Consider the following 72,089-nt stretch of genomic DNA (forward strand, 5'->3'; position numbering starts at 1 on the left):
CATTCATCTTTGCTTTATTTTTTGGTTTTTCTTTAGTCAGAATTTTCTTCGCAGGACTTGTTATCGCCATTTTTACGTTTTGCCATTTTTTATCTATGTTGTTCGTTGGCTGAGGTGTTTCTTTTTCATGAATTATATTTAAATTATTATTAATAGATCTTTGCAGTTCCTCCTTTACCTCCAGGTTACATAAATGACTGACGTTTATCTGGTTTGTTCTTCTTTTCTGCTCTAATCTTTTTAGTTTAATACTCATTTGCGCTGTTAGAGGGTTATGGTGTGAAAAGACATCTGCGTCTGGGCAAGCCTTAACGAATTTTAAGGAGATTCTGTATCGTTCGTTTATCAGTAAAAAAAATCAATCTGGATTAGAATTATTCTTTGGCCATTGTCCTGGGCTGATTTCCACGTATAAAGTCTTCTCTTTGGTAAGTTGAAGAATGTATTAGATACAATCATGTTATTCCCCTGACAGAATTGAAGCAGTCTGTCACCTCGTTCATTTCTTTTACCGAGTCCGTATTCTAATACATGTTTGCCACTTTTTCCTTTACCAATTTTCGAGTTATAGACAATTTTAAATCTGAAAAATGCGAAAATGCATATTTTCGAGGCTTAAAAACTCATATTTACGTTATTATTATTTTTGACGTTGCCAAATGCCTTAATTAAAACTTAATCACTAATTTTCAAGGTTCTGCAAAGTTATCGGGTCTAACGTCAATTGCGACAGGTATTTTTTAATTGTTAATTATGCGCGTTCATCCGATTTTTATGCCTTTATTTCAACAATATCCTACTTTGCTCCGTCATTCATTTTTTAGATCTTTCGAGTCATTATAAACAAAAAAGGAATCTTGTCATTTTTAGAGAAATCAACAATTTTTGAGTTATAAGCGATGTAAAGTCCGAAAAATTCGAAAATTCTCATTTTCGGAGCTTGAAAACTCATATGTAAATTATTATTTCTTTGTTTCCAAGTAGCTAAATTGCCGTTTATACATTCAATTTTAAGATTTATTTCATTATAAACGGTGGTTTGTAAATTATACACGTCCACTCGACTTTTAGGATGAAACGCCACTGCGGCGCCCTGCCGCCCTTCGTACGAAATGGTGTTTCGTTGTGGCGCTTATTTATTAAATTTTTGGGCAGATATTGTTTAAACAATTGTTAAAATTATTTAAACAGCTTCTGCCCAAAAATGTTGCCAGCCCCCCTTCTGATATGTTTAAAGGAGACATTTTTGAGCGAGAATCCGCAAAGAAACCGAATCGGAAATATTTTTTATTCAGGACCCAAGTAGCACCGAACGGGTTTATTAAGTATTTTAAGAATGCTTTAAAACTGTAGAATAAAACTAAAATTAAAACCATTTGGTTTTTAAGTAAACCTTAAGGTTGCAATACAACCGCTTTGAGCATAAAAGGGCCCACTCTGAAAGAGGTCAATAAAACCAAAAATAAAAACCTTCTTAAAACTTTGTTTTCTTAAGCAACTGGTTTTAAAGCTGCTGTGAAGGTGCTTTTAAAACCATGTTAAAAGACACTTAAAGTTTCAGGCAGTTTTATAGCAAACTTAAAAAGATTTCTTAAATGGATACTTTTAAAGACAATTTAACCACAATAAATGATTCTTCAAACCCATATACTCCATATAGGCCAACAAATTTTTACATGTGTTATGATAGGTAGATACGTATTTGTAACCATAAAATAATAAAAAGTACTTGGTTAGTTCGGACTGTCAAGGTAGAAAAACTCTTGCGCACCCAACTTTATTGATAATGTTAACAAAAATAGGTCTAAATACCTCACGCGTAATAAAATTACAGATTTTGGCGATTAAAAAATAATAATAATAAAACAAATTAAATCCGAAAAATATTAATTTAAAACAAAAATCATTTTATCTACAAATTTAATGTTTTAATGTTAAAATAAATCGAATTTATGTCTTTAAGACGCTTATTTATAATTTTTATATAAGCCTATATTGTAATCTATCATGGCTTGCAGCATCTCCAGAAAGCAATATGGCCGAAATCCAAATAAAACTATTTGGTCTATCGACAGAAAATTGTTAAGATCAAATGGTTTTATTTTATACCTTTCCAAGAGCATATATCTTACATAAAAGCAAGGTTGCCTTGGAATTAAAACGGTTTAGTTTTAATGCTGCTGTCAATAATGCCACTTGGTTTTAATGTGAATATAACCTAAAATCGAGGCGTCGTTGTACTGTGTGTGTTGTGTTTTTCTTTTAAAATATCCAGTTCGTTTATATTTTAAGTACTACTTGAGACTTATTTCTTCCATACTAACTGTACTTCCACTTATTACAACACACTACACCACTGTTTTTCTCTAAAACAAATGGCCGACCATTTTGGACATAAAAGGAAGAGGGGATAAGTTAAGTTTTATTGTTTCTAACAAGAAGCATGGTTTAGTCTTTACGATAACCAAATTGATTCAGTTAAGAGCGTTTGATTTTAATATAGCCTACTAACTGCTTTTAAGAAAGCAACTTTAAAGAAAACTAAAAAAATAGTTTTAAGACATATGTTTTACTGACATAATAGTCTTGAGATCAAGTAGTTTTAATAATAGGTTTTATTAGTAATATTAGGAGAATCTTTAATATTGCAATAAAACTAAAAGGTAACAATCTAGAATCTAATAAAACCAAATAGTCGGGAAGTTCTTCATAAAACTGATTAGTTTTAAAGTGAACTGAGAATAAACCATTTTAAAACTACAATAAGACAAATTTTCTATTAAGATTAATTATTAGTCTTATTTGATACTCTTATTAGATACTTTAAAACTAGTGAAAAATGCTTAACAGTTTTAAAGTTCTGGCAGTGTACATACAAGGTAACTTTAAAACCATTATCTTTTTATTACCCACAATAAAACCTTTATAAACCTTAAATAAAACTAAAATGTTTTTATTGTGCTACTTGGGGAGCTACCTCAAAACCTGGACTACTCCACATTAAAAAAATGTGTATATTATTAGTAATAGTTTTCTTTTAATAATTTATTGATTTATTAAATTAATTATTGCCAATGTACCAATTAAATACCCCAATCATATAGGACGAAAAGATAATGCTTAGATGGATGAGTGGAGTGACAAAGAAGGATAAAATTAAAAAAAGAGTATATTAGGGGAAGTCTAGGTGTGGCACCAATTGAAGCCAAAATGAGAGAGCATAGGTTAAGATGGTTTAGTCATGTTCAACGTCGAGACGTTAGACACCCAATACGAAGAATAGCTGAAGTGCAGATTCCTGGAAGGAGCAGGAGAGGAAGACCAAAGAAGACCTGGGCGAGACGATAAGGCAAAACATGTTGGTAAAGGGGATTAACATTGATATAACCCAAGATAGAATTGTGTGGAGAAATGCAATTAGGGAAGCCGACTCCGCATAGGAATAAGGCAAAGAGAATGATGATGAATCATATAGGACGAAAAAGAAACTCCATGTAGTGCGACGATATGTACAGTTTAAAAAAAAGGTTATATTAAAATAAGCTCCGATTATTCACCAATATCTAAAAATTAATGTCCAATCTTCGATTTAGTCATTATACAACCTTAAAAATAATAACGTACATATGAGTTTTCAAGCTTCAAATATGCGTATTTTCGCATTTTCCGGATTTTTAACTGCTTATAACTCAAAAAATCTAACTTCTAAAAAAATAATCAAAGAACTTTTTTATTTAGAATGACTCGATAAACCGAAAAAAAAAAAAAAATGTTTTCCAGAGCAAAATATGAGATTTTTGAAATAGGGGCCGACAAAAGTCGGATGGACGCGCATAATTAACAATTTACGAAAAAACGGTCTAAATTGAAGTTATATCCGATACCTCTTCAGAACCTTGAAAACGAATGTTTAAGGTTGATTTATCTTACGACAGGACGTGGACAACACGGCTGTTTTACGGGGGCACGTTGAAGAATCGTCTGTTATGAAAAGCATTGGCTAGTTTATCGTAAAACATAAAATTTGTGTAAAAAAAAAACGATAGACTTTTAAAATAAAATTAAAATAAATAAGTATGCGGTAAATTAGATAAATAAATAAAAAATAATTTAAATTAAAACAAAATAAAAAATAAAATAAAATAAAAGGGCAGTCTGCGTGGTTTGGGTGTAAAAGGTCCTCCCCTCGCTGACTGCCTACCACAGCCGAAACATATAAATAAATAAAATAAATAAATAAAGACGGTCATCCCGCTTGCAGCCGCCTCTCCTTTTCCTCCTTATGCTTTATTGTCTTTGTGACAAAAGCAATGATCAGATCGAAGTCTCGCTTGCTGTCGTGTCGATAGCTCTATCGATTAGCTCGTGAGGCTCGCCCAGTGGAGCTCACAGGCTCAACTGCAGCTCGGTACGCCCCGCGTGGTATGCGGGGCATACGAACACGACATGCTGCGCGTCATCCACAACCCCACACGGGACATAGATTTTTTTATGTATTAAATGTGGTGCACGCTTACTACGTAATCAGTAGGAGACTACACCATGTGCCTTATGTATTGTCTCCATTATTATATTTGTGTTTCTTTTGTAAATACTTGGTTCGCTACGCCCTGGGGTAGTTGGCGGGGGAGGACCTTTTACATCCAATCTCGTCAACTGCCCCCTTTTTCTTTTTCTTTCAACTTAAACTAAATGGGTACGAGAGTGTGTATGAATTGATGAGAGTAGGAATGATTGGCGTTACTCATAATTACCAACTGGTTCTCTTTTACTAGTTCTATCGGGGGGGGGGGGCATCCCGGTCGTCTCGCCCGCATATGGGTTGCGCCGGACGGTCGCTTCCCGACCGGTCTGGTGCAATGCTCGTGCGGGGCTGGGGGGGTCTGAGTGGGCGCCCAACTCATGGAATGCACGCAGAGAGTGCCGGAGGGGAGTTAAGAGTAAGGTCGGCGGGTCAGACATGCACGCTAAGTGGTTCCAGATCCGTCGGCTGCAGAAAGAGGGGGTAAGTTTAGTCGGTAGGCGGCCTCGGCACGCGGTGAAGCGTGTCGGACTGCATCCGACACACCTGGAACACCTTCCCAGACGGTCTTTGAAGATTTTCGCCTCCAAAAAAAAAGTTTATCGTACAACAGGACGAAGTTCTACGTTCTGTTGTTGTTCGGCGTCTCGTGCCGTCCATGTTCCATTGTAGGATAAATCAGCCTTTAAGCTTCTATTTAATCTCTTGGTAGTGCTTTAAGTAGAGATAACCAGACAAATGAACTAATAGGGTTGACGGGGCAGCTGATAGAAAGTTATGAGACGTGTTCAAATCAGCTCTTTCCATCTACTGAAATAGAAAGGTCTTTGATCAATATGTGCTTCGGGTTCTAATCTATGGTGCGGAGACGTTAACGCTCACTCAGACGTCTGGAAACAAAATTCGAACAACACAGAGGGTAATGGAACGGTCTATGTTGGGGTTAACCCTATCTATCTATCTATCTATCTATCTAATTAGCCTTCTTCGGTCCATCCTTGGACATAGGCCTCCCCAATTCTTTTCCATTCTTCTTTCTGTCGCTACAGTTATCCACCTAGAGCTCACGTGCTTCTTGACATCATCTGCCCATCTCATTTGTGGCCTTTCTCTGCTTCGTTTATATCCCCAGTCTCCAATTTATGAGAAATTTGTTCTGTCGTTTTTCTTTTTGTCTTATAGTCCTTTTTGTCTTATAGTGTGTCTGGTAAATCTCCATTTCAACTTTGCAACTTCTTGTCTAACATCCCTAACTTTGGTTTTCTCTCTTATCAACTCGTTTGTCTTTTTATCCAATAGTCTCATGTGCAACATTTGCCTTTCCATTGCTCTTTGAGTTTTTTTGATCTTTTATGTTTGCTTGTTTGATCCATGTTTCTTTTGTAAACGTCCACGTTTGGGAACCGTAAGCGAGAACAGGGAGTACGCATTGATTGTATACCTTGCTCTTAAGATGTTGCGGATATATTTTGTTTTTAAGGATGTAGCTTAGTTTTCCAAATGCCGCCCATGCCAGTCTAACTCGTCTTTGATCTCTGCTGTTTGGTTTTCCTTGTTAAGTTTTATAATTTGACCCAGATATATATAATCGTGAACTTGTTCTATTTCATCTTGTCCGATCCTTATTGTGATGTCCTCATCTATAATTGTTATGATTTTGATCTTAACCCCAAGAGACCGAATAACCAACACAGATTAAGGCCTTAGATCTGGAGTAACCGATCCAATATGATCTCACGTCGCGAGAACGAAGGATGGCAGATGGACAAAGCGTCTTTTCGAGTGGAGACGATTTTGTGGGGTGAGTAACGGGAGGCCTATGTTTAGCAGTGAACAAGTACAGGTTGAATGACGATGAGCGTCAAAAATAATAAAACGAAAATCTCAGATACAGAATCCACCATTAAACCACCACATTAAATCTGAAATCTTTTCGTGTTGGAGATTCTTTCTGGTGCATCCTCAATCTGTGACTTTTACAATAATTTATAAGACAACCGACGATGAATATAGAAAAAAAAAGAACTCTACGATATGCAGTCACAATCCGTTTTCATTCGTCTAGAAAAAGCTCAGAAATAAATTTCCTAGTACTCAAATTTGAGTAAAAATAGAAAAGAAAAAAACAGTTTATGCTTCCTTTCAATTAAGAGGGATGTACATCATAATTACATCCCAATGTTCAGTCGGTAGTTGAAGTGATTTTAAAGCGAATAAATGCTTTTTAACTGAGTATATCATGCTTCTAAGACCTAATGCAGATTCTTGATTTAAATTTTCAATCTCAAAAAAGAGCTTTTAAATGATTGTTGACTAACATCCGAGAGTTGTCAAATCTGTTGCATTGAGTCTGCCATGCATAATTGTAATTTTGTGCAGGAAAATCTAAACTTTGTATAATTTTCAAAGCATCATCCCAAGTAGCAATTTTACGACCTGCAACCAATTTTGTCTTAATGGGACGTTAAATTTAAGGACAAAATTGGTTCACAATAAGCCTTAACCAAGGACAACGTCTGTTTTTCCTATAGACCAACGTTGCTGCTAATAAGTCATATAATCTGATGACCAACCGACATCGGGAATAACGACGTCAATTATTAGGATCAGGTTTGACGTTAAGCTGACGTCGCTCTTAACCTATCTGTACTATAAGTGCAATTAAGTGGCATACATCAACGACTACTCAACGTCGGGAATTACAACGTATTTTTTAGGATAGATGCCAACGTTCACATGACGTTGGTGTTTTATCGAGTATGGTAGACGTATTTTTCGGGAAGACGACAACGACAATCCAACGTTGAGAATACCAACGTTCATTATTAGGTTAAGGTTTAACGTTAAGCTGACGTCGGGTATAACCTCTATACTACAATGTAATTTACTGGAAGACATTTAACGACTGCTCAACGTCGGGGATTACAGAGTATTTATTAGTATCGAACCCAACGTTCAGAATACGTCGGGTGTTTTCTCAGTAGGTATATGGTAGATTGCTGCGTGTACTTGCGGGAAGGTGAGAACGACAATACAACGTAGGTAATAACAACGTAATACTTAAGTAAAGTTGTATACGTTAACCTGACGTCAAAGTTTTTTTTTTATAAGATACCTGTAATTTACTAAAAAACGTCGTCGACTATCCAACGTCGTAAAGTAAATTTTCGACAATTGGTTGTTTAGTTTCCAACTACAAAACGACGTAAAAATTTGCTGATTAGAGCCTATCTGACTTGACTTGTATGACTATAATATGACAGATATTACATTGCAAACATAACCTTACTTTTTTACACTTGGTTTTTCTAGTTTTTCTATAAACAGTATATTAACAATAACAATTTATTGAATGAAAAACCTATATAGTTAAAAAAATATATAGTTGTTATTTGAGAAAAAGAATGTATCAAAATGAAGGGGAAATGCATCGAAAAAAGAAATCAAAAGCTTTTAGACATTCAACATCCTTTTACAGACAAAAAGCTAAACTTTTGAAAATGGCACATACAGAACCTGAACAGCTAATTACTCAAAATGGGACTGAAGATTTTCATGAGGTAAACATATATGCAACAAATAAAAATAACCAACTATAAGTAGATTAATAAATGCATTCATAAAACCCTTTGGTTTAAGCTGCCTGATGTACATACACAAGCATCTACCACCAGATTAAGGCGTGTTCACGACGACGACCGGTCGTCGGGAGTCTGTCGTCAAGACCAGGTTGTTTACACTTACTTTAGGACGTATTAGGTATACCAATAGGTAAATTCGAGGTGTGCAACGTAAAAATAGGTTATACTAAAGGTCGGCAGGGGGTGTCCTTGTCCAAATCAGTTAAAATGTAGTGCAATTTAGGTCGCGAGTCAAATCCGCCATTAATGAAAGATCGTCATGGTTCAGCCATTTTTTGAAACATAATGTTTGGCAATTTTTTTGCTAGATTTTAATGAATATTTGATTTTAATTAACGAATTTTGTTTATATATAAATCAAGGATAATTTTGTATGGGTCTAGACATAATAATATGTTTTTTTAATTACGATGGTTATTTCTATTTTTACCGTTTTGTTCGATTTAACCTGTAAATTTCTGAGGCGCTTTCATTTTTTAGCAATTTTTATACCTAGTTTAACAGTACACTTCCTTGCGTTTGTAAATTTTCGACCGCATTATGCAATGAGGCAGATGATTAATAAAATAATTATACAAGTCACTTAGGTTATATTCTGAATAGAGTAGGAACTAGGAACCTACTTAAATAAGTATCAACAGGCCGTCATGAATCTTAGTTTCTGATGATTTAATATCCTCCAAGATTATTAACCTATTTGGTAGAAATTAAGTGTGTCGGCCGTACTTCTGTGGTAGAGAATATTACACTATTACTTTACAAGACCAAAGTCCTAAAAAACAAACGTAATTTGACGATAAAATATCTCGAGCTGAGAAGTCGAGAGGGGGACGTCGAGGCAACCCGTATTTCTATTCCCCACTTAGGTGCAAATAGCGGTTTTCTGACCGTCGTCGCAACGTCGCGTATTAACGTTGGGGCATTTAATCCAACGTTAAGACGTCGTAATATTACGTCCAATTGCTTCTTGGGATCTTTTAAACTCGCACGTAAATAATGATATTTTTGAATATCTGCCAATACTTTATTATTATGAATTAACCAATCAAAAGTATCTTTAAACTCAATCCACTTCAAATAGTCTCCATCAAAGACAGGTACCTGTATAGTAGGTAATTTGACTCCTTCTAATCCACTATATAGTATCCGTAGTAACCTATGGTTGTGAAACCTGGGTAATGACTAAAAAAGATGAAGCCCAACTCAGGATATTCGAGAGAAAGATACTGAGAAAAGTATATGGCCCGGTGCAAGAGGAAGACGGCACATGGAGAATCAGGGTATGACATTGTAAGATTTGTGAAAAGTCAAAGACTGTCATGGCTGGGACATGTTCAGCGACAAGAAGACACGAGGACGACAAAGAAGATGTTACAGTGGAAGCCGGTAGGAAGGCGGAAAAAGGGAAGGCTCAGGACGAGATGGTTGGATGACGTGGAAAACGACCTGAAAACCATGAATATAAGACAATGGAGGAGAAGGGCCCAAGAGACATCTGAATGGAAGGACGTAGCCAGACAGGCAAAGACCCATCCAGGGTTATGATGCCAAAAGAAGAAGAAGAATCCACTATATTCATGGCTTATATCTAACCTTTTCGACTCTGAACTGAATGAATCGGAACATTTTCTTTTTAAAATCGTTCTTGCTCTAGACAAAGTTTTTGAAAATATAGTATCTAATCGTTGTCTTTTAGCATACTCTTGTTGAATATCTTGATCCTGACAATTTAATTCAATTGAAATTTATCCGTGACTACACGCCGGGGTTTTGTCCTAGTTGGGTCAGAGAGAGCAGCATATGTGCCTCCTGATGAGAGACTAATAAGTTTCGAAACCTGTAGAGGTGCTTGCTGAACTCTCTGATTGAACTGGAATGATGATCCTGCTGTAGTTTCGTGTTGCAGCGAAATTGAAAATGGTTATTCATTTTTGAATTAAATATTAGTTTATAAGCCTCGAAAATGCGCATTTTTGCATTTTTCGAATTCTGAATCGCCTATATCTCGAAAGCTATCAACATTTGAGAAAAATAACGAGATACCTGCCTTGTTTAGAATGGCCTAACAAATCTAAAGAATATTTTACGGAACAAAAAAAGGCGATCTTTTGAATTTGTTCAAAAAAATTGTTTAAACAATTTCTGCTCAAAAATTTCGCCCGGCTCCCTTGAGATTTATTTTAAGGGGACTTTTATGAATGGGAATCCACAAAGAAACCGAATCAGAAATTTTTCAGACGGGAGAGGCCTCAAAACATGGACTATCTAAACCGTCGTTTTACTCAAAACAGTGGAAAACGACAAAGTTGAGAGTTCAAGCTGTCGACCCGTACCTAATTACTTCGCCATTAAAAGCCCAGCGAGAAAAATTAAAACATTTCAACATTTCCTCCCACAGGATTAATCGGGAAACTATTTGCATTGTAGATGAAACCGTGTCCAGTGTGCTTTAGTATGCTAATCCGAAGGGTCGCTATAGATGAAGGACAAGCCGAATTTGCCTGCAATTGGAACATTTATGTCTGGCTGGACAAATGTTGATATCATAGGATGTCTGCGCAATTTGGGGATCTGGGAACGCTCCTTCTAATGGCCAATTTAAGGATATTTGCTTAATCGCTTTGGTAAAACTAGGCAGGTTGCTGTCGATTTGGTGACATTTTTGGGTAATGGATTTTTAAATGCATATTATGAATTATACTAATTAGTGATGATTTTAATAGTTATGTATGATACAAGTGTTAAAAGTACAATTTCAAGGCACGCATGTAGACAAGCCGAAAACGGCGGGTTCGTTAGAAAAAATATTCTCATGAGATTTTTTTGCATAATCACATTCGTGAGACATCCCAAAATAAGGTTCAAGAAGTCACCCACGTGAAAAGTGGTCCAATTTTTGTTAGGTTTTTTTAGACCATTCTGGACAAAAATGGTCTCTTGTAATTTTTCTCTAAAGTTGATGGTTTTCGAGTTATAAACAATTTAAAATTGAAAAAAACGAAAAATGGCGATTTTCAAGGCTTAATAAATTGGTTAAAAGTTATTATTATGAAAGTCAGAAAGTGACTAATTCAAAGTTCAAAGCCCCCCTACAAGGCCCTGAAGAAATTTTTGTCATAATTTTATTACTAAGCTGTTTTTTTTGTAATAATAATGAGCGCCAGCACGTATTAGGTGGCACTCTATGGTAAGTGTGAGAGAGATGCCATTCCGGCAATCCAATGGGGCACCTTACTCGCACTCACATTTACAGCCGCGTCAATACGCTCTTACGGCTTATTGTTAATAATAAAAAATAACAGGTTAGTAATAAATTAATGACACAAGTTTCTTCAGGATCATGTAGGGGGCTGTAAACTTTGATTTAGTCACTTCCTGACTTTCATAATAGTAATTTTTAATCGAGTTATTAAGTCTTAAAAATGGCCATTTTTGCGTTTTTCAAATTTTAAATTGCTTATAACTCGAAAACTGTCACCTTTTGAGAAAAATTACAAGAGTCCTTTTTTGTCCAGGATGGTCTAAGAAACCAAAAAAAATTTGTCCAGACCAAAATTAATAAATTTTGCAATTTGATAAAAAAAATTGTTAAAAAAAATTTGGACCACTTTTCTCTTGGGCGACTTCTTGAACCTTATTCTAGGGTGTATTACAATTGTGATTATGCAAAAAAATCTCATGGAAATATTTTTTCCAACGAACCCTCCGTTTTCGCCTTGTCTAATGTGAAAGTTTGCAGAATGAGCGAAACGAATTCTGCAATTCACATGAGTGCCTTAAAAATGTACTTTTTAACATGTATATCATACAATATTTTTTCTACAAACGTTATAAATTTATAAAATACAATATTTTTGTTAATTGCCGAAACCATTAAACCTATGACCCGTAAAAGGTAGAACTGGTTGTCTACACTCGAGGGGAATGTCTAAAAATTCTTAGCGAAAATATTCATAGATATATAATACTCTAGATTGCGCCCTGCGATCTTAAAATGGGTGACGGTTGCGACAGAGATAAATGAGCCTATTTGGTCGGTAGTCTCTTTTTAATTTAAGGGGAATATCAACGACGTGACTATCCTACTTTATCGAGTAATATATGTTGACAGTTGGAGCGGGTGGTGACGAGAAATGGTCTTTGGTTTTCGGACGTGGATAATCGTGGTTCGAATCCCATACCAAACTTTACCTTTTTTATTTTTATTTAATCAATATTGCGTTTATTAGATATTTTTACATCTGAAAAATGGACCTAAGTAAATCTAGCAGATAATAAATGTACCTATGTATAGTAAGTTAATATTGGAATACATAATTTGTGAACTGCATAGTAAAATAAAAGTCATTCGTTATTAATATAAATTTGTCCTTATTCGAATGATGTGAATAATATTTGTTTTGCTTCTACTTTTTTAAAAAATTGTAACAATAGTTTCATAAATAAAAATACTGTCTAATTACTTATAATTGAATCGGTCATTTCAAAAACAGCAAAGTCCACAATTTTGAGAAACTAACTTTTTGAGAGGAATAGACTCCTTTAAGATAAACGTTGTGTGCAAAAACGATACCAGTCCAGTAAAAACATTAGGAACAAAACTACAATATAACTCTGAATTTTGATGTCATCCATTTCATCTATCTTTCGACTATATAGTTAAGTTTTCTTTGCTCTTCTGTAAAATTAGGAATATGTGACTCGTGTTGTTTTTGAAATGACCGATTCAATTAATAAATCGATGGTACATTATGTTGATATTAATTATTGGTAATTTTTTACGAATATGTTTAATTACTTTATACTATTCTACCATTAACTTACTAAAAAAATAACATTGGCTTTTATATTTTTAAAAATCTATAGGTACCTACACAGTTTTTCTTATTTGTTATATATTTCTTTGCATAGATTTATTTTAGAGATGTAATAATATCTAATAAACGCGATATTGATTAAATAAAAAATAAAAAAAGTAAAGATTGGTATGGGATTCGAACCAGGATTATTCACGTCCGAAGACAAACGACCAGTTCTCGTCGCCATCCGCTCGAACTGTCAAACCATCTAAAATACTCGACGACAGAGTAGGATAGTGACGTCGTCGATACTCCCCTTGAATAAGAAAGAGACTACCGACCAAATAGGCTCATTTATCTCTGTCGCAACCGTCACCCATTTTAAGATCGTAAGGCGCAATCTAGAGTATTATAAATCTATGAAAATATTATACCGTTACATAACCTTATTTTTTCTACAAACGTGTTAAAAATGCGTGTTAAACATGTTAAAAATACAGTTTAAATTAAATTTTAAAAAACCTTTTAAACCACCTTTTTCAAATTGCGCAAGTTGTACTATTAATATTAATGTTAATAAATGAAATATAAATATTTTGACGTTCTAACTGCAGTGCCTTAAAAATTTTAAACCACTTGTGCCTTAAAGTAGCATTTTTAACGCTCCTATGGAGTGCTAAAAATTGCATTTTTAACACGGTTGTAGAAAAAATATTATAATGAGGATAAATTAAAACTAATTTATTTATTATAATTTACAAAAAAAATATGATTTATTTTTTGCTTTATATATACAGGGTGTCCCGAAAAAATTGGTCATAAATTATTCCACACATTCTGGGGTCAAAAATAGTTCGATTGAACCTAACTTACCTTAGTACAAATGTGCTCATAAAAAAGTGACAGTCCTTTGAAGTTACAAAATGAAAATCGATTTTATTCAATATATCGAAAACTATTCGAGATTTTTTGGAACATCTTAAAACAAAATTATGGTGAAATTTGTCCACCCCATAAAAAATTTATGGGGATTTTGTTCCTTTAAACCCGCCCAAATTTTGTATAAGTTCCAATTAATTCATTATTGTGGTACCATTAGTTAAACACAACAACACGGTTTTAGAGGAATAAATAAATCGTCAGTCTGTAAGAAAAATTTTAACACCCTGCATCTCGAAAACAAAGCATTTGCGGCCATATTTTTATAAAGCAAACTGTCATTTGCTTTCCATGCAGAATTACCCCTTAAAGTTTGTCGCACACCCAGTATTGATGAAAAACATGGCTAGTTAAAGTTCCTAACGTTTCTTTTATCCAAAATAAGCGAATGAATCAAAAAACAGAATATTCAGAAAATCTGAGGCTATAGTTTGTTTTTAATTTCATTATTTTATAAATGCTAAAATATTCCACAGGGTGTGGTGAACTTTGAGAAAAAACACAGCTTGATTGGTACACCCGGTATACAATGACAGTTTACCTGATTAGAAACAATATTATTACAGCGATATTGTTAAAGCATAAGGCTATACTATATTAAAAAAATCACTTAATCGGACAACAGATTTAGAAAATTCGAGACATCAAAAACGACTCATTTTTAGGTGGTGCGGTAATTTCTTGGTGTAGTGTATTTGCTAGTACCTGTGATCCCACGTTTTTTATTGTTCATTTGACGTTTTACTTTGTTGATTCATTAGGCTGGCTAGTTGTACCTACAAGGTTTTGTAGAAGTCTTCGACCACCTTTGTTATTTTATGTTTGTTCTTCTCTTTCTTATTATATCCCAATAAATGACCGTTTTGGAATGTAATTTTCAGGGGCAACTCCGAATTACATGAAAATTTGGATTTAGGTTCTACTTACCCTCGACTTAGGTTCACCCCGAGAAGGGGTGACTGTCACCCCTCAAGTAAAAGCAACCAACGGCAAAATTCAACTTTGAAGTGGAAGTTAAGTAGAACCTAAATCCAAAGTTTCATGCAATTGTATTTCCCGTTCATTTACTGGGCTATTAGTATTGTCCTAATTTTTTCAAATTTTTTGGACACCCAGTGTTGGTCGTAGACATTTTAAGCCTTAGTGGTTTTCAATAACTTTCTTTATTAAGTCATCGTTCCATTTTTGTATGTCGTGCTTTTTGGTTTTCTAATTGTTTTATTAAGTTCCACGTATATGCTTTTTCTCATGAGCATCTTTCAGTGCGTCACAGTTTTTCGATTTTATTCTAAAGCATTAAATTGTATGTGACAGAAAAAAACGCACGTCGGTGATTACATTTCATAGGTGACATTTATAATATTTATTCTAGTTGTCAATAGATGGCGCTATAATCGAAAAAAAAATTATTTACGAATTATATAATATATCTACGAATATAATCTGTACAATTTATAAGACTACACAAATCAAAGAAAATACCGTTTTATAAACGCAATAAACACAACTGAATTGTTTTATGCCAAATTGCAAATAAAATGTGACAACTGTCAGATTTAACTAAAATGTCATGTCACTAAAATGTATATTATCACAGACTTAACTTTTTGCCTATCATTTGTGACGCACTGAAAAATACTCATGAAAAGAAGCATACTTCAGTATGGCGTTTTTTTCCCGCTAATAGTTGTCTCCTTTCGTTCATTAGTTATTAAATTTCGTTGCTTATTTTGTCTTCTTAAGTTATTGTTTCCTTTCCAACCTGTAGTCTGGCTTCGAGAAGGTTTTTATTTATTTTTTTTTTCGTCGACCGTCCATTTATGATCAATTTCAACACCCTCAAAATCATTGATTAATGACCCCTATTCATGAATGATTTTCTAAGAATGAACGATTTCATTATAGGCAACACAACATACATTGCTTGCATAAATTACTTAAACGCTCTGTGATTGGCAATGACCTGTGGTGTAGGCAACTAAACATATACCTATTTATATTCTAGTTAGTACTATCTGTCATTGTATGTCATTATTTACTTTATTGTTTAAAATTCTGTGTATTTGAAAAATCAAAAGATGGATATATCTTTATTTCTGAAAAGTACGGTCGACGGAAAAGTTTTGTAACGAACTCGTGAATTAAAATGGCGATTAGCAATCTCGAATATTAACGCGCTCGCCCCGCTCACGCGTTAAAATATCTCAATTGTTAATCGCCCTTATTAATACACTTGTTGGTTAAATAACTATTAATGTCGTCAATTTGTTCTTAATTTTGCGGAGTATCTGATTCGAACTTACCCAATAAGACCTTTTTCTCGGAGTTTCTCTTTATTTGTTCTTATTTTGAAGGCATCTATACGCGTTGTTTTTTTAAAGATCATCGTTCTTTTTTCTTTCTTGTTAATATTTATTTTTGCCCTAACTATACGGTGGTCAGGGAGCGTTGAAGTATTACGTAACGCGATTTTTGGAGATTTTTGACCCCTCCCCCCCTACGTAACGCACTCTAATGGACGTTTAACTATTGCGTAACGCAATTTTTGAAGATTTTTGACCCCCCTCGCCCAACCTGCGTTACGTAATACTTGAACGGCCCCTCACTACCAGTTGTCGCGTTGTTTATTGTGGTGACGTCTTCGAATATTCTTGTGTTGTTTAATAGAAAATAGTCTATTTCATTTTGTAGCCCAATAAATGACCGTTTTGGAATGTAATTTCCAGGGGCAACTCCGAATTGCATGAAAATTTGGATTTGGGTTCTACTTACCCTCCACGTCAAAGTTGAATTTGTACCGTTGGTTGCATTTACTTGGGGGGTGACAGTTACCCCTTCTCGGGGGGTGAAAAGCGCGTGTTTAAAATAAGGCCGGAAATGAATAAATTGACTTATTTTAAGCACCTCTTGTTCAATAAAGTTTTTTACGTAAGTCAATACTTTTCGAGTTATTCGCGATTTAAAATGTTGATTTTTCGACAAAAAAACTACGTTTTCAGATCGTTTTTCCCAAATAACTCAAAAAGTAAATATTTTATCGCAAAAAATGTTTTTAGCAAAAGTGTAGCCTATAAAAAAATGAAAAAAATGGTGTACCAGTAAAGTCTACAAATTAAGCAGAAACAAAGTTGTAGCTCATGAAAAATACGTTATTATTCGTCTAATTCCAAATCGAATAATTCAACGCGAAATCACCGAAGAAAGAAGGATTTTTCGGAAAAACCTTATTAACATTTTTAAGTAACGAAAAAACGCTTATTATTTGTTTTTTACAAAAGTTTACAGCGTCAAAAATAAACGAGTTACACTGAAAAAAAAAGTTGGCCCCTTTTTTTTGGTAACAAAATCGTGAAAAACTCTATTTAGCACCCTAAATGAAATTAATCATTTGGCTTGACCATCTATTTTAACAGTATGTGTATTGTTTATATGATCTGTAAGTTTGATTGGTTTGAAGTGTTTATTTTTCTAAACATTTGGTTTTATAGTAAAAAAAAAATTTCTAAAAATTTTTGAAAAATTTATTTTTTTCAAAATAGCTTAAAAGGTATTAGTGATAAAAAAAATCTTAAAGAGTAAAAAAATGTAAGTTTTGCTATTATAAATATGCTAGCTTCAGTTTGTTTCTCCGTAAGACAAAAATTGGTTAAGATATGGCTGTTCAAAATTTGCATACACTCGTGATTAGTGGCCCATTCAAGCTTTCTCAATTATAACCCTTTCAAAAATAAACACTTTAAACCGGTGAGACTGACAGATCATATAAAAAATAGATAGGTAAGTAAATTGTTTGTAAAGCGGTAGCGATTAATTTCATTTAGAGAGCTAAACACGGCGAAATTTTCATGATGTTTTACAAAAAAAAAAGAGGGCCAACTTTATTTTGAGCGTAACTCGCTTATTTTTAATGCTAAAACTTTTGTTAACAATTAAAACAAAGCATTTTATAAACACTTTAAAGAAGTTTAAATGGGATTTTCCCGAATAATGCTTAATTTTTCGGTGATTTCACCTTGAAATATTAGATTTGGAATTAGACGAATAAGAACGTATTTTTCATGAGCTACAACTTTGTTTTTATTTGATTAATAGACTTTACTGATACACCATTTTTTTGAGTTTTTTATAGGCTACACTTTTGCTAAGGATATTTTTTTCGATAAAATATTTACTTTTTGAGTTTTTTGCGAAAAACCCTCTGAAAACGCAGTTTTTTTTGTCGAAAAATTAACATTTTCAATGGCAAATAAGTCGAAAAGTATTGACTTACGTAAAAAATTCTATGGAACAAAAGTTACTTAAAATCAGTCAATTTATCCATTTCCGGTCTTATCTTGAAGGTATGTTTTTTTACATCCGAGAAGGGGTGACTGTCACCCCCCAAGTAAAAGCAACCAACGGCACAATTTCAACTTTGAAGTAGAGGGTAAGTAGAACCTAAATCCAAATTTTCCAAAATTACACGGTATCGCCGAATTTCCCGTTCATTTACTGGGCTATTGTTAGTTCCGTTAGTTGCGATCTATGTCCACTTTTTGTTAGGTTTCTTTGTATAAATAGTATTCATAGCATAGATGTTTTCTTGTTCCAGGGATTCCATAACTTTTTCTCCTCTTGTATTTTTTGTGCCGACTCTAAGCCACAAGCCGCCACCCAAATAAAAAAATCTTTTCATAATATTTTACTGTCTTTATCGTTAAACGTTTCTTTTTCATGACACACCCGATATCCGATATTCCTTAAAAATACATAAAAGTTTCCGAGCAGTTATTTTCTGGTTCATATAATTTTTGTTTTATTATTGCGAACATGAGGTTGGATACAATACGGCCTCGGAAATGTTTTAAAGAAAATAAGTATGTTCAATAGGATTTTTACGATAATTTTCTCATCATATTCGTTCGATATGTATCGGTCGTTTGATTGTTTCGTTTGAAAGGAGCATGTTTTGCATTTCAATAGGCCTTTATAAAAATGGCTTTGGCTAGAAGAAGTATGAAATTCAACACGTAACCGATTGGTATAATTGGATTGGAATAAAAGGGAAATCTTTTTTCCATAATCACATCATAAGAAGACTATCTTACGTCATTGTTCGAAATATTAATATTTACTTAGAACATTCAATTTAAAAGCAAATTTGAATACATTTACTAGTAAATACAATATTAAATAAACCTTTTAAAAAGTTGTTATTAACATGTCATTGCACGCACTACTTGTACTAAAACTGTTTAAAATTAACCAAATACTATTAAAATGTGTAAATTCTATTACAAATATCTTTTAGTGTTCCGAATTATAATTGGTATCGTTTTTCTTTTGTTTTGCATTTATATGACGAGAAAACACGTCATTTAGCAATTTGCCGCATCTGACTTTTTGAGACTACATACTCCTTTAGCAAAACGCCGCTAACATTTTATTATTGGATATTTTTATATAATAGTATGTAAGCTTTGTGGTGACACTGACTTTGGCAAGTTGTCATTACAATCATAAATGAATTTGCTTTAATATAATTTAATATTTAAAAGTTTAAAAGACAATTCAAGTTCTTATAATAAGAAATGTAAAGCATGAACATTTAATTGTCGATTCTTTGTTTTAGGTTAGTATTTCATTAGTTAATATTAGTTATGTAAAAATTAAATAAACTTTGTTTTAGACGAGAATCATATTGTGTTATGCTTTAGAAAAAAATCCAATCTTATATTATACAACGAGCATTTAATGATGGTCTGAAGCGAGTAAGAGGGAAATGAAACGAGCCGCCTAGCGGCGAGTTTCGTATAGAGTACGAGCTTCATAATGATAATTAAATGCAAGTTGTATACACGATTTTTTCTATGATCATTCACAACAAAAAATACAGGTGAGTCCCTGAATTTTTACCCGTGCGTCATCATTTAAAGCATACGAAATAAGTCGATGATAAGTCGGAAATTGGAATTTACTAAACGCAAGAGCAAGTGACAGTACCTAAGTGACTTGCTGTTGCGTTTAGTAAATTTTAATTTCCGATTTATCATCGACTTATTTCGTATGCTTTAAATGATTACGCACGGGTAAAGATTCAGGGACTCAACGGTATATTCAAATTTATTAATTTTGTAACGCAAACAAATTTTGACAAAGTAGTTTGTCAGTTTGTTTACATATTGAGAACTGCCAAAGCGTACGTATCTGACTCGCCATTGGTCACTGAGCGTGTGCCACCTTCATCGCAAATGCCATATGGCGATTATATTGGTTAAAAATCTGTAGGTAGTTACATCGTAATTGATACAATTTATTATGAGAATAGAAAAATATGTTTATTATAATTATTTATGTGTGTGATATACATATATACATGTCTCTAAACTAAACTAAACGAAATAAACTTAGTTTCAAAAGTCATGCATCACTTAAAATTATGCTCAAATTTCATAGTTGATTTTTTCATGAACAGATTAACGAATTCCACTAATTTTTTATGCACTACCGGGCGATAAAGTCCATATGTATACATTTGACGGGCGTAAAGTGCCACTTTAGCGCCCGTGGACTTCTTTATCGCCCTCCGGGCGGTAATGTTACAAGGCGGGTGTGGTTAGTGAAACACAAAGTTTCCTACATATATAATTTTATATTTATTACACAATTTGAACAATTATTTATAGAAATGTTAGGGTTTGCTAATTTGCTCTGTTGTAAGTTGCTATGAATTTCCAATAACTCCGTATGATTTGTGAAAGGTGCATACCCAAAAGAATCACCCTATAAATTTGGACTGCAATCTGAGTAACTTGTAGATGGCATAAATATCAGAATTGACAATTTTTAAGACGATCGTGCAAGGAATTTTGTATCTTTATTAATAAATGATCATTAAACCATTCGTGCATAAAAATTTGTATGTATTTCGGGCGTAAACAGCGTTTATGGACCTTACGTGTTAATCCTTGCTCTGTCTTACTTACACGTCGCGGTCCATAAACGCTTATTTTAGGCCCTTGATCCATAAATTACTATTATTATTTTAGGGTATTTACACATTTGGGCAAATGTTAACTTAAACTTCTTTTTTTTTTATTTATAAATACCGGCTGGAAGAAAAGAAATATTTTATGTTAAGTTTGAGACACCCTTTAGGGAGAACAAGGCACAAGTTCGAGTATACATCGAAATCGCATTGTAGTCTTATGTTTCGATAACATCGAAATGTATCGATAATAATTAATTATTGATAACGTTATGTGCCTCTAAGTTTTTGAAGTTTTGTTAATTGTTTGTTTTACTGTTAATTTAGTTTTATATAAGTTAAAACACGTCATGTAAGGAATAAAAGCGTATATCTACTTTGTTTCTAAACTCACACTATGAATAAGAAAAACATTTCTTTTCTTCCATCCGGTAAAAGTTCAAAAAAGGAGTTTAAGTAAACCTTTGCCCAACTGTGTAAATAAAACAGAAAAATCTAAAATGATAATCTTATTAACTATTAGAATGACCATAATTTTAGTTGATGAATAACTTTTAAAACTATGTGTATTAAGCATACATACCTAGATATTTACAGTTAGAATGCAATAGGTAGGGAAGGGAAAAAGACTTTTCGCACCCAGGCCGTTCACGATGACTAACTTCCCTACCCTTGATTGTTCGATTGGATTAGTAATGGTCTTGGTGTATGGTAGGTTTGGTTAGGCGTTGATTTTAAGAAGTTTTGCTGGCTAAATGGGCGCATTTCCTAAAGGCCATAAAAAAAGAAAAAAATACAGTAGGTGCTAACTTACAGCACTAATGTAATATATATAAAAAAGAAATAATGAAAAGTATTGACTCGATTAGAAAAGTTCTCGTAGGATGTAAATATCTATCTATCTATCAGCGAGGTTCCTACAGCCTCTGCCGCTTCTCGCATTTCGACCGCCATCGTTTTCTGTCCATCCATTCGTCTTCTTTGATGGCTCTATCTTTCATGATGTGCCGTACATTTTCTTCCCAGGCAACTGAAGGTCTTCCCCTTCTTCTTTGGTGTGGTATGTAATTTAAAGCTTTCTTTGGCCATCTATCTTCATTCATTCGTTTCACGTGACCATACTACACTAGTTGTCTAGTTTCAATTTTATCTACACTGGAATATACAGTATGTGTCCTCCTTCTAATATCTTCATTCCTGATGTGATCTTTTTTAGATATACCACACGCTCTCCTTAGATAATCCATTTCTACTACTTCTATTCTTTTCCTATCTTTTTTTGTCATCTGCCAAACTTCTGCCCCATAAGTCATAATAGGCTCTACCAAGGTACGATAGATTGTCAATTTCGTTTCTTGCCTTATATCTTTAGACCACAGTAGAGAGCTCAGAATGTTTACCGCTTTTTTGCCCTGCTGCGTTCTCTTTTCGATGTCTCTTTTGGTAGTGCCTTCTTTAGATATTATAGATCCGAGATATTTATATTCATTACATCTTTTCGTGGTTCTAATTTCTAACTCTGGATCTTCTTCATCATCCCCTATTTTAAGATACTCTGTCTTTGACATATTCATATTGAGGCCCCATTTTTCATATTCTTTCTTTAGTTTTCTAGTTTTTTTTAGGATGTAAATACCGGGAATTAAAAATAAAGCAGTTTGGTTAAACTGTAACGAGTATGGCGATGGACTACCCAGCTAATTAAAATAATATTCGAAAATATTACTCCAATCAACCAAGATAGCCATCGTCACACCCTCAGCTTAGCTCAGTCACTCAGGTGTGTGTTCGTCTTGTCCTAACCTTAGATATGAACTATGAAGATTCGGAATGGAAGCAAACAAAACATAGTTTTAACCAATCATGTTTATTGTTCATAAAGATATAATAAATAAAATGACTTAGTAAATTGCATTAAAATGTATTCAAATTCTTGCCAAAAACTAACAATTCTGGATTATACTTATGGCTTTTGGTAGCTGATGGTAGCTTCTTGATGTCGAATGGTACTGCTGTGGACTTCTCTTGACCTGGGGAGATGCTGAGGCCCTAGGTCAGTGCAGCAAAAGATGTTCAGTGTTGCAGCCTAGATTTCATGGTCCATTGTTGTGGTATAGCCCTAGTTTCATCACCGGTGTGGATGCCTTGAAGCTCCCGGAGGGAGGACTGTGATCTTTATTCCCAAAAACTATAAAATAGAGACACATATCAATCATCGAGAAGAAAACCAAATTGTACCTTTGCCAAATAGTATTCAGAAATAGTAAATGGCAAGGTTAAATTACATGGAATTTAGATGAGAATAGTTAAAATTCTGATTAATAAACGTGCATAGATGTAAATTAAAAAGATAATTATATTTGAAACTAAAATATCAGAACACATGGTCTGACATTGGAAGTTAGGTTAGATATAAAAACATTAGAAAAACTGTTAGACGGAGAAATAAAATTACAATATAATATTATTCTTACCCCAAGAGGAATGATTTGATGGATCAAAATGATTTATTTTTGAAGCTGCTCTGCCTTTTAAAACATTACCACCACTATTTTGGAGAATGAGATACGGGGGTTGTCACTGTCATTAAAATGACATGACAACGAACCTTGGACCGAAATTTGAAATAACGAACATGGAACACAAGAGATGATACAATGTAAATAGGGTTGCCTATTATAGAACGGGCGCCAACCGATTTTTAAAGGGGAAATGGGTAAACCAAATAGAAGAAGATAATTAGTAATGAAATATTAAAGGAAATAATAAAGTAAAATAATTGTTTAAAAATAAAATATCAAAGATGTGACGTTTGTAACGTTACAAAATAATCAAAATATAAAATAATCACACGTTCCAATGAACGCTCAAGAGAAGGTTTAATTTGCAACAACTAAAATATTAGAAAATGTCTCTATCTTCCAGAAACAAGTTTATATAACCTGTTTGTTTTATAGGGAGCTGTGAAATATATGCCAGAAGATATGAATGTCCATTACAATTTGATAATTTTATTCTAGAGTCGTACATAAAAAATATGTTGATATACAAAAAAAAAACGGGGATGTACTCCATTAAAAATTATAGCATTGCACTGCACTAGGTACAAGTGGAAGAAATAAATGTACTAACCATCATACTTTCTTTGTTCATATTGTTCACCATACGGAAGGATTCAGCTCAATAATTATTTCCTAAAACAGGATAAGAAAACTTGCTTTCCTATTGAAAAGACAAAATAATGCCTAGTTGCACCAACAGATCTTAAGCTTAACACGTGCCTTAAGCTCAGCTCACGAAACATACGCGTTACACCATTGAATCGTAGATCAATTTTCAGCTTGCCACAATGGATTGCCACGTAGATTGCATAGGATTGCATATTGCATATCCTGGGTTGACCGAATTACTAATGTGGAAGTCCTGCGTAGAATGGGGAAACAGTGTGAAATTCTCATAACCGTAAAAACAAAAAGAGAATATCTAGGACATGTAATGAGAAATCAAGAACGTTACGGCCTTCCCCAACTGATTCTCCAAGGGAAGGTAAATGGTAAAAGAGGACCGGGAAGAAGACGCTTTTCCTGGCTTCAAAATTTACGAAAGTGGCATAACACAACTACCCCTGAACTGTTCCGCGCTGCGGTAAACAAAGTCAAGATAGCCATGATGATCGCCAACATACGGAACGGATAGGCACTTTAAGAAAAAGAAGATTGCATAGATAAGAATCGAAAATTATTGTGCAAAGTTAGTGAGACTTAAAGCGGCCTTATCTATAAGCTGAGCTGAGCTAGTACTTAAGATTTGTTGGTGCAACCAGGCATAAGTGTTTTTTGCCGAAGGTTAAGATGGAATTGAAATGTTTATAAAAAAACAAACAATAATAATTTAAAACACCGAAAAAACAAATTATATTTAAATACTGAAAATTCGCCAATTTTAGTACTCAGAATAATTATAGCGATATATACCAAACATTCTGTGAATTATTTATAGTAAATGTAAAGTATACAGTTTCATGACCAGTCTTAATATACAAGGTGTCCCAAAAGTAGTGGAACGGTCGAATATTTCGCGAACTAAACAGCGGATCGAAAAACTGAAAAATACGTGTTCAATCATTTTTAAAAATCTATCAAATGACACCAAACACCAACCCCCACTACACCCCCTGGATGTGGGGTGGGGGGTAACTTTAAAATCTCAAATAGGAACCTCCAGTTTTTCTTGCAGATTTTAATTCGTTACGTAAAAGTAAGCAACTTTTATTCAAGACATTTTTTCGAACTGTGGATAGATGGCGCTATAATTGGGAAAAACGATTTATCCTGATACCATAGGTAAATTATAGAAACGGTCTAATATCTCACGAAATACACTTCCAAATGAGAAACTAAAAAACAGATTTTTAATATTTTTTGAAAACCTTTCGAATAACACCAAACGTGACCCTCCAACCCACCCCCTGGAGGTGGGGTGGAGGTAACTTTAAAATATTAAATAGCAACCCCCACTTTTTATTACAGATTCGGATCCGTCATGACAAATTAAGCAACATTTATTTGAAACATTTTTTAGAATTGTTAATAGATGGCGCTTTAATTGGAAAAATACGATGTATTAGCGCCATCTATCAGAAATTTTAAAAAATGTTTCGAATAAATGTTGCTTAGTTTTTTATGACGGAGCCGAATCTGCGATAAAAAGTGGGGGTTGCTATTTATTATTTTAAAGTTACCCCCCCCCCCCCCACCTCCAGGGGGTGGGTTGGAGGGTAATGTTTGTTATTATTCGATAGGTTTTCGAAAAAGATTAAAAATCTGTTTTTTGGTTTCTCATTTGGAAGTGTATGTCTCTATAATTTTACCTGTGGTATCAGGATAAATCGTTTTTCCCAATTATAGCGTCATCTATCCACAGTTCCAAAAAATGTCTTGAATAAAAGTTGCCTACTTTTACATAACAAATCCAAATTTACAAGAAAAACTGGGGGTTTCCATTTAAGATTTTAAAGTTACCCCCCACTACACCTCCAGGGGGTGTAGATGGGATTGGTGTTTGGTGTCATTGGATAGATGTTTGAAAATGATTAAACACGTATTTTTCAGTTTTTCGATCCGATGTTTGTTTCGCGAAATATTCGACCGTTCCGCTACTTTTGGGACACCCTTTATATAAATATAGAGTAAACTACCATTATTTAATACAATATTGCAAAAATACATTTTGCCCCCTTTTTATTATAAGCATTATGTTGATAGTTTATTATACTTTGGCTTTAAAATTAAGTCAGCACTTCATATTTAATATTTAGAAATTAAAAATTAAAACTAACGATTAGGAAAATCTTTAAAACTGAAGGTAAATTAAGTTCTCAAAAACTGTATCCTTCCGGCAAAATTAATGCCAGCCGGTATATTTCTTTCATATTTTAAAGTTAGGAAATGAAATATCTCATTTAGTTCCGGTTATATTCAGGATTCAAATCCGGCAAAAATCTTAAGAAGCGGAATAAACTTTTAATGAAGCAAAATTAATTTTAACGCATTTCTTTGGACGTGACCGAACTTCCAAAATAGAACACACTGAGAAAGAAACAGAAAATTAATTTTTATTTGTTTCAGGTAATGAATATGAATTACTCATTAAGGCGACGCGACGGCGAGAATCGTCTTCCTCTAAAAAATTTCGTTAATTGACTCGTCTGTTTCTTCGGTTTCTTTTTCCTTGTTTTGTTAATTGAATATATAATCAAAACGAATAAAAATATCCGTAGGTATCAATATATTTAAATATCTTAAATAACCAAAATATACAATCGCAAAGATAAGAGAGCAAGAAGAGACAGTTCTTTGACAATTTTAAGATATTATGATTACATCGCACAGTGGTTTCAAATAATGCTGAATACGTGGTCATGAGGTAATAAAAATTTTAATTTTAATTTTATACGATTTATGTCAAAAAATATGAATTTCACTCGAGAGTAAAGTACGTTTACATTTCACGATATCGAAAAGTGTTAATAAGAAAAGTTGTTTGGAAATAAAAAATTTGTTTTTCCGCAAATCGCCAGGAAATTTTGACATTTCTGTCAAAATTTCTTGAAGAAAAAGTCAGGACTTCCTTACTGTAAGGAAATGTCATTTCCTTACTGTAAGGAAATGATATTTCCGTACAGTTGTTAGTGTTCTACATAAATGATAGAAAACACATTTCCATAGTAACCCAAGTAATTTTATTAGGAATTTCAAAGCACCATTTATTTGGGAATAAAATTATCGCGTTTTTTTTAAATCAATCAATATCTGTCGAATTTTAAACGATTTGCGGAAAAATAGTATGTTTACCTCGTAGGAAAAGCCACATTCCTGGACTCTGTGTTGCTAAGTCTCGGCTTGCGCCTCGACTTAGCAATCTTCACAGTCGTCCAGGAATGTTAAGCTTTTCCTACCCGGTAAACAATGTACTATTAATGTTCAATTACATCCTTCTAATTAAAATAATGTGAATAATAAATACACTTAAATAAAATTCATATTTTTACATGCCTCGTACAAAATTAAAAAATTTGATATCTGATGGTTGTATCTTAGATTTTAGACCAGGGAGAGCAATTTATGAAGAATAATTTTTTTTTTGTAAAAGTGATAATAAAATAGTTATCATAATTGTAATTAATGATGATGAGTATCCGTAATTTGAGAAAACTTGATGTAATTGTTTATTTAAACATATAGTCTGGGCTGATTATCGGAGAATAGGCAATTTTTGTGAAAAGTTATTTACCAGCAATTTTATTGCTGGAATCGAAGCTTATGATTATATATATTAATAATATAGGTATACAAAGTCCGCAGATAGTGTGCTACTTTTTTTATTAACAAAATGGCGCCCCCAAATCGTGTTTTTTTCAATTTTTGCTCCATAACTTCGAACATTTTAACTCTACACCAAAAATACCTTAATAAAAATTCACCGAAATTAAATTCTGCATATAGACAGGTTTTTCCCGATCTGCTCCGACGAAAATTTTCCTCGGAAAATGCGGGTTTTCCCAACAAAATGTTTAAATTTCAAATAAAGTTTTAGATAAGAAATTTTCTACCAATACTTAAATAACTCTGTGACATAAAAGTTTTATTGGTTTAGATTATAGTTTCAGAAGCCGGTTAAAATTAAACGAATATTTTAGCAACAATTCAATTGTTAATTAATAATTTACGGTCGCAATAATAACCAAAATAATTATGATACACTGATCAAACTTTGAAATCTTATAAATATAAGATGCCTATTTAATATTTTGTCAACAAAATATAAATTTTTAATTTTTTTGAATAATTTTTAAATGTTTAAAAAAATAGTTATAAACAAATTAACGTTTCTCAGAAAGTTTTTATTATATTCTAATTTTAAAAAGTAGGTATTTTAAGGATCTTGAAAATGAATGCTTTAAAACTTTTTTGCAACCATTTTCAAAAAAGTTATGAAATAGCAAAGTAAACATACGATTACTATGTTGTTTATAATTTTTTTTAATTCTTTCAAAGCGTAAAAGTTAGTTTAAAGTACAAGCTAATTACTTACAAAAAATATCGATTATTAGTTTAATGGTTACATTTTAATTAAAGATTATAAATATTTTTTTTGTAATATACACGCGCGAAAGCAGACTAATACAGTACCGTAGCTAATAACATTTTCACTCGAAGCGACAACCGCCCGCGACGTACAGTAGTTAATAAATAAAATTAAGCTTCGGCTCTGTATCAAGCCTATTTTCGCGCTAAAAATTACAAAAAAAAAACATTTTTAATCTTTGATTAATATATAACCATTGAACTAATGTTTGATATTTTTTGAGAGTAATTAGTTTGTACCATAAACTCATTTTTAAGCTTTGAAACAATTAAAACAAATTATAAAAAACGGAGTAATCGTATGTTTACTTTGCTGTTTCATAACTTTTTTGCAAATGGTTGGAAAAAAATATTAAAGCATTCGTTTTCAAGACCTTTGAAATACGCATTTTAAGCATTTTTTAAAATTATAATATAATAAACAATTTCTGAGAAATGTTAATTTGTTTATAACTATTTTTGTTAAACATTTAAAGATTATGCAAAAAAATGAAAAATTTATATTTTGTCCACAAAATATTAAATAGGTATCACATATTTATAATCTTTCTAAGTTTAATCAATGTTTCATGATTACTTTAGTTGTTATTGCGACTGTAAATTGTTAATTAACAATTGAATTGTTGCTAACATATTTGTTTAATTTTCACCGGCTTTCGTAGTTATAATCTATACCAAGAAAGCTTTTATTTCACCAAGTTATTTAATTATTGATACGTACTTACTTGCCCAAAAAATTTGTTTGAAAATTCGAGATTTTGTTGGGAAAACCCACATTTTCCGAGGAAAATTTTCGTCGGAGCAAATCGGGAAAAACATGCCTCTATGTAGAATTAAATTGGGGTGCATTTTTATTTTAGTGGTTCTGGTGTAAAGTTAAAATCTTCGGAGTTATATACCAATAATTGAAAACAACACGATTTGGGGGCGCCATTTTGTTCATAAAAAAAGTAGCACACTATCTGCGGACTTTGCATAGCTATATTATTAATATATAGGATCATAATATTCGATTCCAGCAATAAAATTGCTGGTAAATAACCTTTCTTTGTACTTTACTAATTAGACCAGCGTATTATAACTATTTTTTTTTTCAAAATTTAAAGATTATGCAAAAAAAAACGAAAAATTTATATTTTGTCGATAAAATATTAAATAAGCATCTCATCTTTATAATCTTTATAAGTTTGATCAATGTATCATGATTATTTTGGTTATTATTGCGATCGTAAATTGTTAATTAACAATTGAATTGTTGCTAAAATATTCGTTTAATTTTCACCGGCTTCTGGAATTACAATCTATACCAAGAAAGCTTTGATCTCACTAAGTTATTTAATTATTGATTAATAATTACTTACCTAAAACTTTATTTGAAAATTAGAGATTTTGTTGGGAAAATCCGCATTTTCCAAGGAAAATTTTCTTCGGAGCAAATTGGGAAAAACATATCTCTATGCAGAATTTAATTGCGGTGAATTTTTATTTGGGTGTTCTTGGTGTAAAATTAAAATCTTTGGAGTTTTAGAGCAAAAATTGAAAAAAACACGATTTTCGGGTGCCATTTTGTTTATAAAAAAGTAGCACACTATCTGCGGACTTTGCATACCTATATTATTAATATATAGGATCTTATAATTCGATTCCAGCAATAAAATTGCTGGTAAATAACTTTTCCATGAATTTTGCTAATTAGCCCAGAGTAATAGTTTTTAATTTCAAACAACTTTTCATAATATAATTTATTGATATTCTGGAATATAAAGGTACTTTACTCTTTAACGTAATTCCTATTTTTGACATAACTCGTATAAAATTGATAAAATTTGATATCTGATGGTTACGTTTTAGATTTTTGACTATCCAGAGTATTTTATGAAGAATAACTTTTTTCGTAAAATTGATAATAAAAAAGTTTTCCATGTGGTTCCTAGCTACGCATACGCATAAGAGCTTCTGTATAACAATTTTCAAATTGCAATGCCATATTCGGATTCAGCATAATCAAAAACAAAATAGAAACACATTTGATCAAAGAAAAAATGATGAATTTAACAATATTTTTAAAATTATTTATACAAAATAATTGTTATTGTTTAAACAATTAATAAACAATTAGCGGCCAAATCTGCGAGTAGAACTTTTTACTTTAACAAGTATATAAGCTAAAAAAAAGGTTTAGAAAAATATAAGCTTGTTTGGTTTTTTCCGAAACAATGCATATTTTTGTTCTAATTGCACTCCCCTAATTAATATATCTCTTAATCCGTATAATACTTTAATGGGGGTATGCGCAATTTTTTTTCGAATCCTGAGAAAACTAATAAGTATTTTTAAAAAATGTAAACGCAGAATGAAAGATTACGTTATTACCGAGGGTCGAAAGTCCCTGAAAACTTCTATAATGTTTATTTTAATAAGTTACAGGGGTAAAAAAAAGAAAATTTAGTGTTATTTTTTATTTGAAATATCTCATTCAAAAGAAACTTTTTGTTTATTCTAAGTGACTAACGGCCCTCGGTAATCATGTAAACCTTAATTCTGCGTTTAGATTTAAAAGAATACTTATATCATCAGTTTTTTCATAATTAGAAAAAATAGGAATGCAGTTAAAGCATTGGAGCCTAAAATTTGCGCCTACCCCCTTAAGGCAGTTTGATCTGGATTTTTTAATTTATTTTAGATCTACACTGGGGTGCAAAACTAACCGTACACCTTAAAAATTGGTCATTTTTGATGTTCCGAATTTCCTAAACCTGTTGTCAGATTTAAGTGATTTTTTAATACGTTATAGCTTTATTCTTTAGCAATATCGCTGTAAAAATATTGTTGCTAAACAGGTAAATTTTCATTGTATACCGGGTGTACCAATGAAATTGTGTTTTTTTCTAAAACTTCGCATCACCCTGTGGAATATTCTACCATTTATAATATACTCAAACTGAAATCCATCTAGAGCCTCATGTTTTCTCAACATTTTGTTTTTTAATTCATTCGCTTACATCAGACCATAAAAAAGTTAGGTACTTTAACAACTAGTCATGTTTTTCATCAATACAGGGTGTTTTTAAAGTACGGCAAACTTTAAGGGGTAATTCTGCATGAAAAAATAATGAAAGTTTGCTTTATAAACCTATGTCCGCAAATGCTTCGTTTCCGAAATAGGTAGTGTTGAAATTTTTCTTACAAACTGACCATTTATTTATTGCGTTAAAACAGGTTGAGATATGCAAATTAAAGGTGGGTTTTAAGAGGTAGTTATTGCACATTTTTTGACATACAAGCAAGAATTTAATATTCACCATTGGCATACATACGGGTAATATGAGCCGTCATATTACCCGTATGCGCGCCAATGGTGAATATTAAATTCTTAATTGTATGTCAAAAAATGTGCAATAACTGCGTCTTAAAACCCACAAAATTTCATTTGCACATCTTAACCGGTTTTAAAGCAATAAATAAATCGTCAGTTTGCAAGAAAAATTTGAACACCCTCTATCTCAGAAACGAAGCATTTGTTGATATAGGTTTATAAAGCAAACTGTCATTATTTTTTCATGTAGAATTACTCCTTAAAGTTTGCCATACTTCTTTAAAAACACCCTGTATTGATGAAAAACATGGCTAATTGTTAAAGTACCTAACTTTTTTATGGTCCAACACAAGCGAATGAATCAAAAAACAGAATGTTGAGAAAACATGGGGCTATAGATGGATTTTAATTTGAGTATGTTATAAATGCTAGAATATTCCGCAGGGTGATGCGAAGTTTTAGAAAAAAAAACATGATTTCATTGGTACACCCGGTATAAAATGAAAATTTACCTGTTCAGCAACAATATTATTATAGCGATATTGCTAAAGAATAAGGCTATAACGTATAAAAAATCACTTAAATCGGACAACAGGTTTAGGAAATTAGAGACATCAAAATTGACCCATTTTAAAGTTGTCCGGTTAATTTTGCACCCCAGTGTAGGTTTATTTTTAACTTCTGCTGTTGCTCTTCCTATTTATTTTTCTTAATTTCAAGGATTATTTATTTGTTAGGTACCTCTTCCAGCATCAAACTTTGTCAAATCTTTTAAGGGTCGTTTTACACTACTTAATTTCTTGTTCCCTTTTTGATATCGCGTCAAACAATAAATAGATACACAATAAAAGTAGAGGGCATTTAAGACTAGCACGCAGCTTCATGCTACGTTTTCTATACCTTTATATTTTAAATAATATTTAAAGAATTCAATGAAGTAATTTTATTACTTATTTTTTAAAGTTATACTCTTTAGGCGCGATTGAGAGTAAAATTTCATAATACTGCGCGCATGCGCACACAGACAGTATAGCGTTTAGTTGCTAAATCTTTCCATTTATGTATAAATAAATATATCAGTGCAAGAAAAGGTGTGAAAAGAATATATTAGTGTTTTTAGTAAATATATTTATTATAATTTTTGTGTCTTTGGATTTGTCTTCCTCAGGAGTAAGATGAGTAATATTAAAACATTTTATTGTATATTTATTATACATCACCTTGTCTGTTTGTTACCGTGAATTGTCATTGGGTACGTTCGAACCGATACAGACACAGTCGTCGTAGCGAATTTGGTATAGCATTCGACCAGAGATCGAGAGGTCTTGAGTTCGAATCCAGTGCAATCCTATACTTTTTTTTTATTTTTTTGAAAGCGGTAAACACAAAATTAGTTTGATCTTTAAAAAAAATTAAAACAAACTGTTTAAAGTATATTTATTTTTAAGAAATCATATAATAGAAGTATAACTTCTTACGTACGCGTACAGAGTACACACACATTCTTTTTTTTTATTGAAGTTATACTTCTTTAGGTGCGATAGAGAGTAAATTTTTATTATTCTGCGCGCATGCGCACAGAGACAGTATGTTATTCGTTGCTAAATATTTTAAGTTATGTATGTATCAGTCCAAAAGGTTGTGGAAAAAGTATATTAGTGTGTTTAGTAATTGTATTTATTATAATTTTTGTGTCCTTGGATTTGTCTTCCTCGGGAGTAAGATAATACGTATTATTAAAATATTTTTATACTTAATACTTCACTTCGTCCATTTGTTACGTGATTTATCATAATGTCCGCAAAACCGTAAAATCAATGCCTTCGTAGCGCCATTGGTACAGCATTCGACTAGAGATGGAGAGGTCCCGCGTTCAAATGCGGACAATTGCTGTCTTTTTTTTTAATTTTTGGATTTTTAGAAAGTGGTAAGTATTAAAATTAGTTTAATAAAATAAAAAACTGTTTAAAGTATTTTATTTCGTTGAAATCATATAATAGAAGTATAACTTCTTACGTGCGTACGAAGTACACACACATTCTTTTTTTTTTAAAGTTATACTTCTTAATATTATTTTTTGTACAATCTGTCAAAATAATTCATTTTGGTATCAATTTTACGGCAATAGCACATTGATTTACATTTTTTATTTTAAAATTTTTTGTTATCATAGATTTACAAAGTTTATTTATTTGAACAACTTTTCTATCATTTTTTGGCGCTACGCCGTTTCGTGCCGCTACTTCCGTGACACCCACTTCAGCGTTTTAATATAAGAAAAAGTAATACAATGCCAGTATAAAGACTTCATTTTAAAAATAATAGAATGCAAATTTAGTAGCTGATAAGACCCATTATTTTCCATTATATCTACAGTTTTCACAATACTTCATTCCAAATATTTTAATACAAGCCAAACACTGTAGTGTAAACCCATCAAACTAAACATTTTCTGATCCTTTCTTCAGTGAACCATAAATATTCTCAAATATACGAAAAACTCGAATAATTTGCTTTTTATCGATGCTTTCGATACAGTTTATTTATCTGAGCCGTCGTTTTTCTTTCCCCTCGCTTATAAAGACAAATTTTCTACTGCCGTTTCAGAAAAATATCCGGACAAAGCAGCAATTTTACGAATATTATCTTTTTAAATACGATATTTTTATTATATTATTAGTGTTATATTTATGTTATTGTTGATTCTTTTTTTAGTTGTCATTGTACATTATTATTGTATAAGTCAATCATTAGTAGACTTAGACAAATATGCAAATAAAAACATCTGGAATATGCGCATAAATATGCGGCATTTTACACAAAAATATGCATGTTTATCTAAAAAATATGCATATAAAAATAAAAATAAAATAGAAGTACCTACAGTAAAACCTGTGTTACCGGCCACCTGTACTAACAGCCAGTTTAAAAATTCCCCAATCCAATTATATGTAGACTACAAAAACTGGCAATAACTTTCTATATCGGCCAATTATTCTTTCATTTTTAGTGGCCGTTACTGACAGGTTTTTCTGTGTATATAAATTACTCAGAAAGTAGTATCCGTTTTATTTACAAAAATATTTAAAATATCTTAATTATATCATAACTTACAGTAATTAACATTTATTTATTTTACAAACTAAGCTTATGTATTTAACTATTTAAGTATTTTAACAAATAAATATTACTTTGAATTGTGCTAACACTAAATGATTAACGGCTGTTTAAATTTTTCTAACAAAACTTATGGTTTCTGAGTAGGTACAAAATATATTTGATTATAGTTCAGAGAAATAAGGAAAAAAATATCATGTTCGTGACACAACCCCCTCCAGGCCGAAACCAAATTTTTTGTGTAGTATTGACATCTATATTAATAACCTATATATTTCCTGCAGCCGATTTTGATGATATACATAGTTATAAACAAATGAAGATAAAAAAACGGTAAATTTTCGCGTTTTTCGTCTATAACCAAAAAGTTAAGTATTTTAACCAAATTTGAGAGTAAGAAACTCATAAAACGTATAAAAAACTTCAATATGGCGTTCGCTGAATATGTCTATCCTTATTGGTTGCTTTAAAATTGCAAAATAAATCAAAATATTTGAGTTTTTACAAATATTCATAACTTATGTAAAAATTAACTTAGAACGATATTATTACACGGAATACTGAGACTTCTGGTTCTTAAATCATACCCTAAATTTCAAAGCAATTGGTCAAATAGTTTAAAAGGTATTTAATTTATTTATCCCAAATTATTTTTTTTGCAACGCTACAAGTCAGAAAATGATGAAGTTACAGTAATACTTCGGATAGGTTATGAAAGAAGAAAATGTATACTATTAATTTAATTACAAAAAAAATGATAAAAGATAATTCTAAATACTGCAAAATTATTTTGCAAAAACATGTGAATTAAAAAAAGGGGGGCTAACTTCGTCCCTAAGTGCCCTAGGACAATTGTTTTTCTTTCTAAACCTGTATAAAAATTCAGTCTTTCCAAATTTGTAAAAATACTTTTTCTACGGGTAACGGTTAAAAAGTTATTCTAATTGTTTTTAAGTATGCAAAGAATCGACGTGTTGCTTCAAAATAATTTTACACTGTTTAAAATTAAATTTTGTCATTGTTTTTTAATTAAGTCAATAGTATAAGTGTTCTTCTTCCATAAACTGTCAGAAGTCTTACTGTAACCTCATAATTCTCTGACTTGTAGTGTTGCAAAAAAAATGTATTTGGGATAAACAAATTAAATAACTTTTAAACTATTTGACCAATTGCTTCGAAATTTAAAATATAATTTAAGCACCAGAAGTCTCAGCAATTCGGGTAATAAGAAGGTTCTAAGTTAATTTTTACATAAGTTATGAATATTTATAAAAACTCAAAATTTATGATTTATTTTGCAATTTTCTAAGCAACCAATAAGGATAGACATATTCAGCCAACGTCATATTGAAATTTTTTAGACGAATTATGAGGTTCTTACTCTCAAATTTGTTTAAAATGCTTAACTTTTTGGTTATAGACGAAAAAAGCGAAAATTTACCGTTTTTTGATCTTCATTTGTTTATAACTATGTATATCATCAAAATCGGCTGCAGGAAACATATAGGTTATTAATATAGATGTCCATGCTACTCAAAAAATTTGGTTTCGGCCTGGAGGGGGATGTGTCACGAGAAAAATCTTATTTCTCTGGACTATTATGAAAAAACTTCTTTCCACATCAACTTATGTAACTGGGGCATTTTTCAAATACCTATACGGTAGGTAATCTTTGCTTTCAAATTAAACGGTTCCTAAAAATTTCCCACCTAGTTCTTGAACTAAGTACGTCAGAAAGGACCTGGTAACTATTTGAATAACAATTAAAATCAGGAATCTTGAAAATATGAAGATACTATGACTATGAAAGCAGGAAGATCCCCCAAATATTTACAGGAGATTCTTGGTTTTTCTTCCCTTTATCTAAGAAAAAATATCATGTCATGAGCCTAAATTAGAAGCACGCAACTAAAGGCTATTGTACGAGAAAACACAGCGTTTATTTTCGGCAGTTTCAAATTGCAATTCACAATAATATTACAAGGACAGGTGTTACCGGTATCAATTTTACAACATAACAATTGATTTCTAAAACTGACCATCCCAATAAAAATGTTTACCAAGAGGTATAAACTAGCAGATTTTGGAACCCTTATTCAAGGACAAAATAACAATAAATATCTAGAAATATTGAAACAAAATATATTCGGATTTCCAAGCTCTTCGTTGATTTTATTTCATGAATATATCTATACACCTGATGAAATTTCGAGTTATATGCACTTTATGCATACTTTTATAGAAATATGCAAAATTTGACATTTTTGCATATTTTATGCATAATATGCAAAATATGCAATTTGCATATTTGCCTAAGTCTACTTACTAGGAAGAAACCTGTCAACTCAAAAAATGCATAATTCCAGTTATCTTGTTAAATTTACTCAAAATCCTATACTTTTACCAAGAAAAGTGTCACATGAATGTTCACTTCTAACTTTGTAACATGGTGGTACTATGTGTCTATTGATTTGGAGGTAAAATGAATATATTATTTATTCCCTAACAATGACATTTTTGAGGTTATGCTCTCACGTTCGACGTGACGTATCGTTATTTATCATGAACAATGTTGTATTTCGAGTGTCCTAGGTATTCTTCCTTAATGCTTAAAAAAGTGACTATTGTCTAAAAAAGTGACTGTCGTACTATTTTATGCATGTAGTCTCATAGTTTTCCAAGTCTATATTATATAACCTATTACTATGATGGTCATTAAGATATTTGCTAGGATGGCCAATCTTTTTTGTAGTAGGGTGGGAAATAAATGAATTTATTCCATACTTTTGGGTTATACTGTATAAATATTGTTCTGAAGCTATTTCTTTGTGGCATTTATGTAATTTCCTATTCTAATTGGGAAATAAGCCGCAATTAGACTTCAAAAATGATTTTATTGATCTTTCGACTTCCATCTCAGAGGTCGTTATCTAAATACAAAATATTATAAAGTTAAATAAATTTTGTTGCTTAGTAAAAAAAATCTTGTATTGTAAAACATATATTATACATTTTGAAATGTATAATATTTTATTGAATTGCCGATATGAATGGGTCAGATTAAATTAAACTATTAGAAGAATTTTTTTATGGTTGGTCTGTGCCCATTGAATTGGCAAGTACCTAGCATCTTCGAGCAGGGAATCATGGCACCCTTTTAGCATGTGTTACACTTTATCTATCAACATCGACTTGTAGTCATAAAATTTTAATATATTACATTATGTAAACCATATACGATGAGGTTAACACTATTTACAGTGTGCTAGTTTCAAACTACTCGGCAGGATGCACTGAAGATGTTCTGTATAGAACGAAAACGTTTTGCAATCCATGACATTTTATAGTTTTAAATAAACGATTTTATACCAGAATACATCTCGAAGTTTTTACTTCTGTATTGGTTTTTTTTAGAGCCTCCTTGACAACAGGTAGACCTAGAAATAGTGCTATCGGGGGATGGAGGAAGACAGATTTTGATCAAAACGAAACCGTAGATTTTCTTATTTTGTTAATGCTATACTCTGCATAGGGTACAAAGACTCGTTTCATATGGGCTTTCTGAACCGCAAAGTGGAATGTTTTCCTGGCGGTGCCTTTTGGTATATTATACCTGGGTTAAGCAGAAAGCTTGAATTGAGTCGAAATTCATTAAAATTTATTTAATGTATTACTATTTTGTATTTAGATAACGATCTCCGAGGTGAAAGTCGAAACGTCAATAAAATCATTTTTTTAAGTTAAATTATGGCTTATTTCCAAATTCGAATAATAAAATACTGTATAAAGACATATTTTAAGAAAATATACCATAAAAATCTTGATGAATTTTAAAAATAAGTAAAAACAAATATTTTTCTCATAATGAAAAATAATTGCGTTAATTATTTGAGCGAAGAAATTAGAACGTACGTAATTTAGATTAACCAAATAGATTACAATCGATACGATTTCGTGACAAAACAATCATCACAGCCGTTGTATTTGAGAAGCAAGTCCTCCAATTTGCTTCGTGACTGCCAAGTATTAAAGACTTAGGTGAAGTTTATTTCAATTTTCTATTTTTTTATATAAATAACATCGAACTGTTGTAATACATCACGGCGGAATTCTATCCCCGGTATTATGTTGAACAAACCGTCGGTTTGTTCTTTTCCAGAAACTCAACAAAAACTTAATTATTTTCACTTAATAAAGAGAGTGAAAGTTTCAACTGACATCTGACATTTTTGTCAAATTGTTACTTTAACCATCTGAAAGGCTTTTATGGAGGCTTTAACTATCGGAGGCAGTGCAGAATCATATTGGAAGAAGTAGCAACTGAACTGATTGGAAAAGAAAAACGGTAAACAACAGGGTCGGAGTGTTACGATCAGGAATGTGCACAAGCAACGCAAATAAAAAATCAAGAATATACAAGGCTCCTAGAACGAAGAACAAAACAAGTAGAGAAAGAGTATAGCAGATGAAACGAGATGAAAACGAATACTGAAAAGAAATAAGAAGGAGCATATAAAAACGAACTTAAAGAAAAAGAGAAATATAACACACACATGGAAACGCGAAGATTCTACTATAAGATTAACCAGACCAGAAAGGAATTCAAACCTAGACTATCAATAGTTAGAAACATAACAAAGGAAATAATTGGTAATCAGGACGAGGTACTAGAAAAGTTAAAAGAACATTTTGAGGGTGGACTAAATATAAGAAGTGAGATAAGCTTATAAGAAGTGAGATAAGGTTGCAAGAAGCAGATATCCAGCTCTAACGTATGGACGACTAAATAGAGAAAGATAACATCCCAACAGAGAAAGAAGTCATCAAATAAATACAAAAATTGAAAGAGAAAGCTTCTGGAGCAGATGGAATTTCTTCTGAACTTTTAAAACATGGTGCAAAAAATCTGGTTTGTAGTATATTAGGCTAGTAGAATTGATTTGGAAGCAGGTAAAACTACCAGAAAACCGGAACGTAGGTATAATTGTACAAATGTACCTATTTACAATAAAGGAGATTAAACAGTTTCTGATAGTTACAGAGGGCATTGCCCCTCTTAACGTGACTAGGGATTGCAATCCGGCAGCATTTTCAGTCCAGCTGGATTTTTGCAAGATTGGTCTTAATCCAGCTGGATCCAGCGCGGATCCAGCAATATGTGGAATCAAAATAAATACACAATTTTAAGATCTTTGCAGCCATGGAAGCGAAACTTAGCTTGTGTCGGCTGAAAATTGTCACGAATGAAATTTAATCAAAATGAACTTATTCGTTGTAAGAGTAGTTACTACTACCATCATGTCCACTTGCACTGGTTCCATAATCACTTGTTTATTTATACGAGTCAACAAATTTTTCATCTCTTGTCGCATTGCATTCTTTTTCGGTATGGGGACATAACCAGGACTATTTAGTCCTTCGTCATCCATTTTTCTTGCACCTCATTTACGAACGTCTGTCGCGTCTTGTCTAGGCGGTTGCAGATATATAAATCGGTTATACTGTAAGTACACTTACTAATGTAGCTGTAATTTCAGAGAGGCGCCGTTACAGGATTCTGTTGTGTAGTGCTTTCAATAGCTCGGGACTAAGGCTAGAGTCGTGGCTATTTAGTTTGTCTAAAACAAATTTCTTGGTTTTGTCGGCCGTTATCAAAGTATTTCTGCAAAGAGCTTCTACAGCCCGTTTCACCCCTTGAAAAGTAGCGATCAACTCATTGATTATTGACCACTCGCCATTAGTGCAGCCGATGTGTGAAACAATTGTGTATTTAATGATAGAAGTATATAATTTGGGCCACATATACTACACATATAAAGGCTCCACTTTAGATATGAGGCCATCTCAGATTTTGCCTTTTACAAAAATGGCGGGGATTCAATATGGCGACTATACATTGTGACTAATAGCACGATACCTTTTGAACGAGACTTCAGATTTCAACCAAATTTGGTATATAGGTTCATTTTTTTGATGTATAAGATCGAGGTCTTGAACCGGAAGAATCGGTTTACCAGAAGTTGTGTTTTTCTTGGTTTTTATGTAAAAATATGCTGTTTTTAAACACCATTAACACATTAATAACACCATTAAAAATAGCGTAAAAATATTCTTTAGGAAATATTTTTAACTTTTTAGTTGTTTTAATTACCATTTAATAAATGCAAAACGTATCTTCACATGTACCTATATGCGGCAGATTCGTGCAAATATTATAAGAATTATTGTGCATTTAATGGTAGAAGCATATAATTTGGACCACATATACTGCACATATAAAGGTTTAAATTTAGATACGAGGCCATCTCAGTTTTTGTTCCTTTTACAAAAATGGCGGGCATTCAAAATGTCGACTATACATATGTGACTAATAGCACGATAACTTTTGAACAAACGTCAGATTTCAACCAAATTTGGTATATAGGTTCTTTTTTTGCTGAATAATATCGAAGTCTTAAACCGGAAGAATCGGTTTACCAGAATTTGTGTTTTTACTGTTTTTTTTTATGTAATAATATGTTGTTTTTTCAATTCTTTCACCCTGTATATATAAATTTTTCAAAAAGGTAATAACGCCATTGAAAAGACTGTTAATGTATTTTTTTAGGAAATATTTTGAACTTTTCAGTTGTGTCAATGATCATTTAATAAATCCATACCGTATGTTCACATGTACCTATGGGCGGCAGATTCATTTTGAATGCCCGCCATTTTATGTCTATTAAGCTAGAAAGACCATTTCATAAGGGAGCCATGAGACACACCCCATATTTTTTTGCTATTTTATTGCTAATTTATTACGCAAATTAAAAATTTATTGCTTCATCCCCTTCAGAGAAACAGGTGGCCATTCCAGCTTAATATTAAGCTAGAGAGGCCAACATTCATATATCCGGAACGAAAGTAGATAGAGAGTTGCTTCCGGTGGCCTATTTTATTGCTAATTAATTGCTGAAAGACTGAGTTTACAAGAATTTACAAACTCACCCCCTTCAACCCCTACCGATATCATCATTCCCCGGAATCCACAAAAAGTGAAAATAACCAGTTTAAAGAGCTAAAACCAAGTACGTATTTTTTGCTTATTCATTGCTACAGGTCTAAGCCAAAAATGAATTTTTTGCTTCCTCCCCTAACGAGCCACAATGGCTACTGCGGTTTAATACTTAAGGCTACAATACTCAACACTCCTGTTTCAGGAAATAAAGCAGATAGAGGGTCGTTTCTGGCGGCATATTTAATTTTTAATTAATTGCTGAAAGATGGGGTATACACAAACTCACCCCCTCCAACCCCTACCGTTATCATCGTTCCACGGATTTCACAAAGAGTGAAAATAATCAGTTTAAAAATGTAAAACCAAGTGGGTATTTTTTTCTAATTAACAGCTGCAGGTCTACGTCAAAAACCAATTTTTTGCTTCATCCCCTAACGAGAAACAATGGCTACTGCGGTTTAATCCTTATGCTACAATACGCGGGACTCCTATTTCAGGAACGAAAACAGATAGAGGGTCGTTTCCAGCGGCATATTTTATTGCTAATTAATTTCTGAAAGATATGGTATACAACAATTTGCAAACACACCCCCTCCAACCCCCACCGTTGTTCTCATTCCCCGGATTTCACAGAAAGTCAAAATTACTAGTTTAAAAACCTATGACCAAGTGGGTATTTTTTTCCTAAGCAACTGCTGCAGGTCTGCACCAAAAACGATTTTATTGCTTCATCCCCTAACGAGCAACAATGGCTACTGCGGCGGTTGAATACTTAAACTACAACACTCAATTCTCCTGTTTCAGTAACGAAAACAGATAGAGCGTCGCTTCCGGCGGACTATTTTATTACTAATTAATTACTTATTTATTACGCAAGTTACAAATTTATAGCTTCAACCCCTTTAGAGAAACAGGTGGCTATTCTAGCTTAATATTAAGCTAGAAGAGCCAACATTCATATTTCTGGAAAGAAAGTAGATAGAAAGTAGCTTTCGGCGGTATATTTTATTGCTAATTAATTGCTGAAAGATTGAGTATACCAGAATTTACAAACTCATCCCCTCCAACCAGTACCATTATCATCGCTCAACGGATTTCATAGAAAGTGAAAATTACCAGTTTAAAAATCTAAGACCAAGTGGGTATTGTTTTCCTAAGCAACTGCTGCAGGTCTACGCCAAATTCTATTTTATCGCTTCATCCCCTAACCAGTAAAAATGGCTACTGCGGTTGAATACTTAAGCTACAACACTCAATTCTCCTATTTCAGTAACGAAAGTAGATAGAGGGTCGCTTCCAGTGGCATATTTTATTGCTAATTAATTTCTGAAAGATATGGTATACAACAAGTTAAAAACTCACCCCCTCCAACCCCCACCGTTGTTCTCATTCCCCGGATTTCACAGAAAGTCAATATTACTAGTTTAAAAACCTATGACCAAGTGGGTATTTTTTTCCTAAGCAACTGCTGCAGGTCTACGCCAAAAACGATTGTATTGCTTCATCCCCTAACGAGCAACAATGGCTGCTGCGGTTGAATACTTAAAATACAACACTCAATTCTCCTGTTTCTGCTTCAATTTCCAGTTATTGCTAATTAATTGCTTGTTTATTACGCAAATTACAAATTACAAATTTATAGCTTCAACCCCTTCGGAGAAACAGGTGGCTATTCTAGCTTAATATTAAGCTGGAATAGCCACCTGTTTCTCTGAAGGGGTTGAAGCTATAAATTTGTAATTTGCATAATAAATAAGCAATTAGTTAGCAATAAAATAGGCCGCCGGAAGCGACGCTCTATCTGCTTTCGTTACTGAAACTGGAGAATTGAGTGTTGTAGTTTAAGTATTCAACCGCAGTATCCATTGTTGCTCGTTAAGGGATGAAGCAATACAATCGTTTTTGGCGTAGACCTGCAGCAGTTGCTTAGGAAAAAAATACCCACTTGGTCATAGGTTTTTAAACTAGTAATTTTGACTTTCTGTGAAATCCGGGGAATGATGACAACGGTGGGGGTTGGAGGGGGTGAGTTTGCAAATTGTTGTATACCATATCTTTCAGAAATTAATTAGCAATAAAATATGCCGCTGGAAACTACCCTCTATCTGCTTTCGTTCTTGAAATAGGAGTGTTGGGAATTGTAGCTTAAGAATTAAACCGCAGTAGCCATTGTTTCTCGTTAGGGGATGAAGCAAAAAATTGGTTTTTGGCGTAGACCTGCAGCCGTTAATTAGAAAAAAATACCCACTTGGTTTTAAGTTCTTAAACTGATTATTTTCACGCTTTGTGAAATCCGTGGAACGATGATAACGATAGGGGTTGGAGGGGGTGAGTTTGTAAATACTGGTATAACCCATCTTTCAGCAATTAATTAAAAATTAAATATGCCGCCAGAAGCGACCCTCTATCTGCTTTCTTTGCTGAAATAGGAGTGTTGAGTATTGCAGCCTTAAGTATTAAACCGCTGCAGCCATTGTGGCTCGTTAGGGGAGGAAGCAAAACATTCATTTTTGGCTTAGACATGTAGTAATTAATGAGCAAAAAATACGTACTTGGTTTTAGCTCTTTAAACTGGTTATTTTCACTTTTTGTGGATTCCGGGGAATGATGATAACGGTAGGGGTTGAAGGGGGTGAGTTTGTAAATTCTTGTAAACTCAATCTTTCAGCAATTAATTAGCAATAAAATATGCCGCCGGAAGCTACCCTATAACTACTTTCGTTCCGGAAATATGAATGTTGGCTATTCTAGCTTAATATTAAGCTGAAATGGCCACCTGTTTCTCTGAAGGGGTTGAAGCAATAAATTTTTGTTTTGCGTAATAAATTAGCAATTAATTAGTAATAAAATAGGCTACCGGAAGAAACTCTTTATCTACTTTCGTTCCGGATATATGAATGTTGGCCTTTCTAGCTTAATATTAAGCTGGAATGGCCGCCTGTTTCTCTGAAGGGGATGAAGCAATAAATTTTTGTTTTGCGTAAGAAATTAGCAATTAATTAGAAATAAAATAGGCTGCCGGAAGCAACTCTCTATCTACTTTCGTTCCGGATATATGAATGTTGGCCTTTCTAGCTTAATATTAAGCTGGAATGGCCACCAGTTTCTCTGAAGGGGATGAAGCAATAAATTTTTGTTTTGCGTAATAAATTAGCAATTAATTAGCAATAAAATAGGCTGCCGGAAGCAACTCTCTATCTACTTTCGTTCCGGATATATGAATGTTGGCCTTTCTAGCTTAATATTAAGCTGGAATGGCCACCTGTTTCTCTGAAGGGGATGAAGCAATAAATTTTTAATTTGCGTAATAAATTAGCAATAAAATAGCAAAAAAATATGGGGTGTGTCTCATGGCTCCCGTATGAAATGGTCTTTCTAGCTTAATAGACATCGCCATTTTTGTAAAAGACTAAATCTGAGATGGCCTCATACCTAAATTTGAATCTTTTATGTGTAGTATGTGTGGTCCAAATTATATGCTTCTACCATTAAATGCACAATAATTCTTATATTATAATTTGCACGAATCTGCCGCCATAGGTACCTACATGTGAAGATACGTTATGCATGTAATAAATGGTAATTAATATAACTAAAGAGTTCAAAATATTTCATAAAAATATTTTTACGCTCTTTTCAACGTCGGTAACAGCTTTTTGAAAAATAAATATTTACAGGGTGAAATAATTGAAAAAGAAACAACATATTTTTACATAAAAAAAAAACAGTAAAAACACATTCTGGTAAACCGATTCTTCCGGTTCAAGACTTCGATATTGTTCATCAAAAAAGAACCTATATACCAAACTTGGTTGAAATCTGACATCTCGTTCAAAATTTATCGTGATATTAGTCACATATATGTATAGTCGCCATTTTGAATGCCCGCCATTTTTGTAAAAGGAACAAAAACTGAGATGGCCTCGTATCTAAATTTGAACCTCTATATGTGTAGTGTAACAACAAGTAAAAGTTTAGAATAAGTTTAAATTAAGTAGTGAAGTAAATAGATATAAGTCATACCAATGTATATCCAGAAACATTCAACCAATAGAGTTATATAGTCACTGGGCGATCACTCTTAATGTTTCAAATTCTGTTCAACAAAAATGCTTAGTGTTTATATTTTGAAATAAACAGATGGCGTTTGTAACAATAAAAAAAGTATGTGTAGTATATGTGGTCCAAATTATATTCTACCATTAAATGCACAATAATTCTTATAATATTTGCACGAATCTGTCGCATATAGTTACATGTGAAGATACGTTTATGCACTTAATAAATAGTAATTAACATAGCTAAAAAGGTAAAATTATTTAGTAAAAAATATTTTTACGCTCTTTCAATGGCAGTATTAACTATTTGAAAAATTAATACATACAGGGTGAAATAATTGAAAAAAAACAACATATTTTTACATAAAAACCAAGAAAAACACAACTTCTGGTAAACCGATTCTTCCAGTTCAAGACCTAGATCTTATACATCAAAAAAAGAACCTATATATCAAATTTGGTTGAAATCTGAAGACTCGTTCAAAAGTTATTGTGGTATTAGTCACATATGTATAGTCGCCATTTTGAATCCCCGCCAGGCAAAATCTGAGATGCCCCCCTATCTAGTTTTGAACCTTTATATGTGTAGTATATGTGGTCCAAATTATATGTTTCTATCATTAAATGCACAATTCTTATAATATTTGCACAAATCTGCCGCAAATCAGGGAATTTTATCGCAGAATCAACGATTAACAACGCTTTATCGATGCAAAATTTTAGGCTGTAGAAACGTTCCAGCATACTAAGCAAACTGTTGTCGACACACGGCTTTGAATAAAGAGGCTAATGAAGACGTGAAGTAACCTATTTCGAATTTGACACGTTTGCGGATCCGCTCTGTTAGATCCAGCGTGGTTTGCTGGATCCAGCATGTAAAAAAATACGCTGGATCCAGCTGGATTGCTGGATGCTGGATCCAGCAATTGCAATTTCTAAACGTGACCTACAACAACGAGGTAAAAATTTAAAAATATCGGCCACTAGATAATTATGTAAGGGTGTAAACTATTCAATGGCCGCGGCAGTACATATTTTAGTACAACCAAATTTAAATTCGAAATTATGAATTTATTGCATACAACAGCCGTACTGTATAAAGACATATTTCAAGAAAAAATATCAGACAAATCGTGATAAATTTTAAAAATATATAAAAAATATATTTCTCAAAATGAAATTAAAAAATAATTGGGTTAATTATTTTAGCGAAGAAATTAGAAGGTACATAATTTAGTAGCACCAAATAGATTACAATCGATACGATTTCGTGACAAAACAATAATCACAGCCGTTGTATTTGAGAAGCAAGTCCTTCAATTTACTTCGTGACTGCCAAGTATTAAAGACTTAGGTGAAGTTTAATTCATTTTTTTCTTTTTTTTTTTATAAATAACATCGAACTGTTGTAATACATCACGGCGGAATTCTATCCCCGGTATTATGTCGAACAAACTGTCGTTTTGTTCTTTTCCAGAAACTCAACACCAACTTAATTATTTTCTCTTAGTAAAGCGAGCCAAAGTTTCAACCGACGCCTGACATTTTTATCAAATTGTTACTTTATCCATCTGAAAGGCTTTTATGTCAGAACAGCTCCTGTCTGTTCCTTTTACTGTGACAAACCTTTAATGCTTAAAGACTTTTTTCTATAGGAATATTTTCCCCCTTTTTGAGGGAATCAGGTGGCATTAGTCGACCAGTTGTTTTACACTAAAAAAATTAGCTGAATAGAAATATTAATGATACTATTTTAGATGCTTTAAAAAAATACTAGAATCAAATAAAGCATGATTTGTTATTGTAAATTTTCTTAAATGAATAAAACACTAAAATCTAGTAATTTGCATTTTTGAAGTTATACTTCTTTAGGCGTTATTGGGAAAAATTTTAAGAGTGATTTTTTATAAAAGCGACAGTATTAAATACATACGCATATCTAACAATAAAACACTGAAAACGTTTGTTTTCTATACTTCCACAAAATTTATTATAACTAAGTGACTACAGCTGTTTCAACATAATAATCAAAAAAATTTAGAATATCTAGGTGTAGAATGTGAAGTAGCGTTAAACAAAACTGCCAAAAACATAGAAAAAAGCATCATTTCAAAATCTATTACTGATGTATGTAGTGAAACTAATAATTCCTGTTTCAAAGAAAACCAAATAGCCGTTTCAATTAAAAATAAATCAATAAAACATGGCATAATATTTACAAAAGCAGACAAAGGTAACACTACTATTGCTATCGACAAACGAGACTATAATAACAAAACAATAGAATTTTTAACTAACCAAAACAGTATAAAACTAAACAAAGACCCCACAGAAAAATACCGAAAACAAATTAAACTAGCCATTGAAAATTCAAAATCAATACTAAATCCAACAGAACAGAAATACCTTAATATTATGAACCCACAACCTCCTAAATTATACTCTTTTATTAAACTACACAAACCTGACCACCCAATAAGACCTGTAGTTTCTTTTTATACATCTCCGTCATATAAACTTTCAAAAAAACTGTCAGATATTATTACAGAATACACTAAATTTTCACCTAAATTCACCGTAAAAAATACAGTAGAACTAGTTAATAAAATACAACATTTTCAATTGCCCAACAACTCCAGACTAATTTCATTTGACGTAAAAAATCTTTTTCCTAGTGTTCCTCCTACAGAAACTTTTGTTTTAGTTAAAAATCTTTTAGACCATAATAGTACAAATCCGATCATTGCATCTGAAATTCTACACCTTCTTGAAATTTGCATAAATCAAGACTATTTTGAATTCAATAATCAAATATACACAAACAACAGTACAGGACTTATTATGGGTAATCCTCTAAGCCCATTGCTATCAGATATATTTATGAACCAACTTGAAACAACAATTTCTAAACATCCCGTATTTAAACAGTTCTTATATTGGTGGAGATACGTGGATGATATACTAGTATGCTTTACAGGAACTAACAGACAACTTGACCAATTTCTATCATATATTAATTCACTTCATAATAATATTGAGTTTACAATAGAAACAGAACAGAATAACTCCATAAACTATCTAGATGTAACGATCTCCAGACTACACAACAAACATGAGTTCTCCGTATATCATAAACCTACCCATACTGACACAACTATACACAATTCATCATCCCATCCTACACAACACAAATTAGCAGCCTACCATAGCATGATACATAGACTGACAGAAATTCCCATGACAAAAAATAACTTCGAGATAGAACTAAACATCATTAAACAAATAGCAGTAAACAACGGCTATAACGAACAAACAGTTAACACAATTTTAAACCAAAAACTCCATAAGAAAGCCCTGAAATTAGTGTATCCACCACCACAGAAAGAACCCAGTACCTTCTGCTCTCTCACATATACTGGCAAGATAACAACAAAGATAGCCAGATACATAAAAAAGAAAGGAATAACACCAGCTTTCAGAACTAACAACAACTTAAGCAAATATATTAAGAACAATAAAAGCCGAAATAGAAAGCAACTACAGAGTGGTGTGTACAAACTAACTTGTGGTGACTGTCCGAAAACGTACATCGGTCAAACTGGCAGAACTTTTGACAAACGGATAGCAGAACACAAAAGGGCATTCAACAATAGAAAAACAGACAGTTCTACATACGCACTTCACCTTCTAGATCATAATCATTCTTTCAATGAAGAGTTTCAAATTCTACATATTCAAAATAAAGGCCTTAAGCTATCTTTTTTAGAATCTATGGAAATTAATAAACTGAAAAATACAGATATAATTCTGAATGACCCACTCCTCAACCTCTTCAGTTGAAGACTTAAAAAGGCAAACACATTATAAACTATATCACTTGAGAAAGGCACTTCGCCGAAACAGCTGTAGTCACTTAGTTATAATAAATTTTGTGGAAGTATAGAAAACAAACGTTTTCAGTGTTTTATTGTTAGATAAAATGAACTTCCATCAAGTAACGGTCGAATACATCAATTACATACGCATATACCGACAGTGTGAAGTTAGTTACCAAATCTTCAAAGTGACGTATCACTGCAGTTATGTATCAATGCAAATAAAGTGTGAAAAAATATATTGGTGTTTTTAGTAATAGTTATTTATGTACCAAGTCAGTAAAGTTACTCTTTATCGAACGAGTCTGATATTATGAGCAGAGCGAGCCTAGCGAGCGAGGCGAATAACAGACGAGTCCGATAAAGAGTCTTTACTGACGTGGTGCATACAAAATTTTATCGCCAATAATTTGATATTGGCTTTAACACTTACTTACAATTTCCAATTTAAGAATTTTTTAAATTGTAGACGTCATAATAATTTCATGACAGTGATGACAGATGACTGTTGCATTATGGCCGCTTTCAATTTCTAATCGATAGTTATCAATATTTGACAATAAGTTTTGATTTACTTATTTTATATGAATATAATTACAAAATACTACAGAATTTCACTTTTGACATAAATTTAATTAACAATGTCGTAAATGTTGTACAATATTTTTATAATTAAAGTAAATAAATTGTAAGTTAACTCAAATAAATAATCGATTACTGCCATCGACCACTTACATTCAATCTCGATTAATCGCGGCAGGTAAAGTAAAATTCTTCTTTCAGTACAATAAAGTGTTACTTTACTGCCGCAAATGAGGGCAAATGAGTACAATAATGAATGACTTTAGTGACGGTTGACGATAAATATATTTTTTATAGTTTTTGTGTCTTTGGATTTGTCTTTGTTGGGAATCGGATAATTAGTATTAAAATATTATGAAAAGAAAATTAAAAGTTTTTGTAAAAAATCTGACGATTTTTATATTTTCTACGATTTATCAAAGGAAAAGTAATTGCGAGGAGGCTACAGTTCATAAAAAATGACGTATTGACGTTATTTTTTATTACTGGTATTATTTTAAGTATTAACCCTTAACTACAGAGATCCGGTATTTTTTACCGGCGGGCATTCCCAAAATGTGGATTTCATGGTAACCTCACCACTTACAAGTTCATGTGTCTCTGTACCTCTCGGGTAGTTTGTATAACAATGCTAGTCAAAGCATGTAATGTGTATTGTCAATATTTTCTTTTCTAGCGCACATCAAAAATCTTAACCGGTAAAAATTACCGGATGTCTGTGTTAAGTAAGTATTTTTATCTGGGTACTATATTTGTAAATCTGAAATGTTTATATTATTTTTTGGAGTTTTTAGGAAAAAAGTAAAGAAATGGACTGTGGAAGTCATCCTCGACTTTCAATGAAGGTTAAATTTGATGATAAAAATTTTGAGCCCACTTTGCAAAAATGGAATTGCCATTTAATTGTGTGATAATTTTACCCCTTGCCGATTTTTTCTCATGGATGTAAAAATTTTTGTAAATGCTATTTTATGTTTCCTTTGTGATTCTATGTTATGTTTATTTGTTAAAAAAAAGTCTAAATTTTTTTTCATAGCATGTATGGCCGTTTGTTTCAATAGACCAAAAATGTTACCAAAATTCGGGTTTAATACATTATTCTTCAAAAATATTGTATTATATTATTAAAATCACTCGTTTTACCATTTTTCCCGTATCTAGAGACTCCATAAAAACTCATAATGCAATTTTTTTTTGTTTTTTATTATTAACTTTATATTTTGACTCTATTTCATAATGACCGGTAAAAATACCGGGGATTTGTAATTACGTGCCAATATTGGGATGTCTGTAGTTAAGGGTTAAATTAGTTTAATATTAAAATAAAAATACAATTAAACTGTTTAAATTATATCTGTTTCGTAGAAATCATAATAATAGAAGTATAACTTCTTAAGTGCGTACAAAGTACACACTCTTTTTTTAAATACTTAAAAGTGTTGCAGTAATTGTTTCAATGTTCGTCCAATTTTCAAGTATAGTATATTATTCAACGAGCATGTAATGAGGGGTATTACTTACAATGATGCAAGTTTACGACACGAGCCGTGGGCGAGTGTTGTTATTTATCAGAGTGAGTAAGAGACATTACATGCGAGTAGAATAATATTCTTTTTTTCTCTCCCTTTTTCTCTCTCTACAACCTTTTTTATTTAAATTAGTTAAAAAAATTTAATTATCAACTACTCGAGATTAAAAATATAATTTACCAAAATAAATTTTGCTTACAAATAGTACACGGCTGAATAGGTAATTGGTTGCCTATCTACTATGTATAAGCAAATGCTGTCTTATGTATTGTAAAAATACAACAATAAACAGTCTTTCAAGTTAATTCGGTTCCGAAAAATTATAAGCACAAATTTGTACTTACTGTCATTATAATAAATAGGAAATGGCTATTATCGGTGGACTTATATTATAAAGTTACAATGTAGATTTATATTTAACTATATAATATAATAATATAACTATAGGTAATATGTTAATATATATTTATCACAATATAACTTTATAAAATAAACCCAATGTAAGTTATATGTAAATTCCAATAAATCCAGCAAATACGCTAATATCAGTGTCATTGAAAATGATAAACGTCAAAATTTATAGTAAACAAGGCATAAAAGTAAAACATATATTGACCCATTGTTACAGTTAAAAATCCTTTAAACATTTTTGGAAGTTAAATATTGATATAAATTACAATAATTATTGTATTAAATACAAGTTTAAGTATTGAATGGGTTGCATATGTGAGTCCATATTAAATGTAGTAATGAAACAAAGACTTACTCACAATCATTTAATTATACTTTGACGACCGGTTTCGAGCTCTACATTATTCAGATCATCTTCAGGTCGGCGTTACAAGTAGTTAAATGATGCCGTTACAAGGGATGCGTTGCCACTTAGTTGTTAACATGTTAATACGTCCAACTTATGCTAATAGGTTAGTTGCCACTTAGTTGTTAACATGTTAATACGTCCAACTTATGCTAACCTATTAGCATAAGTTGGACGTATTAACATGTTAACAACTAAGTGGCAACGCATCCCTTGTAACGGCTTCATTTAACTACTTGTAACGCCGACCTGAAGATGATCTGAATAATGTAGAGATCGAAACCGGTCGTCAAAGTATAATTAAATGATTGTGAGTAAGTCTTTGCTTCATTACTACATTTACAAGTTTAAGGGCCGGTTGTTCGAACGCTAATCAACAATGATCATTATCAAATATTTAATTACTGTCACAACTGACAATGTCAACTTTGTTTGGATTGCTGAAAACATAATTATTGATTACAATTACGAAATTAGTTAATCAATTATGTTAATAATTGTTATGTTAATTGATTAACTAATCTCATAATTATAATCAATTATGTTTTCAGCAACCCAACCACAGTTGACATTGACAGTTGTGACAGTAATTAAATATTTGATAGTGATCATTGTTGATTAGCGTTCGAACAACCGGCCCTAAGTATGTAATTTTATTTGCAGTTTATATACGACTAATATTAAAAGTGGCATGCACCACTTGAATATAACTTCAGCCCGTGAGTAACGACCAGTGAGTAATCAACTATTACTCACGGATAAAGTAATGGGTGCTATTATCTCTTCCAAAATAGTGAATAATGAGCATGTTATTAAACGGTAGAAATCGGTTGGCTGAATCGGGAATTTAGATTATATTTTGTAAAAAATGACACAATTAGTTTTAAACGCTTAGTTTTAAATTTGATGGCAAGATAGTCTGGTCTTGTATGTATTTCTCAGAACTGTAGTAGCTTGTCTAATCTGTATATCGTGATGTACACCCTGAGTTCCCGAGAAACAACTATCACACCCACGATGGAAACTACAGCTCTGACATTATTGACACAAAATTATTTCATTGCTCCTGAAATGATCCTTTGCCAATTTAATTTACTCCTATTTTGACTCAAATGGACCATAATGATGACGACCAAATATTTCGAAATAACTATCTACGGTTATCTTCACGTTTTATGGATTCTTTATTCTTTTTGTGTGTTTATGTACACTCAAGACGAGATGTTTCATGAAGGCTGCTCTTCATTTTAAGAAGTATAACTACAAATGTCATAATTAGTTGACCTATTAATAGTAGAGCGCCGGTGATGTTCGACCATTCTTCTTTTTCTTAAAGTGCTCTCTCTGCTTCACTGTGCAAACTCTTCTCTGTCTTTAGCTGTTCTTATTAGCTGTTTAAAATTTAGCTTTGTCCATTACCGGATGTTTCTTAGTCACGATAGTATTTTCCTTCCTAGTCCTTTCTTTCCCTCGATCTTTCCTTTCACTATTAGTTGAACATATTATTGGTACTTTTTAATTCTCAGTCTGTGGCCTAGGTATGTTTTCTTCGTTTGAGGTGTGCGATGTCCATGAAATTTTGAGGATTATGCCTTTAATTTATTTACGGTTGATGTTTTAAGTGTCCACGTCTTAACTACATAGAGAAGTGTTGACGAGACATAGCATTTTGACAAACGTAGTCCAATTTCGAATTTAATTCGAGAATCACATTGCATGCTTTTGATTTTTTGGAAACATTTTCTGGTCTGTTTTATCCTCGATCTTATTCCTAGATAAGGATTTAGGCTGCTATTGATCCAACATCCCAGGTACTTATTGACCTATTCTAAAATGTACGATGTACGACCATAAAATCTCATTTTTTTCCATTATGTCATTATGTTGACTAAGTAGTGAGTTGATAGACAATATTTGATATGACAGAATTATATAGATAGCTCATTTTAGAGGACATCTAGAAGAAAAATAAGAAGAAATATTAGGCAGGCTAAAGAAACCTACTTCTCTAACAAATGTAAAGAAATAGAGCAACTGCGAAACAGATGTGAGAACTTCAACCTACATAAAAAAATCACAGAACTAGCCGGAGTAGGAAATAGAAGAACCTCAAATATATTGCTTGACAAAAATGGAAATATTATAATGAAGACAGAACAAAAACTACGACGATGGAAAGAGTACATCGAGGAACTATTTCATGGCCTAGTACATCTGTAGATAGCCAAACGGGAGATGTAGGCCCAGAGATAACCAAGTCAGAGATTAGTCAGGCATTAAACTCAATGAAAACCAATAAATATGATGGTCCAGATAAATTACCGAGCCAGCTATTAAAGGTGGTCAACGAAAGAAACCTGGACATAATACTAGAACTGTTCAACGTTATCTATACTACGGGAATGATCCCTAGAGAAATGTTGACATCAGCATTTGTGTGTTGGCCAAAGAAAGTGAATGCCAAAGAGTGCAGTGACTGTCGAACCATAAGTTTAATGTCACATACAGTGGAACCTCGATAAGTCGGCCCCCGATAACCCGGAAGTCCGGCTAACCCGGACCGATTTTCATCAGACAAACATTTCAATAATAAAAATGTATGTATTATGTTAAAACATTTTATCTGTAGCCTCTTCTGGAATGCCTTAAAAATATCGAGTTTTATTGATAAAACGCCTTCGACCATAATATAATATTTGAGAGGTAATGGGTATTTGTGTAATTTGAACTATACGATAGTAAAAATGACTCATGGCACACGGCGGCGGCGGCAAAGCGATGTTAATTATCTGGGGCTATCGCAAACAAGAGGCACCTGTTATTCCTTTATTTATTTCCAACTGTCTTTTAAAACATTATTTTTTAAACAATGGTCTTTTAAACAATGAAAGAGCCACTGTTCTTAAATAACATAACATTGTTCCGAAGGCAGACGAAATTGACACAACCGAAACTGACGTGAGTTTTTTTACCTAGAAATGAACAATACTCTATCTATACTGTCTATACTATACTCTATACAACTATAGGCAAGTTAGATGTGTACTGTGCATATATATTTCATGTTATTTTAATTATAACGGACTTTATCTGTAAGTATACTGTATTTTATTAATTTTTATCATGCTCTCCGGCTAACCCGGATTTTCGATAACCCGGATCGGCCGCGGTCCCGATTAATCCGAGTTATCGAAGTTCCACTGTACCTTGAAAATTCTGTTGATTATTTCATTCATAGAGATTCTGACCAATAAAAAGCTACAGAAATAAAAAGTTCGGCGATTATTTTTTAATAATTTTAACTTCCAATTATTGTGTAGTAATATTTTTCATCACGTGTTTAATTCTGTTTAATCAGATTATTATTACAGCGGTAATTTTCTACTGTACAAAATTACAGTGAGAATTTTTATAAGTAAATTTTTTCTGTTTAATTGCAACCAGTTTCCTAGTTTTGACAACTGTCACATTTAAGAAAATATCCATAATAAACTTTTAGTTCTGCATCTAATGTCAAATTGTCACGAGGAGAATACAAATCGGTAAATTTAAGCGCTCGAGTTTACTTCGGTAAGACTATTTCATGAATAAAACTGCATTTATAAATAATTTTATCTAATATTTTATTAATATTTCGTCCAAATATTTGTTAAACTGTGCTGTTCGCTTGAACAAGTTGAAAAAGTTGTTTGAAATGTGGACCTATAGAAGAGAATTATATGAGTTTCCTAGGTAGATAGATTTACGAACAATGAAGTACTGAGAAGGATAGGCAAAGGGAAGGAAGTTGAACTTACAATTAGAGAAGGAAAGCTACAGTGTCTCGGACATGTGATGCGGGGCGAGAAAAATGGCATCCTGCGACTCATAATGAAAGGAAAGATAAATGGCAGAAAAAGCATCGGAAGAAGACGAATTTCATGGCTGAAGTACCTGCGAGAATGGTTTGGATGCAGCTCAAAACAAATATTTAGAGCTACTGTCTCAAAAATTAAAATAGCTATGATGATTGCCAACCTCCGTAACGGAGATGGCACCTGAAGAAGAAGAAGAAGAAGAAGAAGAGAACATCATAAAAAAATTGGTTTTTTTAGTAACTAAACATTTTCTAAGTGCATTTTTAAACTTAGTGAAAATAGGTGAAAAGTATTTATTGTATGACGTTCGGTATAGTCAAGATAAAACAATTTTGTCGCTAAAAACCGACACTCTGTGCTTCACGTCTTATCTATTTTTTCTGCTTCTCTAAAGCGTTATAATTACATTTCTCTATTATAAAGTTTATGATGGAGAGATTAATGGTGGTTGTTTCTAACTAAGTTCGCTCATTTCAGAAGCACTGCCAGAGAGAGACAGCATTCTATAAAAAATGTCACGAATTTATTAATTTCAACAGGACTCATTTAATACAAGGGCGAGAGAAATTGAGACAAAAACATTCGTGGTTTATTTGCGAGGGGAAATTGAATAAGAGTAATTTAACTGAGTTTATTGTGAGTTTAAAGGTGAGAAAGAACGATATATAGTGAACTTGAGAAATTTTTTTGTGAATGTGGGTTATGGTTTTTTTTAACTAGCGATTTAAAAGTTAGGTGTTGATTCATTATGCCATGTATATTATTAAGGTTTGCTTCTATTTTGTTCCTATGGCTTTTCTTAATACGAACCTGATTTATTATCTGTTTCCAAGAGCTGAGTTTTATCTTTAGTTTCATGGTATGCTCATAAAAATAACAATAATAATAATAGCGTTTATTGTCCAACAGAATCCATTTATAGGACAAAATATTACACAAATAAAAAATTAAATAAAATATTAGTAATTCATAGGTACCGATAATATAACAAAAATTTTACAAAACTAAATTTGAACATAAATAAATAAATTATTAATCACCTAGGTAGATCTTGGCCATAGAAATAAGTTTCTTTAAACTGCAGTTAAATATATCGCAGTAAATACTTAAGGCATTATAATAGCTGCACATGACGAATAGAGCAGAATTTAACATAAGGTTAGTTCTAGCTTGTGCATTTCTGAACGTAATCGAATTTCTTACTGGATAAGACGGAACGTTAAAATTTATTTGTCGAAGGATATCAAGGCTGTCAATGAGATTATGTAGTAGCTTGTACAGGAATACCAGGGAGGCATTGATTCGTCTAGATTCTAATACAACTACGTCCAAACCGCTACATAACTCATTATTGCTGATACCCTTCGTAGGATATATACCATTAATTTTATAAGACCAAAATTTTAAAAATTTTCGCTGAACCCGTTCTATAATTTGGATGTGAACATCATAAAACGGTGACCAAATGATAGCGGCATATTCCAGTTTACAGCGTACAAAAGTGTAAAACAGTAATTTAATGACATTAGTATTAGTGAGATTTCGAATATTTCTAATTATAAATCCATAAGATTTAAGTTCTTCTCTAACCTTTATATTAACATGTTTAACAAAAGTGAGTTTGTGATCAAATATAACTCCAAGGTCTTTAATTTTATTCAAACGTTTCAGTTCATTGCCATCAATAATATAGGGATGGTATACAGTAGACTGTTTCCTGGAATAACTAACTACTTTGCGCTTATTGGCATTAAGATTCAGATGATTTTCCTTACACCATTCATGTACGAGATTCAGTTCACTCTGCAGAAAATGACAATCGTAAGGTCGCTTATCAATGAATAAATCTTTAAGTCATCAGCATAACATAAACTTGGTGCCGAAATAGATTCACACAGATCGTTAATAAATACTAAGAACAATAATGGACCTAGATTAGAACCTTGTGGAACCCCTGAAGAAGCAAGGAACTTTGCCGATTTGTAACCATTGTAAAAAACAAACTACGTTCTATTTGACAAGTAAGACCTCATAAAAGTAACATCATCCTCAGAAAGACCAAAGTGGCATAATTTAGAAAGCAATACTCCGTGGTGAATTCTATCGAACGCCTTCGAAAAATCAGTATAGACGACGTCAACTTGACTTCTATTATCTAGGGCCTCTGAAATATATTGTGTGAGCACTAATAAGTTTGTCACAGTGGACCGACTGGAGACAAAACCATGTTGGTATTGAGACAGCTGATTACGAGTTCTTGAATAAATACGATTATACCAAATTATTTCAAAAACCTTCGACAGATTGCAAATTATGGAAATTCGTCTATAGTTTTCTACCTGATCCCTTTCACCAGTTTTGAATATTGGGCACACTTTTGACTCCTTCCAGAGACTTGGATATTCTTGATTCAGAAGGCATAAATTAAAAACTTTTAAAAGACTAAGTTTTTCAACCTAATAAAAATATTTGTAAATTAAATATTTTTAAAAGATTTTTAATTGAAAAACTTTATTGGCCCATTTCCTGGTGACAACCTCCAAGGCTTCTACAATATCCAAGCCAAATGGATGCTGCAGTGAAGACGAAAGGGAAGGAATTCTACACTATGCAATTCACAACCCCCGTCTGCAGCGTGGTAAAGTTCCAACGGAAAATGGACCTAGTTACTCTATAGGAGTAATACTAATATAAAAATAAAAATGTATACCATTTTTATTCATTCAGTTGCGGTGTGAAACCAAAACTGTCTCAATTTTTACTCAGATCAGAGAGTGCAGCCAGCACTCTTATCGACGATTTCACCTCTTGTTAGAGGTTCATCAGAGACTGCATAGGCTGCTTTTCTCTGGCCCAGGTAAAAATTTTCGACATATCCATCTCCCACCGCAACTGACGAGATGGTAGTAGGTGCCTAGCGGCATCTGCTAAATAAAAGACTAAGTTTTTCAACCTAATAAAAATATTTGTAAATTAAATATTTTTAAAAGATTTTTAATTGAAAAATTTTATTGGCCCATTTCCTGGTGACAACCTCCAAGGCTTCTACAATATGCAAGCCAAATGGATGCTGCAGTGAAGACTAAAGGGAAGGAATTCTACACTATGCAATTCACAACCCCCGTCTGCAGCGTGGTAAAGTTCCAACGTAAAATGGACCTAGTTACTCTATAGGAGTAATACTAATATAAAAATAAAAATGTATACCATTTTTATTCATTCAGTTGCGGTGCGAAACCAAAACTGTCTCAATTTTTACTCAGATCAGAGAGTGCAGCCAGCACTCTTATCGACGATTTCACCTCTTGTTAGAGGTTTATCAGAGACTGCATAGGCTGCTTTTCTCTGGCCCAGGTAAAAATTTTCGACATATCCATCTCCCACCGCAACTGACGAGATGGTAGTAGGTGCCTTGCGGCATCTGCTAAATAAAAGACTAAGTTTTTCAACCTGCTTGCTCACTTGAGCTTAATCCTATAGAGTATTTGTGAAATATGCTTAAAAGAAAATTTAGAGCTCGCCGGAATAATCCACAAAACACCGCACGGCTAGTACAAGCTGCTCTTAAAGGATGGAGCAACCTGCCACAACAACATGTTGATAACTTTATTAGGAGCGTGCCCATGCAAACTAAAGCTTGCATAAGGACTAGAGGTGATAACACTGACTACCACAAAATACAAAAAAAAATAAATAAAAGCAATTTAAACACTATTCGTTTTACATTGAAAGGGTACCCGTTAAGATAGGCAAAATGCCCTCACTCCCAGAATTCAATTTTTTTAATTTTTTTACGTTCTATGCAATTAAAAAATGAGATAACGCGGATTTTTAGCTCGCCACCCCCCTTACCCCTCCCCCCACAGCCAAAAAGGTAGATTTTTAGATTTAATTTTTTTTAGTTGGGTTGCAATTGATTAAAAAATTTCAAAAAATTCACACATGCATCTGAGACTTTTACAAAACATGTCCATTTTTATGGACCCGTAGGTCGAGTGTACATAACCTCAAAATTTTTTTTAACTTTTTTAAAGCTTATAACTTTTTCTTGGAGGGGGCTGCAGGTCCAATTTTCTTTGCATTTTGTGTATTTTATCAAAAGCTATCTCTCTGATTTTTGTCAGATTTTTCCGTTAGGTGCGCCATCTTGAAAAATCCGGAAAACTGTTTTTTTTAGGGGGTTTTTGGGGATTTTCTCCATTTTATAGACTGCAACATAGATCAACTCAAGGTTTTTTTAATAGATTATGCATAATTTGAAATAACTGAGTATTTTAGGACTATCAAAAATTGGGCAAAACACGATTAAACCCCCCCCCCCACCAAAACCATGTTTTTTTGTTATATAAGGGTTTTTGCGGGCTTAATGATATTTTTTGAGATGGATACAGCCTAAATATTTTTTTTTTCATTTTTTTACTTTATATGTGATTAAAAAATAAGACTCGTCGCATTTTTAGCCCACCACCCTCTCCCCCTGCCTCCACAAAAACGTCAATTCTTCTATTTTTTTTATTTAGTTAAGTTGCAATTAATTTAAAAATTTTATGAGGCTTCTACAAAACATATCTATTTTTATAGACCCGTAGGTCAATTGTACACATAACCTCAAAATTCCTTTTTTATTTTTTTCAAACGTATGTATTTTTGACTTCGATCGATACTTGTTTTACCGATATTTTTTTAAAACGTCCATTGAATTATACATCTCTCTCGCGGACGGCCGCCTCAATACGTGCTTAGCGCTCATTTTTAATTATTAAAATTAAGAGTTAGTAATAAAATAATGACAAAAATTTCTTCAGGCTCTTGTAGGGGGGCTTTACACTTTGATTTGGTCACTTCCTGACTTTCCTAATAATAATTTTTAATCGAGTTATTAAGCTTTGAAAATGGCCATTTTCGCGTTTTTCAAATTTTAAATCGCGTGTAACTCGAGTGTAACTCGACAATAGTCAATTTTAGAGCGAGATCAAAAGAGACCTTTTTTGTTCAGGTTGATCCAGAGAATCTAAAACAGATTTGTCCGAAGTGAAAAAATTGATTTTTTGAATTCGTTTGAAAAATTGTTTAAACAATTTTCCGCCCGCAGCACCTTGTGAATTTGTTTAAAGGACCTGTTTTTGAATAAGTTTATGCAAAAAAACGAATCGGAATAATTTACCTAACGGGGACAAGCTTACATCGTGGACTATTTGCATTATGAGCCAAATGTAGATGGTTTGGAAAACATTAAACAATAGATATCTATGTTTTGTATAGTATATGCGAGTTGCGCAAACGGCAACATAACCATAGGCTGTTCTGTTGTTCGCATGTAGCTGCCATAATATAATATGTATGGCATGGAAGATATTCTACAAAAATAATCAAGCCAGCAGAATATCTTGCAAAACTCTTTGACAATACAGATGTTATACCTGTAATAGACGAAGACAGCGATGAAGACTTTAGAACTGTTAAGTGTAGTACCAACGAATATAACTCTCCGAATACTCTATGAATATACCTATACGGAGCTATATATTCTTTGGTAGGTAATACTTTCCTCATTCTTTTTATGGTGTTTTATGTGACAGTAAACGTGAAGCAAAATGACATTATACGCAGAGATACATATAGGTTATGTAGATGGTACAAGCACATGTTTGAATAATTAGAATATGTGTAATGTAAGGTAATATTAGGGTACCTACTAAATACAAACTAATGAACAAAGAACAAAATGTTTTGATTTACAAAACTACAAGAAGTATTATATTAAAATGTACTTTTTGTAATTTATAATTTAATAATTATTAGCTATTCTAAATGGGAAATAAGCCAAAATTTAACTAAAAAATGATTAACGTTTCGACATCCACCACAGATGTCGTTGTCAAAATACAAAATATTAATAAATTAAACAAAAATGTTGCTTGCTAAAAAAATTTTATCTTAAAAATATCTAATAATGTAATTTAATCTGACTTATTTATATAGATCGCCCCAAACCCTTTTTTCAGTGTGTCACAGATTATCGAATTCTTTGTAACGCATTACAGATGGAAAATAAAATAATTTTTTAGTTAAATTGTGGGTTATTTTCCATTTAGAATAGTTAATTACAAAAATGCCACAAAGAAATAGCTTTAGAACAACATTTGCGATTTAATTGCAAAGCCAACTAAAAAAAAAAAAAAATAAATAAAATCGAAAAATTTACGTTTTTGGGAAGTGGGCTAAAATTGCGGCGAGTCCTAAATTTTTAATCACATAGAACGTAAAAAAATAAAAAAAAATATTCAGCATATTAGATATTACAAATTATAAGAACAATTCAATTTCAAAAAATATGATTAGACCCGCAAAAACCCTTACAAAACTTTAACTAAATAAAAAATAAAAGAATTGGCGTTTTTGTGGGGCAGGGGGAGGGGGTGGTGGGCTAAAAATTGCGATGAGTCTTATTTTTTAATCACATATAACGTAAAAAAATGAAAAAAAAATACTAAGGTTGTATCGATCTCAAAAAATATCATTAAGCCCGCAAAAATCCTTATATAACATGGTTTTTGAGGGGGTTTAATCGTGTTTTGCCCAATTTTTGATAGTCCTAAAATACTCAGTTATTTCAAATTATGCATAATCTATTAACGAAACCTTGAGTTGATCTATGCTGCAGTAACATAAAATGGAGAAAATCCCCAAAAACCCCCTAAAAAAACAGTTTTCCGGATTTTTCAAGATGGCGCACCTAACGGAAAAATCTGAAAAAAATCAGAGAGATAGCTTTTGATAAAATACACAAAATGCAAAAAAAAATTGGACCTGCAGACCCCTCCAAGAAAAAGTTATTAGCTTTAAAAAAGTTAAAATTTTTTTTGAGGTTATGTACACTCGACCTACGGGTCCATAAAAAATGGACATGTTTTGTAAAAGTCTCAGATGCATGTGTGAATTTTTTGAAATTTTTAAATCAATTGCAACCCGACTAAAAAAAATTAAATCTAAAAATCTACCTTTTTGGCTGTGAGGGGAGGGGTAAGGGGGGTGGCGAGCTAAAAATCCGCGTTATCTCATTTTTTAATTGCATAGAACGTAAAAAAATTAAAAAAATTGAATTCTGGGAGTGAGGGCATTTTGCCTATCTTAACGGGTACCCTTTCAATGTAAAACGAATAATGTTTAAATTGCTTTTATTTATTTTTTTTTGTATTTTGTGGTAGTCAGTGTTATCACCTCTAGTCCTTATGCAAGCTTTAGTTTGCATGGGCACGCTCCTAATAAAGTTATCAACATGTTGTTGTGGCAGGTTGCTCCATCCTTTAAGAGCAGCTTGTACTAGCCGTGCGGTGTTTTGTGGATTATTCCGGCGAGCTCTAAATTTTCTTTTAAGCATATTTCACAAATACTCTATAGGATTAAGCTCAGGTGAGCAAGCAGGCCACTCCAAACAAGGGATACCTTCTGCTTGATGTCTGTATTCAATCTAATGATATGTAGAGGTCCATTGTCATGCAATAAAATTAAATTTTCTCCTGTTGCACCTCTCCAGAGCCTGACTACAGGTTATCAACATACCTGTGAGCAGTAAAGTTGATTGGATGAAAATTAAAGGAGTTTTTTTACGAATCACAATTCCTCTCCAGAACATTACACTTCTCCTTGTATATTTGTGAACAGATCTGACAGTTATCGTTCTTGCTTGTCTTACTCGACCTCTAAGTACGCGATTTCATGGGTCATCTGATTTTACACAAATCCTGACTTTTTTTGAAAATACCACATTTTGTCAATTCCCATTGTTCCAGTTTTGGTGGTGAAGACACCAATTTAGGCGATCAATCTTGTGCTGCCTGGATAACTCGGGAACCCATAACTGTATCCTGCTGTATACTTCTTGGTACGAACTCTTCTCCATCTTTTCAACTGAAAAAGTTACACCTGTAGCTTCCAAAAGCTGCCTTTGGAGCTGCAGGTGAGAAATGGTTTAGTGTCTTCCAGCTGATTGGACAATTAAACGATCTTGGAGAGCCGTTATTAATTTTGGCGACTTTCCCTTGCTTTATTTTTGAGCTTTCCTAGTTCCTGTTACCTAGCATAAGTTTTCGACAGAACGCCCTGTATTACGCCTAGCCCTACGGCTATGTCCCTCTGAGAACATTACTTTCTCCACAAGACCAATAATCTTTCCTCGTTGTAAGTTCTATAATCCCACATCAAAAATATTTTCGGTTTTGGACGCAAAAGTTAGTTAATTTATTTTCGTTCAATTTGCAACTAAGCAAATAACCTATACCGTACCGAGCTGTATGTACTATCCGATTGTCTTATATATTTGTTTATTTTCAATAAAAACCTTTATTCTTCGCAACAATAAGAAGTTTTAAAAAAAAATAAATATTATTAAAAATAAATATTACTTTGAAATACATGGTGATTCCATTTAAGTTTGGGTGTGTGTATAATAATGTTATAAAGGTATAATAAAACTTTACTTGTGTGAGTTAGTGGATTTTCCCAGTACGCCCACGTTATGCTTATTTTCATAGTTGATTTTTTCGTGAATAGGTTAACGTACCTATTCCGCTAATTTTTTTTGTTTTGTTACATTTTTCTTTAGTATTTACATAGTTGTGCAAAGGTTTAAAGTTGTACTTAGGGATACCGGATGGAAGAAAAAAACTGTTTTTTCTTATATTAACTTTGAGGCACCCTGTAGGGAGGACGAGGTACAAATGTGAGTATACATATACATACATTGGAATCTTATGGCAGTCTTATGTTTTGTGAACATTTTGTTTTTTGAATCTCCCTGATATCTTTAGAAACAAACGAAATAGGTGCGTTTACTCCTTATCATGTGTTTTTATGGAAACAAAACTAAATTAACAATAAAAATATCAGTTGAGAAAACTTTAAAAACAGAAAGGCACATAACGTAAAAATTTCTTATCAACACCTACCTGAGTTATTTCTCGACCAGGTTAGCGGTATGCACAGCGTAATATAAGAGAGCAGAGATTGTTTAATGGAGCCTTTGTGATGTTCTGGGGTGGAAGTTCCTTGAGAGTAAGTATGGATTTGGTGTCTACCTGGAGGCTCTTTAAATAGCTACAGGTGCATTACACAGATTTTTTTCTTTGAACACTCTGTTCCTTTCGCACCATATATAGGAAATAATTTAATCTTAGTGGTATGAGAAGACATGGCCTCCTCACGTATCGCATGTCGTCAGTTAAAACACATTTAAAGAGTCAAACCGCCTGGTCTCTTCGTTATTAAAGATATCAGAGAAATAATAAAAAAAGAATATTAACAAAATATGAGACTACAACATAATATCAATGTCTACCCACTTCTGTACCTTTTCCTTCATACAGGGTGTCTCAAACTTTCGTTTCGGTTAAAACTCATGTTAAACTACACAACCGTGTATTTTCTTTGTTTCGAAAGACATTAGGGGAATTTAAAACATAAAAAGTTTTTACAAAATATGAAACTTCAATATGATTTCGATGTATACTCCCATTTGTACCTCCTCCTCCATAAGAACTTGTCAAACTTAACATAAGAAAACATTTCTTTTGTTAAGAAATACACAATTCCTAAGAAATTAATATAAGAAAACAACGGAATGTGACTGCACATAGTAGAGTCCTTTTCGTTCTCTATATTCGTCGTCTGTTGTCTTATAAATAATTGTAAAAGTCACAAGTTAAGAATGTACCAGAAGAAAAAATTTCCAACGAGAAAAGTTTCAAATTTAAATAAATATTTACCATTTTAATTTTTATTATAATGGTGAATTCTGTATCTGATTCTTTTCAGTTTGTTTAAGAGATGTCGCTAATTTCGTCCCCGAGTGGATTTTGAGTGATCTTTAAAATTTCACTTAAATAGATGTTTTGGCTTGGTTTTGCTTCAGAGGGGTGCACGCTAGGTCTGCTGAAGAAGTCTGGTGAAACAGAAACAGCTGTCCAGGGATTGTGCATCCCTCTGAATCGAAAGCAAGCAAAAACCGTATTTTTTCTTCTCTGTATTATTTCGAATTAAAATGCCGTTCTTGTTTGTTATTTTGTTTCACCAAATATTTTTCATATCTTATTCTAACCCAGTTGTAATAGGTAAAATATTGTTATAAACATTAAATGTACCTATACTAAAAAAAAAATATATTAGGAAATTATCAAAGCAAATATTTTGTTCTCGCTCTCCTTTAAAATTTTTATATTTTGAATTGTTACAGTTTAGAACAGGATGTGCGATATATTCGTATTTTTTTTCTAAAATCTTCAAAATATCTTTTAACTAAATATAATTTCTTATCATTGCATATATAATTATACTTTGTTGACCTGTGAAAAGGTCAAACGTAGTAAACAAAAATATATCAATTTTATTAGCAGTCCGTGGTTCTCAGTGTCACTGATAGCTAATAATGAAATTTTTGGCGTTTCAATTAATTGTGTACATAGAAATATTGTTAGTGTATGGTACGTTTTTATTTATTTAATTTTTTTAAGGGAAGAGTAAACTCCAGGGGTTTTTTTGTACGAAATTTTCGTGTCTGCCAGGCAAAACTGTTATTTGTAAACAGCCCTTTCAATTTTCCAACCGAAGGGTTCATAGCTATATTCATGACTACAAATTTTTATGCACAAATACGAGTATAAAAAAAGTTAAACTAGGTATAATAGAGATTACTTCATTCATAGGAGATTCTGACTAATAGAAAGCTACAGAAATAAATATTTAAGTGATTATTTTATTCATAGGAGATTCTGACCAATAGAAAGCTACAGAAATAAAAATTAAACTAATAATTTTTGATAATTTCCCGTCGTCAAGTATATTACTTCAGATGCCCTTCGCTGCTATGAAAAAATACATTCAGTGATATTAATGACAATTATTAATATTTTAAAAATTATAAAAGTGATGACTTTCAACCGTCAAATATTTATAACAACTGTGTGTTTAATTGTACTAATTTGTACTTACATAAATAAATTACAATAAAATTTTGGTTTTGAACAGTTTTATTCGTGAAATAATCGCAACAAATTGCACTCGAGCTCTAAAATTAATATATAATTTTTGTTCTCGTGACACTTTGACATAATTTAAAACTGTCACAGTGTCACTCGGGAAAAACGCAATAATTTTAGAGCTCTTGTGCAATTACTACTGGGCCCAGAGCACGCCAAATAGAATTAATTCTATTTTGCTGAAGTCACAAAATAGAATTTCATAATGGGAGAATCGACGGTTGTTAGGCAACGTGACGTCACTAATATAGAATTCTATTTGGCGTGCTCCCACAGCTGATTATTTTTTAATGATTTTAACTTCCAATAGTATAGTCAGATTTTTTATCACGTGATTAATTCTGTCCAATCAGATTAAAATGATACTGGGAATAATCTACTGTAGAAAAGTACCGATAGAATTTTTTTAAGTAGATTGTTTTTGTTTAATGACAACCAGTTTCCTAGTTTTGACAACTGTCAAATTTAAGAAAATATCCATAATATACTTTCAGTTCTGCATCTAATGTCAAATTTTCACGAGGAGAACATAAATAGGCACATTTAAGCGCTTGATTTAATTCGGTAAGATTATTTTATGAATAAAACTGTATTTATAAATAAATTAACTAATATTTTATTAATATTTTCATCTAAATATTTGCTAAACTGTGCTTTTCACTTTGACAAGTTGAAAAATGTGTGTCACATTAATTGGGAACAAGGTCACTGACTGTTTTTATACAAAGACTTGAATTTTATATGTACCTAAGTATTAAAAAATATTCTTACTAATATCACACGACAGTAAGAATAAATAAGAAAATAATTCATCGTTTTTTTCTCAAATTTGTTGTCATTGGGCAATAGCGACTGGAGCCCTGCGGGCTCTCGTGTCTATTGTAAGATAACAAATTTTCGAAAAACTGTCGCATTATTGTCAATTTAGTCTCATTCTCTTGTGATATTATACTCGATTATTTCATTCATAGGAGATTCTGACCAATAGAAAGCTACAGAAATCTTAATTAAATTGATAATTTTTGATAATTGCCCGTCGTTAAATATATTACATCAGATGCCCTTCGTTGCTACGAAAAAATACATTCAGTGACATTAATGACAATTAATGTTTTAAAAATTATAAAAGTGATGACTTTCAATCGTCAAATATTTATAAAAACTTTGTGTGTAGTTGTACTAATTTGTACTTACATAAATAAATTACAATAAAATTTTGGTTTTGAACAGTTTTATTTATGAACTAATCGCAACAAATTGCACTTGAACTCTAAAATTAATATAGAATTTTTGCCCTCGTGACACTTTGACATAATTTCACTCGCCTTTGGCTCGTGAAATTAAAACTGTCAAAATGTCACTTGAGAAAAATTCAACGATTTTAGAGCTCTTGTGTAATTACTACTGATAACTTTTGATAATATCCCGTCTTCATATATTACGTCATATGCCCTTCGTTGCTACGAAAAAATACATTCAGTGACATTAATGACACTGAATGTTTTAAAAGTTATAAAAGTAATGACTTTCAACCGTCAAATATTTATAACTACTGTTTGTTTAATTGTACTAATTTGTGCTTACATAAATAAATTACAATAAAATTTTGGTTTTGAACAGTTTTATTCATGAAATAATCGCAGCAAATTACACTCGATCTCTAAAATTATTATCGAATTGTTGCCCTCGTTACACTTTGACATAATTTTACTCCCCTTCGGGTCGTGAAATTAAAACTGTCAAAGTGTCACTCGGGAAAAATTCGATAATTTTAGAACTCTTGTGCAATTACTACTGAAGATTTAAATAATATTGTGGTAAACTTAAAGTGAGAATTATGTTTTAAAACTTTTTGTATGGCAACTGTGTGATTTTTATAATTATTCTAGAAGAACAATTGTGTATCCTACTATTGTAGTGTTTTATCCTGTCATGATTCTGTATATAAAATGCGTTCTTTAAATTTTAGACAATCTATAGTCTTGGCCATTTTATTACATGTTTTGTTGTAAAATAAAATCACCTCTGTTTTTTTTTTAAATAAGTTTTTAAAATGTCTTCTTTATTAATACTCTAATCTAATATATTTATTCATAACTTTTCTATTAGTAATTACCAGGAAAATCGAGGAAAACAACTAATAAAATGTATGATATATTACGTCTCTCAAAGGGAGTTAAACCTTACATATAAAGAGAGGGGCAAAATTATGGAATAAATTAATTTTTTCTAAAATGCACGCTTTTGGAAAAAAACCCTGAAATAGGTCGATTTTTATTTTTAAATTACAATTTTTTGGTACTAGTGACGTCATTCATTCTGGGCGTGATGGCATGACGTAATAACTGATTTTTTTAATTAAAGACCGTGGTAGGTCATTTGAAAGGGTTTTCAATGCTCTATTCAGTAATATAAATATTAACATCATTATTTTTACAGGGTAGCCAAAATAATTCGTTTTGAATTAAATTAATTGTCGCAAAAAGAAGAATTTATGTAATTTATTTAACTCAAAATACGTTCTATTGCTGTCAGAAAATTGAAAAAATGTTTATTTAGCAAATAAACATTGATTTTCGCCTTGATTAAATGGTCAAACTGCCAAGAGTCAGGTGGGAGGCTGTTTGAGATTTAATTTAAGCGAAAATAAATGTTTATTTGTGATATTAACATTTTTTTCTATTTTCTGAAAGCAGTACAGTGTATTTTGAGTTAAATAAATTACATACATTCTTTTTTGCGTCAATTAATTAAACTCAAACATGATTTTTTTAGTCACCCTGTATAAATAATGATTTTAATGTATATATTAGCGAACAGAGAATTCAACAACCTTTCAAATGAGCTACCACACGTCCCCTACTCCAATTTAAAAAGTCATCGATTACGTCAACACGCTCAGATGGATGACACCACTAGTATGAAATATATACCGAAAAATTGTAATTTAAAAATAAAAATCGACCAGTTTCGGGATTTTTCTCCACAATGATCCATTTTAGAGAAAATTTATTTTATTCCATAATTTTGTTCGTCTGTATCCTGCATTTTTACACCTAAGTATGAAACTAATCTAGTAAACAAAAATAGAAAATAAATAAATAAAATAAGAAAGCATATCATATTACCAATTGCAGACATCAAATTAATGATAAAGGAAGTACTATCGAAGTGACTGGCCCATTAAAAATTTGTACAACCAAACAAATAACTTAAATCAAACAATCAAAGATTAGAGTAGGGATGATTTCTGTAGCCTACCCTATATAAGAGATATACCTACCACTATGAAAAAGGAAATATCATAATATGGGAATACAATTAAATGATAGGACTGTAAGTATATACCTACTGTTTCGCAGACAAATAAGTTGTATTCACCCAACATTGGGATGACATAAATGATCAAAATTTTCGTAGGTCTATATTTGACTTACTGCAGGGTCTTTACTAATTATATTTTTTCAGAACTTTCCATCTTGGGTCATACTCAAGCTCAGGGCTTATTTCTTCATCTCCTACTTCTTTCCGGAACTTTCAGAATCAGCAATTCTTCGTATCACATTACTCTCCAATAGCGATAATATGTACTTTTTACTATTACTATAGAAATTTCTTTGAGATTATATAGTATACTATATCTAAAGAGATATTGAGGGTGTACAAATGGAGGAGAGCAGCCAGAGACAGAGATACTTGGAGGCGGATGCTGGGGGACGGCCAGCATCCAGCAGGGAAATATTTATACAGTGCGTCCATAAAGTAACGCATAAATTCATTATTTCGTCAACTGGCGATATTAAGGAAAAATCCCGAAACAGGTCGATTTTTATTTTTAAATTCCGATTTTTTGGCATATATAGCGTGTCTACTTAAGTTGGAAACATATGGGAAACTTTTTTGTTATTCATTTTACGAAAAAAAGTTATTCTCTATAAAAAGTTCTGCATGCTCTAAAACCTAAGATTCAATCATCAGATATCAAATTTTGTCAATATTATACGAGGTATGTCAAAAAATACGAACTTCGTTCAAGAGTAATGTACCTTTATTTCTCTCAATATCGAAAATTCTTATTATGAAAAAGTGTTTGGAAATAAAAACTAAGATCAAATATGCAATTACATGTTTCTAATTGGAAAAAAATATTTTCCAAATTTTTCTCTTTATTGATACTAACTTCGTTTTTATTTATTACACATACGATAACTCTTTTATTATTACTTTTACGAAAAAAAGGTATTCTTTATAAAGAGCTCTGTATGTCCTAAGACCGAAGATGCAACTATCAGATATCACATTTTATTAATTTTATACGAGGTATGCCAAAAAATATGAATTTCACTCAAGAGTAATTTAAAGTACCTTTATTTTTCACAATATTGAAAACGGTT

The sequence above is a fragment of the Diabrotica virgifera genome, chromosome 5 (assembly GCF_917563875.1).
Source record: "Diabrotica virgifera virgifera chromosome 5, PGI_DIABVI_V3a".
Lineage (NCBI taxonomy): Eukaryota > Metazoa > Arthropoda > Insecta > Coleoptera > Chrysomelidae > Diabrotica > Diabrotica virgifera.